The following is a 71942-nucleotide window of genomic DNA, read 5'->3' as shown; positions in this document are numbered from 1 at the left end:
GTTTAAATGTTGCTCCTTTAGTTAAACTGGTGCAATTCTGTATATGGATGAACCCTGGCTCCCTGCTAGTCATGAGAATGCAGGTGAAACACAGGAGGTTTGTGAAGGTCCTGTTCAGAGGACCATGAGTGTTGTATCAACCAGGTAAGGAACTAACAAACTTCAACAGGACTTTATTTTTAAAGCAGAAACTTCTTTACCAAGCTGCTGCTGTACCTCTGTAACTCTCACTCTGCCTCCTCAACTCCTCCCCACTCCTTCCTGTTTCCTATCCTTTCAGACTCCCAACAGCCAGTGCTCCCAGCTCTAATCATACAAACAACATCTAAATACCACACATGCGTATGCTGGAGCAGTCATGCCAACCAGCCATGATAACTGCAAGCCCAAAGACTTGCTCCTGCTCTCCACGGGAAAGGGCCAGCCCAGAACCAGGGACGGTAGGACATCCTGTCACAGAGAAACTGACAAGTTGAATCTGACTCTGGTGTGAATCCTGGAGAAACTGGCCAATTTCACAATAACAGTTAAGTTCTCCACAACTCCACCCCTTCCAAGGAGCCCTGACAGCCCTCCCCAGCCCATTACAGCCAGACCCATTGCCAATCACCACGAAGACCAACATTTTCAAAAGTGGCCTTTTGTTGTCTGTGAGATCATTTTTGGGTGATCAGCCTGAAACACTTGAAGCCTGATTGTCAGAGGTGCTGAGCTCCTGCGACTCCGATTGACTTCAGCTGCCATTGTGGTGCTCAGCACTTATGAAAGAAAGGCCTTTGACATCTCAGGGTGTGCACCCAAAGGCAGTAGCTACTTTGTAAAACTGTGGCCTAAATGTCTTCTGATGAGCTGCTCTGTGGCCTGGAAGGCCCCTCCCCTCCCTAACCCATTTTGATGGAGTCTGGGGGTAGCTCCTCCCTCTTGCAAGGCCTGCTCCCCACCCCAACCCCCTCACCTAAGCTAGAAAAGTCATTATTATGGTGCCACACAACAGGTCTGCCCTCTCGTTCTGCATTGGTGGGCCAAGAAGTAGTCTGTGCCCCATGGCTGCTTCTGCTGCAGAGCCAAGAACAGGCCATAGGGCCTAAGACATTGCAGATCTCCTTGCAGCAAAGGGCAGAGACTGACCTGTTACTGTGAAAACCAGGAAGCTTGGAGCTGATGTGTAACTCTTCATGTCATCAGATGGTGCTGCAAAGTAGTTTTCCTTCAGGATAAAGTTACCCTTTTCACACATGGTACCTACAGTTAAGCACCTAAAGCCAATGGTTTCTCAGAGATGCTGAGCACTCACAAAACCCACTGAAGTCCAGGGATCTGTGGGTGCTCAGCACTAGTACAAATCAGGCCTTTTTAGAGTACATTCCTAAATATAGATTTAGGTGCCTTACCTTAGGACTCTGCTTTTGTAAATGGTGGTGGTGACCCATAATCGCCTCAGTATCCCTGTCTGTGAAATAGGAATAACTCTACTTACCTCCTTCCCGGTGATGTGATGACACTTGTAACACACTTTGAGATACTTGAGCAGAAGGTGTATTCCCAAAGAAAGATTTTATGTGCTCATTGTTCAGGTTCCTAAGTGCAGTTCAAGACAAGACAAACCACTATAAGAATCACTAAACAAAAACAGAGAGCCATTAACATCCATAGAAATCACAAGCTGTAGCTGCATAAACAATTCTGATACCACCTGTTCACACACAGAACAACTCTCACCGAGGAGGCCCAAACACCGATACCAGGTCCCTTCGACTGCAGCATCTGAACACCTCCCCGACGAACTACTATCACAATTTTACAGATGGGGAAACAGGGCAGTAAGAGACTAAGTGACTTGCTGAAGGTCAGACAGGAAGCCCATGGCAGAACAGGGAACTGAATCCAGATCTTCAACATCCCAGCCTAGCACCTAACTACTGGACCACCCTACCCTTCACAAGGGTTCACAAAACCAAGTCTGATTAAATCTCTCTTCCCCTCCCAACTGCTCAACCTTCAGTCTCAGATGATATCACAATCCCTCTAATTCTTCAGCCAACTGTATAATACTCCAGCAGAAGCAGGACCTGATACTTCTAATACAAAACACAAGCCAAAAAAGATATTTTAAAAATAGTGAGCCAGGACTTCCTTGTACATCATAAAAAGCAGGGAAGGGGGCATTGGAATCTAGACCTAGACAAACTGGAGGATAGGGCCAAAAGAAATCTGATGAGGTTCAACAAGGACAAGTGCAGAGTCCTGCACTTAGGAAGGAAGAATCCCATGCACTGCTACAGACTGGGGACTAACTAGCTAAGCAGCAGTTCTGCAGAAAAGGACCTGGGGTTACAATGGATGAGCTGGATATGAGTCAGCAGTGTGCCCTTGTTGCCAAGAAGGCCAGCAGCATATTGGGCTGTATTAGTAGGAACATTGCCAGCTTTTACCTTAAGAATCAATTTGCTTGCTTAGACAGAGCTGGGTGGTACCCTGGAGAGTGAAATACAGGTGCAGTTACCCCGAAACTATGACAGGAACTAAACTCTGCTAGATCCATCCTCAAAAATCTTGTTCAAGAGCAGGAGGTTTCTTCTCTTGGTTTAGATGGGATCTAAGAGGAAAGACGTGCTGTTAGGGGCTACGTTTGCTTGGTCCTTGGGGAGGGGAGGCAGATGTACAGCAGACGGGTGAATTTGTCATTGTGTTTCCTTATTTTCCTCTTAAATGGTACCCTACTTGTATCTCAATACAGCAGACTCCTTTTACATCTCCCCTTGGCAAAACACCTCCTCATGTTGCAGCGTCTGAGTCCCTGAGATGGAGGTGCCAGACACTTCCTCCCATTAGCTTCACCTTCACACCAAACAGTCATTTGTTATTTACGGAACTGTCATTTCCTTCAAGTGACAGCCGTTCCCCGGGACTAGTGCTGACACAAGTGTACAGAGGTCCGTCTCAGAGAGAAGATTAACAGGCAGGTGGTGATATTCCTGGTTAGCAAGCCCAACTCTAGGACTTTTGAGTCCCCAACAGAGTTGTTCTTGGAAGGTGGCATTCTCTCAATACCTGTCCTTCACTCACAGCAAATCCCCCTAGTCTCTTCTCCCTTGTTTCCTTCCACCTTGCATTGGTAATGGTTAAGAGAAAGCTTGCAGAACACTGGGTGATGAACACACACAGCTGCAGAAAGGAGCAAAAAGGGTTGCAGGACTGCAGTGGGGGGAGCCAAATGAGGGAGGACCCTGGGTGGAACAGGGGCAACACCCCTGAGGAAAGAGCAGAAAGGGGTCGGGCTGTGCGCAGGGCCACAGGCAGAAGGGGTGGAACTGGGGGCAGGGCCACAGGTGGAACACGTGGGGAGGGGACCCCCACTTGCTCTGGCCCAGGGCCCCACGAAACCTTAATCTGTCTCTGGCCCTGAGAGCATGTGGCCAGAGCAAAGGGTGTGTGGCCAGGATGCCTCTACACTTTGCGGATCCCCGGTTGCCATATGATCTCCTTGGAGACACTGGCAACTGGCACAAACCAAAGTAACCTTCAGACAGCTCTAACTTACATCAAGGAACCACCCTAGCTCACAACCACCTTTGAATCCCCTGCTTCAGAGTTGCATTGCTTGCTCCTCAGCTGCAGCTGAGTATCTGGTCCATTACCTTTATGCACCATATTGGTGCTAATCATGTCATGTACAGAGCTGGACAGAGTGCATTACTTATTGGTTTTGCCAAGAGCAGAGTAGTGTCCATCTTGACAGAAAAACATTCATTCAAGGAGCCACCTCCGCTTCCTCTCTCTGTGAAGCAGCAATGGCTGCTCTCCTTCCTGGCACTCCTGTGAGACTGCTCCTCTGACCACATCTGAGGAGATCTCTACAGGAAGGAGAAGGGATTCCTGCAGGAGGTTAACTCACTGGAACAGAGAGAGCCTTGCTGAGGTGTAAGAGGGAGGCAAAAGCCATACGTCTGCTTCCCTCAGCACCACTCCTCCTTGATCAGATGGTGACATGCTGAGTGGCACCATTGGTGGGCTGTGTTCTGTGCTATCTGCCAGTTCCCAAATACTGAAGCTTGTATTCCAATGCTCTCTGCCTAGGCCCCCTATCTTATCAATTACTGAAGGCAAAGAGTCATCAGGAAAATATTATTCTGGAAAAAGGCAGCGTGTGTTCTCTGGAAAGAAGACAATCCCTGGAGTACATCTGTATTGTTAATGCTGAGTCCCTCCTATTATCTTTCTCCTCCATGTCCTGGTCTTCCCTCCCATGACCTTCATGCCCATCTTTCTGCACAGGAGTGACTGCATTATGTTAGCATCATCTCTTCCAGAAAGAACTCTCTGCCATGAGTCATCCTCAGTCAACTCTTCCTCTACAGATACCCCAACCTCTTCTGCACCATCCTGTGACTGTACCATACCCTCTACTCACATAAGGGGCCACCAATCCACGACTGCTTAGTTTTCCCAGTCAAGGCATGGACAATAGACTGGTACTGCCTGCCACAGAGTTCACTCACTGCTAGGGCACCGCCTGGCTCCTCTGGGGATTAGCTCCTACCAGATCCAATGCCCCCTTCTGTCACTCATTCATGTGCCCTGCCACCTCTCTCTCTCTCTCTCTGTGACTCAGGGTGCTCTCTCTTCGTGGCTTGGCTCTCTGGCCAGGACACAGTGTGCTTTCCCCTTTTGGGGGTTATCAAAGTCTCTTCATCCAAAATGGCAGTCTTCTTCCTCACTGCCCAGATTGTGTCACTTCCTCAGTGGCTGGTATGGAAATCTGGGCCTGTCTCTTCTCCAGGTTGCAGCTCAGGGACCTTCTAATTAACAGTCAAGGTCTGCAGTGTCCTACTTTGATGCCATTTCACTGAGTCTTTTCCCACTCTGTCTCTCTCAGGCTTTTGCTCTGCCACACTTCTGGATCAACCCTTCCCTAGGGCCCGGATTCCCTGGAGGTTTCCACACTCTTCCCCCCTGGGTTTCCTTCCTTCCCTCTTTAACATCTTAAGAGTGGATGCAGGCTCCCTCACTGCAGCCTTTTCTGCTGCCAACTTCCTGGCTTTATACCAGCCATGCCTGTTCCTTCTCAGATGGGGTTACTTAGGCCACCTAATTCCCTTCAGGTGTGGCCTATCCATTTAATTGGCCCCTTCTCAGCCACATTAACTTTTCCTAGGCTATTGTGGGGTGAACACCCCGTCACACTACCATGCTGTATACTGCAGTATGCTGTCACTGGCACAAGTGTCAAGGGAATAGGGGCTAGCAGAGTGGAAAATGTGAGGGGTAGGAAACTGTAGAAGATAAGAGAAAACATGTTTTGGAACCAAAATTGCTTCAGTCTCACTGACGCTATCAAAATGAGTCCTGTCTGATTTTGCAGAGCTCTCTGGGAAGCAATGGGATCAGTGGATAGATGTACAGTAGACCCCCTGTCTACAAGATTAGGAAGGCATCAGACATGGCACCTGGGCTCACACACCCCTGGAACAGAAGACCTTGTTGTTTTGTGTTGCAAACAGGTCCACTCAAGAATAACCTCAGTCCAAAAAGATGTTCTGGAGGATGGAGTCTTTAATTTCCCACTTGTGGTTTGAAGAGAAGTGTCTACTCAAATGGTCTGCTATGTTGTTTTGCAGACCAGGTAAGAGTACCACAGAGTGAGAGATCTGGTGCTTGATGTCCCAGATCCACAGCCTGACTGCTTCTTGACAGAAAGGGGAGGATTTTGCCTGTCCACTTGTTGATATAAAATATGGTCGTTGTATTGTCTTCATTATATAGACAGTCTGATCCATAGGTTTTGTGGACTGCTCGGAAGTCTAAGAGGCTGAAATGCATTTGTGCTTCTCAAGGCACCCACGGGCCCTGTCCCTGCAGACCATCTATGTGTGTTCTCCATCCCAAAAGCGAGGCATCTTTCATCTTAATTCTGAATGGGAGGGGAGGAGGTGTAAAGGGAACTCCTCTGCAGTCTTTGTAGGGTCCTTCCACCATTTCAGGTTGACAAAACTATTAGAGGCATACAGATTGCCATATCCAGATGATATTTGATGGGTGTACATCAATCTCAGCCAGACTTGCATGCATTAGAGTAATAGTCTGCCATGAGACATCTTGAAGGTACATGAAGCCATGTGTCTGAAAAGAGTGAAGCAAGTTCTTACTGTGGTGTCTGGATACTTGAATAATAAGAATACAGCAGTAGGAATATACTGCTAACCACCTGACCAGAATGATGACCAGCAATTGTGAAATGTTCAGGGAGATTAAAGAGGTTACAAAAACAGAAAACCAAATAATAATGGGATTTCAGCTACCCCCATGTTGACCTGGTACATGTCATCTCAGGATGGGATGCAAAGATTAAATTTCTAGACACAATTAATGGCTGTTTCTTGGAGCAGTTAGTCCTGGAACTAGGAATTCTTGATTTAGTCCTAAGTGGCACACAGGATCTGGTCCAAGAAGTGAATACAGCTGAACCACTTAGCAATAGCAACTAGAATGTAATTAAATTTAACATCCCCGTAGAGGGCAAAATACCAAAGAAACCCACCACAGTGGCATTTAACTTAAAAAAGGGGAGCTACACAAAAATGAGGAAGTCAAACCATTGACTTATTTGGATCTAAAATTGCTCCGATGAATTTGATTCTCTGGATCGGAGCCAGATGGGCTTTTGAACATTGACTTTCAGATGCAGGTTCTAGAACAAATTGAGTATGTAACTAATGGCTTCTGAGATGTGTCGAGGAGATTGTCCCTGTACCAGCCAACCATCCAGGTAAGGATACACCAATATTCCTCCTTCTTAAATGTGCTGCCATGACTGCTAGCACCGTGGTAAATACTCTTGGTGTGTTCAATAGACCAAAGGGTAACACTTGATATTGGTAGTCTGTGTGTCCTATCATAATCTCATGTACTTCCTGTGTGATGGTATTGTTGCTATGTGGAAGTACACCTCCTGAATATCAAGAGATGTGAACCAATCCCCTGGATGCAGAGTAGGAATTATGGAGGTGAGTGTGATGAGTTCCGCCCAGGGTGCCACTTGGAACTGGGGTACAACTGCGCTCTCTGACACACTAATCTGGGTTCCCTCTCACACTGCGCTGCTGTGACAAACTGCAGACTCGCTCTCAGTCCTACACTTCCTCCAGCATTCACACGTGTAGGGACACACCCAGCTGCAGTTTCATACAGCTCTCTGACCAACCACTGCATGAACCAACAATAGAGAAGCTACAGTCAAAATAACCACCAGCTTCCCAGACAAGGACCCCAGAGCCCTGGTACCTTCCTGCCCTGGTCCAAACCCCAACCAGTATGAATTTATTAATCTAGTTTGCCTCCCAGCTCAATGTGGAGTGGAAATGCAACAAGTCTGTGTTAAACCAAACTGAGATTTTTCCCCAGACACTTCACTTAAAGGCACACTGGGTTTAAATTAAACCATAAAACAACTTTATTAACTACAAAAGATAGATTTTAGGTGATTATAAGGAATAGCAAACAGACCAGAGAAGATTACCCAGCAACTAAACAAAAATGCAAACTAAGCTTAATATACTAGATAGATTAGATATGAATTAGCAGTTTCTTACCCTGAGAGATGGTACAAGCAGGCTTGCAGATTCTTAAGAGACATTTGCTTTGCAGCTTGAGATCCCCAGGTTTTCATACACAGACTAGAAATCCCTTTAACCTGGGTCCGGCACTTCCCCCAGTTTGATCTTTGTTCCTCAGGTGTTTCCAGGAGTTTTCTTGTGTACAGAATGAAGAACAACAGATGATGTCACTCCCTGCCTTATATAGCTTTAGCATATGGCAGGAACCCTTTGTTCCAAAACCAGTTCCCAAACCAGTGTGTGGAAAAATACAGATATCCCAAAGTAGAGTTCAGAGTCATGTGGCCTTTGCATACCTTGCTGAGTCATAGCAGGCATTACTTGCAGGCTGTCTGGAACGTTTACAGGAAGGTTAAGTTCTTCCAGGACCCATTGTCTTTGCTGATGGTCCAACAGCACTGTTTGGCCTCTTCATTGTTGTACCTGGAAGGCTAGTTGTAGGTGTCACCCAGAGTAAGCACATTTTAAATTCAGATACATAGTTAATATTCATAACTTTAGATACAAAAATTATACATGCATACAAATAGGATAATCTTTTTCAGCAAATCATAACTTTTTGGATGACATCTTACATTCCCTAATCTTGTACAAAATGTATCATAATTATGCCATAATTGTATCATAATAATATCACTATGAAGAATATGGGGTGCAGTGTCACAATGAGGGTAACCATTCTGAACTTCAACTTGTATATGAATGAATTCAGCTTTCTTAAGTCCAAGATGGGTTACCATCCTCCTTTCTTATTTGGGATTTGCTGTAGAAACTTTACCCCCAGTATTGAGGTGGGACCTTTTCTATCGTTCCAAAAGAGAGGAGTGAGAGGACCTCCTGTTATAAAAGATCCTTGTGAGAAGAGTCCCTGGAAAAGGAAGGGTAAGGGGCTTTGGAGGTAAGTGTTATGTTATACAAAGCACACAGGATTTTTTATAGAGGAGAAGGCAAAAACGCCGCATTTATTGAGAATACAGCAGTTAGCATATGCTTTTTAGTCATACACATGCACACACACATACATACACACACAGAGTCCTGCCAGTTGATGTTTATAGTTATCAGTCCAGAGTTTGGATTAATCTAGTGGCCAGCCAGACTGGTCGCAGAGGGGAGCTGGGCTCTGTCGGTTGTGATCCGATGCTCCTGGAGTGTAGCAAGACGAACCCGAACGCCATGGCAAAGTACCCTGTTCCTACAGGTTTTTTTCTCTGTTGAAGTTCATGGATTTTGCTGTGTCAATTTCTGACTGGTTACTTTTTAATTAGTGTAAACATTTCAACACACCTCCAAGAGGGTCATCCTGTCCTGGTTTAGATTTAATCAATTGTCCTTAGGGGTGCCAGCCTTCACCTCAGGATCGTTAATCTGCCCTTTCTTTATTATAGATGCATATTGATGGTGTCGTTAAGTCTCTTCACTCCTTTTTCCTTAACCATTTGGCTATAAAAATGGCCTTCACATCTTATCTCTTCCTGATGCATACATTCCTCATTCCTCTTTTACAGTTAAAGGTATACAGCAGTTTTTATGTTGAGCAAGAAAAGGCATTGTAAATTAAGACTTCCTAAATCTTATAATTAAAACAATTTACATTGGGGCCCAGACCTTTAATGTTCCTCTAATCTCCTTAACATAGACACAATACAAGATCTTGTCTCTTACTTTCTAAACCTTAAAACAAAGAAATGTATATTTAACTAGAGTGCCTAATTTGTAATACATATAGGAAACCATAGTAGATATTATAACTTATCCTAAAACAAAAGGGAGACCATAATCAGTCATAAGGATTGTTCTGGTCTGTCATTCCTTTCTGCTATTCAAAAAGGGTGACTGACAGGATAAAATCAAATTATACATTAATTCTCATAGTACAATTATAAAATCCTGCTCCTACATAGGCACAGTGAGAAATCAGGTGGTGTAGCCTGATATCATGTCCATAAACCCCTGGTCTGTGGTGACAGAGGACCACAAGTCCCTGAAGAGGGTTAGGTGATTCCCAAAAGACAGGATTGGTTCTAGATCTGAAGAGGTGGCTTATATCTCTCAACAGTCCCACCAAAATTAATGCTTCTGTTCTGTGATGCTGGTAGTGACGGGTGGGTTGCTGAGTGTGGCTGCTTGGGTCAATGAATATGTCCTTTTTAGAAGCTCTGTGGACCTCTAATGGAAGAAGGGTGGCAGAGAATGAGATTGCTGTCTAAAATGCTCCATTTTAGGGGCCAGAGTGTAGACAGAGATCACAGAGTTGCTCTTCTTCAAGGTGTGAAAAGTCTTATCTTTTCTTGCACTAAAGAACACTGAACCTTTGAATGGTATGTCCTCAGTGGTGGACTGTATTTCCCAAGGGAAGTCAGAGCCTTTCAACCATGAGGTGTCCTCATGACCATCATTATGACCACTGGTCAGGAGACCGTGTCTGCAGCATCCAGCAAAGTCTGGAGACTGGACTTTGCCATGAATTGGCCCTTGTTGATTAAAGAGAAGAGCTCTTCTCTGGTCTCTGGGTGACTGTCTGTAAAGGCTGACAACTTTTTGAAGGCTTGGAAGTCATATCTGGCCATTAGAGCATGATAGTTTGCACCCAAAATTATAGTCTTGCTGAGGAATACAACTTATGGTCAAATAAATCAATTCATATTGGTACTCAGTCTTTTGGTGTGGCTTTGTTTTGCTGTGACTTCTTGTGTGCAGAAGTCACAACCAGTAAAGATGGCACAAGGTGCGTATAGAAGAATTCAGCTCCATTAGGGAGGTCCTGGTACTTTTTGTCCACCGTGCAGGAAGTTAGTGCTGCTGTGGGTGGTGTTTGCTGAGTCCATGTAGAATGTCCATTAATTTGTGGATTGACCTCCTGGATCTCTTCTATGGGAATCTGTAATGCTGTTGTGATTCTCCTAAGTAGATCCCTTGAACCCCTTGAAGTCATCCCCTTGAAGTTGGGAAGGACAATGGCCTTGTCAGGGGAGAATGAGAATGAGGATAATGTCAGCAGCAGTGGGTGCAACGTCTTCTGGTACCTCCTCAGGAACAAGTGAAGGCTGATCTGGTGAAGGTTCCAGAGCAGCCAGGGTGGCCAAGACTTTGGATGGAAGTGTCCTAGTACACAAGGTCTGAGGTTAATTATTCCTCTTTTTTGCTGACCGAGGTCCCCAGTACAGTCACACTGGCATTGAGAGTTATGAACCAGTGGCCATGGTATTGGGATCCACATTCCATGACCTGATTGATGGGTGTCCCAGTGCCTGTCTGCAGAAAAGTCTCTAGACCATCTGTAAGAGACTGAAGCTCTAGGGAAGTACATGTGCTGCAACCTCTCCAAGTTGTGACTGTCATCTCAGGCCATTAAGGAAGAGTATGTCAGCTCCGTAAGTGGTGTTGTCAATCTTGGTGGGGTAAGTAGAGTCACTGAGGTAGTTAGTGCCACGGTTGCTGAATGTTTTGGCACCAGCAGGGAAACTGATATAGACAATAGAGGTGATTCAGGCTCCTATCTGCAAGTCCTGTAAATCTCTCTGACGCCATCTGGTGCTGTAGAGTAGACAGTCTACATGGTGCTGTGGTCTCTTCAAGTAGCAATGTCATCCCAAACTGCTGGGGTTGCTGTGTCTGATGTAGCAATACCATAGAAACTTTTGGTGGTGCCAAATGTGACATCAAGAAGGAAGAGCCCCTGCCTGGAGGCAGCTTCATCAGTGACAATTGTGATGATTCCTCAGTCTTCCACTTTGGTGCCAAGGGAGCTTTGGTGGGAACCACACTAGGCCACAAAATCTCAGTGGAAGAATGGTTTGGGGGAGGAGATCTCCTTTTGGATTAGCTCTTTGTAGGGGATCTGCCCCTGGAACTCCCTGAGCCATAAGGGAACTCTGAAGTTCTTTTATTGGGCTTAGTCACTGACACTGAAAAGGGAGCCCTATTGTTGCCGGCACAGAGTGCCCGAGGGAGGCAATGGTTGGGTTCGTTGCCCGGTGTGCGCCATGCCAAAAGGACACACCAGGGTGGAGACGCAAACAAACTTTATTTGAGATCTCAAATAGGCGTCAGGAGCCACACAGGACACAGATCAGAAGCGCGCCAAACAAACAGCTTACCTAACTATTTATACTAGAACCCAAAACTGTTACATGCTACAACATTATCTGTCACTCACCCTGTCCCCACCCAAGGCTAAGTCTGTCTAGTAACCATGCAGTTTTCCCGCCCAGGGCCAAGTCTGCCTAGTAACTGTAGGAGTAGGAATAGCCCCTCCCAACAAGGGCAACCTGGGGTTAAACATGGAGTCTGGAGGAGAGCTGGTACACTATGGCTCAGAGCAAGAGGACTTCATTGGCTCTCATGGCCTTCCATCCTCTCGAGTTATCTGGTTTATGCCAAGTGCGTCCCCAACAATCCCTCCTTTGAGAATACTCAAAAAGCTCCTGCTTGAGTCTTCTCATAATATGATGACAGCACTTGGTTTAAATCTGGGTTTGGGGGATGCTGAAATGGACCAGCCATCAGCATTAGTGTGGAAGAAGTGGAAGAGCAAATTTTACTAATTACAACTTTACAACAGGTAAGTAACAAGAGAACAAATAAACACAACACTACCCCTATTATTAGGAAACGAATCAGTTCTGTACCCACCGTACCAAAGTCAGGCAACCAACTAAAGAGAGAATCAAAAAGGGAAGAAACCTGTTCCTGAGCCTTCCACTGATTAAAGGCTTGTTCGGCAGATAGAATGTGTCTATTAATGTTCGCTGAGTTATCTGGGACATATGTACAGCATTCATCCCCAATAAGGGCACAGACTCCACCTTGAGAGGCCAGGACATAGTCCAAGGCCTGTCGATTCTGCAAAGCCAAGAGTCGAAGTTGGTAAAGTTCAGAGCTGAGGCTCCTTTCTATGGCCAGGGTCTCATTGGCAAACCGGGTTAAGAATACTGAAAGTCTGCGGTAGAGCTGGGCCATCTGTCCTATCCCATAGGATGAGAAGAGGATCATACCCAGCCTATCTTCTTCTTTAATGGGCTCTGCGGTAGCTTGCAGAGACCTGCGCTGTCTGGGGCGACCAGGTGGAAGTTGGGCTAAAACACGAAGGGGAGGAGCAAGGAATCCTTCATAGCAACATCCATGTCAATGATGGGGTAACCACTTATAGGCAAATTTACCACAGATATAAAAGGATTGCCCATTTGCCACCATACCATTAAATCCCTGCTGAATTATGAGGGAACTACTAGCAGAGAAATATAGGAACCCTTCTCCAGTGTCCTGACCTGAGGCATTGAAAAGAGGAATAGAAACATTGGCCACAGAGGACACATAATACTGACAAGTACTATTACCAGCAAACCAGGTGTGATTTGCTGTTGCAGATTGCTGATAGCAGAGGAGTCCTGATGGAACCAAATGCAACCTGATAGGCTGTGGGAAATGTGAGGCATTGCCAAAAGGATGCCAAGAATCATTACTTAAGGCATACTGTTGTTCATGGGAGCCATTTTTAAACAAATTGGGCAAACCGGGTTTTAATCCAGGAACACTATTTGTGAAACAAGACTCGTTTTTCCCAGAAGCAAACCACCACTGGCAATGATCAGACCAATTCTTAGGAATTGCTCTCCAGGGCAACCCTGCTGCATGGGAGCATATCCAGCAGTTGGAGAGATTAAAGTCGCTGGCAAAAGCAACTTTCAAAGCCTCATACGTGTTAATTGTTAAATCGGGAGTGTTAGGACCCCAACCAGCATGCATTTGGGCTTCAATTAGGGACACCAAAACCAGGAGCACAAAAAGTGCTCTACTAAGGAAAAACAATAACAATAACAATAACAAAACATACTGAGGGCTTGAACTCATGACGTTTCCCTGGGTTCAGGGGTAGGGAACAAAACAGTGTTAACTTGGGGTCCAAAGTCACAACCGACAAAGATCTGCACAATTCACCACACTTTAGGTGGGTGAAGTGTCCTCTTTTGGACCTTTGTGTCGTTTAAACAGCAATCGAAGTCCAAGGTCGGTGTTGTCTGAGTTACCAGCAGGCTGGACAGTCCACTGATCCGATGACAGGGAATCCTTCACTGCCTTGAGCCGGGAATGGTGTATCCAGTTCTTATGTCCCTCAACCTTGGCTGCCGTGTGGGATACCAGCAGGACTGTATGTGGTCCCTTCCACCCTTCCTGCAGGAGTTCGTCCTTCCAGGTGCGGACGAGGACAGAGTCTCCAGGCTGCAGGGAGTGGACAGGCGCGTCTAGCAGAAGGGGTTGCGAATCCTTGGTGAACCTGTGAAGAGAAAGAAGGACAGCAGACAATGAGCACATATACTGAGATAACATTTTATCCCCTATCACTCACTCTCCTGCCAGTACCGGTATTCCATTCATAGGCCATGGTTGCCCAAACAAAATTTCAAAGGGACTTAACCCTCGTCTACCCTGGGGGAGAGCACGAAGACGGAGCAGGGAGAGGGGCAACGCCCCAGGCCACTTTAAGCTGGATTCTTGGCAGATTTTTGAAAGATGTCTTTTGAGAGTTTGGTTGGTGTGTTCCACAACTCCACTAGCTTGGGGTCACCATGTGGTGTGGAGCTTCCAGGGGATGCAGAGGGCAGTAGCCACATGCTGGACAACTTGTGAAACAAAATGGGGCCCATTGTCTGATTCCATCCACTGGGGTAATCCTAAGCGGGGAATAACTTCCTTAACAAACTTGAGGGGCTACCGTCTTGGCAGTGCAGTTGCGACATGGAAATGCCTCTGGCCATCCCGAAAAACAGTCCACTAAGAGAAGTAGGTACTGAAATCCCTGGGCGCGAGGCAATTCGGTAAAGTCTATTAGCCACACCAAGCCTGGACCTGGTGTGGGCAGCAAGGTGGCTGGTGGTTCCGGACGTCCCGACCTAGGGTTGTTCTTCTGGGACACCAGACAGTCTGCTTGTACTTGGGATGCCAAAGGTCGAAGTCCACTGGCCAGGAAATACTTTTCTGCTAACTGGACTAAGGCCTCTCTTCCCACATGAGTGGATTGGTGCAGGGTCTGTAACACCTGCCGAGTGAGGGCCTTTGGAAGGAGCACCTTGTTGTCAATGGTGTAAAACCATCCATCCTTTTGCTTCAAGTCCAGATTAGTAGCTAACCTGTGTTCCTCCTGTGCGTACTGAAGGGTTGGGAGGTCTTCTATTGTTGGAATGAGGGCTTGCATGGAGGCTTCCATAGTTTGCAGTGGCTCTAAGGTGGCAGCTCGTTTGGCTTCTCTGTCTGCCCGAGCATTCCCTTTTGCCGCGTCTTGGTCTTCCTTTTGATGAGCCTTGCAGTGTATTACTGCCATGTCCGAGGGAAGTTGTACTGCAGTCAAAAGTCGGAGAATTTGAGGGCCGTACTTAACCTGGGAGCCCTGAGCTGTTAACATCCCCCTTTGTTTCCATAAACCTGCATGAGCATGCAACACCCCAAGAGCATACTTAGAGTTGGTGAAAATGTTGATTCGTTTTCCTTGTGACAGCTCAAGCGCACGAGTTAGGACTGCCAGTTCTGCAAGTTGGGCTGATGTTCCAGAGGGCAATGAGTCTGCCTCCACAGTATCATGAAGAGTTACAACAGCATATCCTGCCCTCCTTAGTCCATTAATAACTGTGCTTCTCCCATCTGTATACCATTCACAGTCCGCATTCAGGAGGGGCTGATCTTTGAGATCAGGGCGGCTGGGATACTGGGCGTCTATGGTTTTGAGGCAATCATGCTCCTGTTCTTCAGTTTCAGATAGGAGGGTAGCTGGGTTAAGGGAAGGGCAGGTCTGTAGGGTAACTTCAGGGTTTTCCAGAAGCTTGGCTTGATACCGAGCTACCCTAGCTTGAGTAAGCCAGAGGCCTCCTTTGGTGTCTAAGAGGGCCTGCACCATGTGAGGAGTATATACCTGCACAATTCCCCTTAAAGTTAACTTTTCAGCTTCTTCGAGCACTATGGCTGTTGCTGCTACTGCTCATAGACATGCTGGCCACCCTTTTGCTACCTGATCAAGTTGCTTAGAGAAATAAGCCACAGGACACTTCCAGGTGCCAAATAATTGGGTCAGTACTCCCAAAGCCACTCCCTTTTTTTCACGTACATAAAGCTGAAAAGGTTTAAAGAGATCCGGCAGACCTAGGGCCGGAGCCTCTATTAGCCTCCTTTTTAAAGTTTTGAATGTTTTATCCTTTTCTGCAGACCATTGGAAGGGATCTTGCTCTGTACCCTCGAGGCCTTCATACAGTGGCTTAGTCCACAGTCCAAATTCTGGGATCCTTATTCTACAAAAATCCGCCATACCAAGAAATGCTCTAAGCTGCTTGCAGTTGGTCGGTGGGGGAATCTGAGGCTTCTTTCCTCTCATTTGAGAGTTGCCGCTCCCCTTGCCTTATATGGAGCCCTAGCTATCGAACTTCTGGGAGTGCTATTTGAGCTTTACTTTGAGCTACCCGATAGCCTCGGAGTCCAATAAAATTTAGAAGGCTCACGGTGGCTTTAAGGCACTGAGTTACTCCTATGGCAGCAATTAACAGGTCATCTACATATTGTAGAAGAAGAACCTTTTCCTTATTACTCCACTTCTCTAGGTCATTGGCCAGGGCTTGGCCGAAAAGGGTGGGCGAATTTTTAAACCCTTGTGGCAAGACTGTCCAACAAAGCTGTTTCTTTACTCTGTTACTACCCTCCCGCTCAAACGAAAAAATTTCTTGGGAGGAGGTGTCAACCGGAATTGTGAAGAAGGCATCCTTTAAATCAAGGACTGAGAAATGGGTATACTGCATTCCTATAGAGGCCAACAGGGTATAGGGGTTCGGAACAAGGGGGTGTAAAGTCTTGACACACTCGTTGACCGCTCTCAAGTCTTGTACTAACCGGTATGTACCATTGGGCTTCTTTACTGGCAGAATGGGGGTGTTCCAGGCCGACTGGCATTCTCTAAGTACCCTGTACTTTAAAAACTTGTCTATAATGTCTTGCAGTACTTCTTTTGCTTCCCTGTTGATCGGGTACCGTCGAACTCGCACCAGGCTTTTTCCAGGTAGGAGTTGGACAGTAACAGGAGTCACATGGGTAGCCTTCCTGGGGATTCCCAATGCCCATACTAGTGGGTATACTTGATCTATCCATTGTCTCCACTCGGGGGCTTGCATAGCTGGAGGTTCAAGTTCATCCAGGCGTTCTCAGGAGGCAATGTGAGGGTTATTTCATCTGGGGTGAAGTGCATGGTGGCTCCCAACCGACAAAGCAGATCTTGTCCCAGTAAGGGGGTTGGACAATCAGGGAGGTAGACCAATCGGTGAGAGATATTTCTATCTCCCAAGGCGCATTCAACAGGGGCATACACTGAACACTTGGTTCCCTTTCCCGTGGCGCCTATTACGGTTAAGGAATTTTCAACGGGCAGCTTGAGGGGTTGGTTAACAGCTGTCCGTGCTGCCCCGGAGTCTACCAAGAAATCCATTTCCAGCTTTCCCACACGCATTTTTACTCGGGGTTCCAGGGGTGGGATAGTCCATCTCCCCTGACGCCCCTAATCCTTATCTTCCATTCCCATCAAGGGGGTGGGTCCCCTGGTAGGGCACTCGTTCTTCCAGTGTCCCTCCTTGCGACATAAGGCGCACTGGTTTCGGCCTAGGCGCCTCTCCTGTGGGCCTGGACACCCTTGCCCACGGCCTCTCATGCCTCAACCCCTTCCCCTTCCTTGTGGCCTTTCCTCGGTGCCAGCCCACACTGCTGCAACCATCAATTTGACCTGCCTTTTTCCCTTTTCCCCATCCCTTAGGGCATATGCTTTATCTGCAGTCTCTAAGATTTGGGCCATGGACATGCCCATTAGGTCCTCCTTTTTCTGCAGCTTTCTTTTAATGTCAGGGGCTGCACGGCTGGTGAAAATGCCCTTTATAATTGCCTCGGTGGCCTGATCATCGGGATTCGCATTAGTATTTTGCCTGATGGTATCCCGAATACGCTGTAAAAAGGCAACTGGGCTTTCCTTTGGCTCCTGCGTTACCTCATAAGGCTTGGCTCAATTGTTATGCCTAACTGCAGAATGTTGGAGACCATATAGGAGTAATTCTTTATAGACAGTTAAACAGGTATAATCCAAGGGGTTGTTAGGGACCACATCCTCAGGATTGAGGACATTACTGGGATCCTTTTCATGCCTACACTGTGCCTCCTCCCTAGCCTTTGACACAACCTGATTGCATTCAACCTCCGATAACAAAGTTTTCAGAAGGATATTACAGTCATCCCAATCCCGTTTATGGCTAGCTAAACACCCTTCAAAAATGAGATGAAACGACTAGGGTTCGTGGAAAACTCCCCAGCTTGAGCATTAAATGCAGCCAAGTCCACAGGGTTAAAGGGTACACGGGTATAGACTTGCATGGTGGTAGCTGGCCGCTCTTGCGATCCCTGTCAGGCAATTGCAGTTTCAGTAATAAGAGGGTACAGGCCCGTAGCCGCAGTGACTGACATATTCCTATTACGTATCAACTCATAAGATGGCGGGGATGCAGTAGCCGAAGGGGACACCGGTTCTGGCATTACAGTTTTGAGGGGGTTATCAGTAACCGCGGAAACCCTGGCCGGTGATCCAGCCGGATCCAAATCACAAACATGCAACAAATTACAAACACGCAATATGTCCGACCTGCTCCTCAATAACATAAATAACCGTGCATACATATGTTCCATCCATTTGCCAGTTCTTTGACAAAATAAAAGCAACTGGAGGATCGTGTTATAATTGAGTGATCCTTCCGGTGGCCACCTCTCCTGGTCCTCTAGCTGATATTGAGGCCAGTCAACTGTACAGTATCTCTTTAATTGACTCTTTCTGAGCGAGTCTAACCCAAAAACCTTCCAAAGCCTTAGAATGCATTCTAGCGGCGTACACTGTACCTGCTGCCCCAAACTATGCCCTTGACCCATTATATGCTAATAAACCAGTAGCTAATGGGAATTACAACGACTGGGTGTCCCCAGCCTCTGACAAACACCAAGATAGACCAGGAAAACCAAAAAGTAAATAAACCAGACAGGTCTTACCTTGTTTAGAGGGAGACCGGTTCTCCACCGTCGTTCACCCCCCCCTCCCCTACTTCTCCACTGTATGATCGCATTGCACCGTTGTGTCCTCCGAGGTAGGCCTGACACGTCTCTGTCGAGGCCCCTGGTAAACTCATTGGTGCGCGCTGGGCGTCAGCTGCGACCGTCGTCCGCTGGAGGAGTCCGGACAAGGCACAATTTGGCCTTGAGCCCCATGTTGGGTGCCCAAAACTGTTGCCGGCACAGAGTGCCCGAGAGAGGCAACGATTGGGTTCGTTGCCCAGTGTGCGCTGTGCCAAAAGGACAAACCCCAGGGTGGAGAAGCGAACAAACTTTATTTGAGATCTCAAATAGGCGTCAGGAGCCACACAGGACACAGATCAGAAGCGCGCCAAACAAACAGCTTACCTAACTATTTACACTAAAACCCAAAACTGTTACATGTTACAACATTATCTGTCACTCACCCTGTCCCCACCCAAGGCTAAGTCTGTCTAGTAACCATGCAGTTTTCCCGCCCAGGGCCAAGTCGGCCTAGTAACTGTAGGAGTAGGAATAGCCCCTCCCAACAAGGGCAACCTGGGGTTAAACATGGAGTCTGGAAGAGGGGTGGTACACTATGGCTCAGAGCAAGAGGACTTCATTGACTCTCATGGCCTTCCATCCTCTCGAGTTACCTGGTTTATGCCAAGTGCGTCCCCAACACCATGAGTCAGTGAACCCATGCTTATGCCAGAGGCACCCTCTTTCTAAGTTGCCGGGAGGTGCTTGACCCCCACTCCGCCCCAAACCCCACCCCCACTGCCCCCAAGCTCCCCCCAGCTCTTCCCGCTGCCTCCACTAAGCATGCCCTGCCCTTGCTCCGTGCCTCCTCCCCAGCACCTCCTGCACGCTGCTGAACAGGAGTGTGTGGGAGGCACTGGGGGGGGGAGAGCTGATCAGGGGCTGCTGGTGGGTGCTGAGCATGCGCTATTTTTCCCCTGTGGGTGCTCTGTCCCTGGAATTGGGAGCCAAGCAGGGCCTGGCCCCGCTGGGGGTGGGGCAGAATTGATACCAGCCGGGTGCCCTGGGGGCCTGGCCAGGATGGAGGCGGGGGCCGCGTATCCCCTCAGGACTGGCCAGGGTAGGGACCAGGCAGCCCTGACACCAGCCGGCTGCCGGCTGCCGGGGTCAGCACGTGACGTAATTCAATCACAACTTCATCGGTCAGTGCCGGGGCGGGCCCCAGGGACAGTGGCCATGGGCCGTGTCAGGGGGCGCGACGGGGCGGCCTGCTGCGGGTGGGGGGGCTGCAGCAGGCCCCCCTCACCTCGGTCGGCTAGGCCCCGCCCCGCCCCCACCGTCCTGAACCGATTGGTTCGGCCGCCTGTCAGCCATCTTGACGCAGTCTCCTATTGGGTGGTGTCTGCGGAGTCGCGATGTGGCCGCCCTCCGGCGTCCACTGATAGGCGGCAGCGGGAGCGGTTTTCCCCACCCCCGCCGCACCGCGTCGGTGCCTGGCAGCCAGAGGATCGGCCCCACCGCCATCGCCATGGGCACCCGGGACGACGAGTACGACTATCTCTTCAAAGGTACCGCGCGCCCCCGCCGCGCCTTCGGCCGCCCCTCCGCGGGGCCCGGGCCGGGGCGGCCCGTCTCGCCGCCGCGGCCCCGGCGCTCCTTGCCCGTCGGCCGCCATGGCTGCCAGGCAGCGGTCGGGGCGGCTGGGCCCGGGGGAGGCGCAGGCCGCTGGGCATGTTCGGCGGGCGGCGGGGCTCCAGGGGCTGCGTATCCCGGGCCGAGGGACGGCGCCCACCAGGCTTGGCAGCCGCGAGGGGTGCGGGGCGGTGTGTGGGATGATCTGCCGCTGGGAACCGAGCAGCGCCCCGCGTCTGTCGCCGTACATCCCGCCTGCCCTCCGGCCGGTCTCTGCCTCCCTCTGCGGGGAGGGGGGGGCGCATGTTCTCTTTGTTCCGCAGAAGTCGGGGGGGGGCTGGTGGCGGCTATGGCTTGACGCACGGAGCACCCATGTCACTCCTGAATGTTTTTTCAAGCACCTTCGAAAATCCAGTGTTTTTAATCTAGGGGCGAACATGCTCCTGAGTAAGCGCTTGGAAGTAGAGAAAAAGGTGTGAACACAATTTTTTCTGTTCTTGGACTCTGGCTGCGCCTCTCTCTGTTTTTAAGCACTTAAAAATGTGTGTTTAATGCTTGGCTACCTAAGGCTGTCTACACTACACAGCTTTCAGCGACACGGCTGTGCCGCTACATCTGTGCCACTAAAAATCGGGCAGTGTAGGTGCTGTTTTGCTGGCCCTCCTGAAGGCCAAAAACTTCCATCCCCAAGGAATGCACCTGCCAACAACACGCTCTTCACATTGGTGCTTGTCCTGGCAAAACTTTTTTGTCTTTCTGGGGATGGGAGGTGTTAACGCCTCTGAAAGACAAACTTTTTGTCGTTCAATTGTCAGTGTAGACATAGGCTTAGAAACAACAGGTTAGTATTCATTTAAATTTTCCAAAAAACTAGCTTTGGGTTGAGACAAAGGGCAAGAAACTTCAGCTCAAATGGTGCTCAAAAATTGCTAAATGAAAATGGGGATTAGAGTAGAAAACTCTTATCCACCTTAACTCTAGGACTCTGTCACTTAACTCTAGGGTGTTGTAATAAGCAGAAATTACTTTATTGCTATCCCAGTATTGCTGCAACTTTCTAACTATTGGGCAGCTTTAAACTGAGATTGCTCAGTATATATTTAATGCCCACGTGAAATTAACTTCATAAAATTCTCTGAAGCTGGTTGCTGAACCTCTGCAGATGTTTTTAGTGTTGGCAGTTTCTCTTTAGAGACCGAAATGACTTTGTGCTCTCATCCAAAACAATATTGGTGGTGGATGATCTGGAGTTTTAAGGGTGTGTGTCTGTGAACACAAATCTCATTGTCACAACTTCACTGGCAGTAGCAATGATGGTTGCACTAGTGCAGACTGACTGCTGGCCCCAGCTCTGAGCAGGTCTGTGACACTGGCAATAACAGCACTCTCACTGTTGCTACCACCAGTTGAGTTGCAATAGTGTGATATTCTAGGACAGGGGTTGGCAATCTTTCAGAAGCGGTGTGCCAAGTCTTCATTTATTCACTCTAATTTAAGGTTTCATGTGCGAGTAATACATTTTAACTTTTTTAGAAGGTCTTTTTCTATAAGTCTCTGATATATAACTAAACTACTGTTGTATGTAAAGTAAATAAGGTTCATTTAAAAGTAATTAAAATGCATAGCTCCCTGGACTGGTGGCCAGGACCCGGGCAGTGTGTGTGCCACTGAAAATCAGCTCGTGTGCCGCCTTCAGCATGCCATAGGTTGCCTACCCCTGTTCTAGGAGAACAAGCTGTGGATCGATGACATCTAGATGTGTAGTTGATTTTGGAACTGGAGTAGGATGTGTGTGTGTTTTCTCTGATGAACACCTTCAAATCCTCGGGAAGGTTATGTATATTGTAGGACAGTTGCAAATAGCAATACTTCAAGTGGTACTCCAGGGCACACTCTAAACTGTAACAGTAGTCCCCAACCTTTTTCGTCTGGCGGGTGCCAGATGAAGGACTATAGTGGCGGTCAAGCATCTGCCAAAATGCCGCCGAAGTTCGGCTGCATTGCGGCGGATGCTCGACCGCCAGCCAGGACGAGGGCGCTGCGTTGGGGACCCCTACTGTAACAGTGTCCTCACAGTGAGTTAGTATGCTGTACATTAACGCATTGCCTTGCCATGCTGGAGCTTGCTATATAGACAAGCACTTGTTCTTTTCATTGGTGTCCATGCATAAATATTTTGCTTGCCAGGGGAAAAATGAGGGTTTTTTTTGTTTTTTCCATTAGAAGCAGTTTACTGTGTCTCATTTTCATGTAAAGTTAATGTGTATTGCACTATATGACCCACTCATTTTAAGAGCTGCCAAATAGTAGGAAAACTTTTTTCTTTTTCCCCTCCTCCCTTTAAAGCACAATTGATTAACTTCCAAAGTATGCTAAGTTGCCAGGCCTGGTACTAAATCCCAACAGCTTTCCAAATGGCTCAATATCCGAAGACTTTAAAGTAGATGAAAGTATGCAACATTACATGGATCTTGTTTAGAAAAAGTTACACTGTTGAGAAATAGTTGAACTTAAATTAGACTTTATATTTTCAGGGAAGGACTTGCTTTTGTATTTGTATTGTAAAGTACTCTCTAACATTGTTTCGTGAAGGGGAACCCTGTTCTTTGTGGCTAGAGCCTAAATTCCTTAGGGTGGGGACCATGTCTTCTATGTGCCAAACAGTGCTGGAAATGCACTGATGTTGCTTAGAAGACATTTTTTATTATTAATTTATCTCTTGGCCCAGCCGTAAAAAATCTGTTGAGCTGTTCCCCTTCTAGCTATGGGATCATTGATACCAGAGAAGGAATAATATAGTGGCTCATGAGTCTGACCTGGAAAGAGATGGGGCTGCTGCCCAGGCTGTGCCTCTAAAAGTAATAAAAAAACAGTGGGTAAGACTAACTTGAATCCCCACTGCCTTGTGAAACTATATATCATGTGTTGTGCAGGCAGTGAAGAAATTACTGGTGTCTGAGTGAAATTTTTGCTGGTATTCTGACTTGCCCTTATTTTTATCTGTGCACTGGCTTTTTGAGGTGTTTCTACCTCTGTTCCAGCGGCAATATATATGGTGGTCTGAGCAGGAAGGAGACGATTGTATTTCAGGAAGGATTTTTGAATTTTACTTTCTGTGTTAAGGGGACAGAGTACGCTAATCACTTTTTCTGAAAGGGACCTGGTATTTATCTCCTGGTGCATCTTTAGGGCACAGTTTAACTCTAATTTTAGTTTTACAGACACATTTTGCTAGCGAAAGATATGCACTAATCATCCTCCCAATTTACCTATTGGAGTGGCTCTTAGTAGACCTAATGAGGCTTAAAAATGTCAGGTTTCAGAGGGGTAGCCATGTTAGTCTGTATCAGCAAAAATGTGGAGTCCTTGTGGCACCTTAGAGTCTAACACATTTATTTGGGCATAAGCTTTCATGGGCTAGAACCCACTTCATTGGATGCATGGAGTGAAAAATACAATAAGCAGGTGTAACTATAGCACTAAAAAAATGGGAGTTGTCTTACCAAGTGGGGGTGTGTCAGTGCTAATGAGGCCAATTCAGTTAGGGTGAGTGTGGCCCATTCCCAACAGTTGACAAGAAGGGATGAGTATCAACAGAGGGAAAACTATTTTTCGTAGTGACCCCGTCACTCCCAGTCTTTTTTCAGGCCTAATTTGATGGTGTTAAGTTTGCAAATTAATTCCAAGTCTGCAGTTTCTTGTTGAAGTCTGTTTTTTTTTAAACTTTTTTGTTGAAGAATGGCCACTTTTAAGTTTGTTGAGTGTCCAGGGAGATTCAAGTGCTCTCCTACTGGTTTTTGAATGTTACAGTTCTTAATGTCTGATTTGTGTCCATTTATTCTTTTGCATAGACACTGTTCAGTTTGGCCAAAGTACATGGCAGAAGGACATTGCTGACACATGATGGCATATATCACATTGGTAGATGTGCAGGTGAAAGAGCCCCTCATGGTGTGGCTGGGTCACTACAGAAAATAACTTTCCCTCTGATACTCAGGGTACGTCTACACTGCACGATTATTTCGAATTAGCTTAAACCGATATTACAAAACAGATCTAATAAAATCGGTTTAGCACGTCCACAGTGGGATCACGAAATCGATTGTTTGCGTCCATGGTCCAAAGCTACCATCGATTTCAGGAGCGGTGCAGTGTGGGTAGCTGTTCCTCAGCTATCCCATAGTTCCCACTTCCGGGTTGAGAGCACAGTGCCTGATGGGGCAGAAAACATTGCCCCGGGTGGTGCTGGGTACAGCCTCACCCCTCCCTTTGTGAAGGCAGCAGACAACCCTTTGGCGCCTTTTTCGCGGAGTGCATTGAGCAAACGCCATAGCACAGCAATCTTTCCCTTTTTTTTTTCACGTGGTGGTGGGGGGAAATAAACTGAGGAGCTGTTCCCTGAACCACCCCAGACACTGTGTTTGAACCTACAGACATTGGGAGCTCAGCCAAGAATGCAAATAATTTTCAGAGACTGCTGTGGACTGTGGGATAGCTGGAGTCCTCAGTACCCCCTCCCTCCCTTCATGAGCGTCCATTTGAGTCTCTGGCTTCCCGTTACGCTTGTCACACAGCGCTGTGTATCCTGGAGTTTTTTATTCAAACGCTTTGGCATTTCGTGTTCTGTAACGGAGCTGGATACAACAGATTTGTCTCCCCATACAGCGATCAGACCTAGTATCTCCCGTACGGTCTATGCTGGAGCTCTTTTTCGATTTCAAACTGCATCGCCAGCCGTGCTGATCAGAGCTCCACGCTGGGCAAGCAGGAAATGTCATTCAAAAGTTCGCGGGGCTTTTCCTGTTTACCTGCCCGCTGCATCCGAGTTCAGATTGCTGTCCAGAGCGGTCAGTGCTGCACTCTGGGATGCCGCCCGGAGGCCAATAACGTCGATTTCCGTCCACATGAACCCTAATCCGAGTTATCACTATCGAATTTAGCGCTACTCCTCTCGTTTGGGAGGAGTTCCGAAATCGATTTAAGGAGCCGTTTAACTCGATATTAATGACGACGTCGTGTGAACGGGTACAGCATTAAATCGGTATATCGGCCATTAAACCGATTTAAAGTCGCAGTGTAGACCTGGCCTCACACTCTTGTCAACTGTTGGGAATGGCCACGTTCACTATGATTGAATTGTCCTCATTAGCACTGACCCCCTACTTGGTAAGACAACTCTCCTCTTTTTCATGTGCTGTGTATTTATACCTGCTTGTTGTATTTTTCACTCCATGCATCAAATGAAGTGGGTTATAGCCCACAGAAGCTTATAACTAAGATTTATTTAGTTCTTTTCTTTTTAAAAAAAAAAAAGCTTCAGAATCGCGCTTCAACTGTTAAAATATTTACTGCTCTAGAACTTCCTTTGTGGAATCTTGACTTCAGTAACTTTTTTTGTTTGCAAAAATGGTATTCAGCAAAGTTTTATGTGAAATTATTGTGTAAACTGACTGTTTAGAATTTGAAAATGGCTGAGAAACTTGAGCATGAACTGTTACAGCCAGCTCACTGTTTTGCTGTTCCCTCACACAAAAATTGGCCGTCTTCTGTATGTCGGAGTGGCTGTTCTTTAATATGACTGTAGTAGGTATGGAAAGATGGCTGAAGTCTGGCCTCAGGTAATCTGTTTTTGTACTTGGAGGGTGAAAGTGTGGTTATGGTCAGAGAGCTGCTTTGGAGGACTAGCCATTCTTAGAGTATATCTGTACAATAAACTTTAGTGTCACGTTGTGCATCTTCACTAAAATCTGTTTTTTGTTGTATTTTTTATTGATCAAAATTAAACTTTGCTCATTGTCCACACTGCTCTGGCTTTGTCTATTATGCTCTAGCTGGGGAAGAACAAGCTGATGTCTGCATGTGGCAGAACAGAACTAAAATTGCCAGTGAAGGACTTTGAAGTAAGTCTCTTGTTGGTGAATAGTTTCAGCTTTGTGTATTATTTGGATTTTTCTATTAGCAAACTAACTTGCAGTGTGAACATTTTAAAAAGCAGAAACCTTTTGCTTCAAGTTATAAATGGAACATATAACAGATGGGTTCACTGGTCTGTTTAGAGCAGGAGTGGGCAAACTTTTTTTGGCTTGAGGGCCACATTTGGGGTGCAAAACTGTGTATGGAGGGCCGGATAGGGAAGGCTGTGCCTCCCCTAAACAGCCTGGCCCCCACACCCATCCACCCCTATCTAACCCCCCTGCTCCCTGTCCCCCCAACCTCTGCCCCATATCCAACGCCCTGGCCCCCTTACCAAGCTGCTCAGAGCAGCATGTCTGGAGCCTGCGCCTCTCTGCTGGAGCCAGACACACTGCTGTGCTGCCCTGCATGAGTGCGCAGCCCTGCCACCCAGAGCACTGCCCACGCGGTGCCATGGCTGCAGGGGAGGCGGAACAGCAGGGGAGGGGCCAGGGATAGCCTCCCTGGCCAGGAGCTCAGGGGCCGGGCAGAACGGTCCCACGGGTTGGATGTGGCCTGCGGGCTGTAATTTGCGCATGTTTGGTTTACAGTCAAATACATTAATAACTGTCCTTCAGTGTATTTTATAATAACCCCCAAATGGTCTTTGAAGTGATTCACTGTACCTGTAAAACTGCAAACTGTCTGTTATATTCTAACAAGAAAATCAGTTCTTATAGAAAAGTTCACTCTTAAATAAAAATGTCAAAGGCTGCGGGAAGGAAAAATTGCTGAGCTTTGTAAAGAAATTGCATCTAGAGGTAGAGAAATATTTGCCTCCAGCTCCTTTGGAAGTGCGGCTTGTAGAACTGAAGTTTTAGTAGTAGGAGCAGTAGTAGTAAAGGTAGGTTTATTCATAATAAACCACTTTAAAAAATGCACCGAGGTTTGGCATCCTTATGTTAAAGTATTTGTAACATGTCTTATTTCTGCCAGCCCTGATGGGAAGTGTGCTGTGGTATTGTTTAGAGCAGGGGTAGGCAACCGATGGCACGCGTGCTGAAGATGGCACACGAGCTGATTTTTCAGGGGGACTCTCACTGCCTGGGTCCTGGCCACAGGTCCAGGGGGCTCTGCATTTTAATTCAAGAAGTATCATTTAAAATTTTAAATGTATTTGCTTTACATACAACAATAGTTTAGTTATATATTATAGACTTGGGGAGAGAGACCTTCTGAAAAACATTAACATGTGAAACCTTAAGTTAGAGTGAATAAATGAAGACTTGGCACGTCACTTCTGAAAGGGTGCCAGCCCCTGGTTTAGAGTGTTCAAAATACCACAGGCAAAAAATTAAAAGATGCTAACAAAATTTATTGATGGTTTCCAAAGCCAGAAGGGATCACTGTGATCGTCTAGTCTGAATGTCTGTATTACTAGGGCCCTATCATCTTCACGGCCATGAAAAACATGTTATGGACCTTGGAATCTGGTCTCTTGTGTGCTTTTACCCTGTACTACACAGTTTTCACCGGGAAGATCAATGTTTCTCAAATTGGGGGTCCTGACCCAAAGGGGAGTTGCAGGGGGTCACAAGGTTATTTTAGGGGGGTTGTGGTATTGCCCCCTTACTGCTGTTCTGCCGTCAGAGCTGGGCAGCTGGAGACAGCTCTGAAGGCAGTGCCCCACCAGCAGCAGCACGGAACTAAGGTTGGCAATACCATACCGTGCCATCCTTATTTCTGGGCTGCTGCTGGACCAGAGTGCTGCCCAGCCAGCAGCTGCTGCTCTCCAGCTGCCCAGCTCTGAAGGCAGCACCACCACCAGCAGCAGCGCAGAAGTAAGGGTAGTAGTACAGCAGCCGGCCCCCCCCAGCCCGCCCACATCTCTATTTTGGGTCAGACCCCTACAGTTACACATGAAATTTCAGATTTAAATAGCTGAAATCATGAAATTTACTATTTTTTAAAAGTGGCAAAGAATTCTGTGGTACATTATAGGGAGCATATTGGAGCATGAGCTTTCGTGAGTGAATACTCACTTCGTTGGATGCAGTCACCCACGAAAGCTCCTGCTCCAATACGTTTGTTAGTCTGTAAGGTGCCACAGAACTCTGTTTGCTGGTTTTACAAATCCAGACTAACACGGCTATCCCTCTGACACTCTTTTTAAAAATCCTGTGACTGAAATGGACCGAAATGGACCTTCTCATGGCCAATGATTGGTTAGCCTCAAAAAGCTCAATATATTTAGCTTATCACCGTGAGGCATGTTTTCAAATCCTTTACTCATTCTTGTGGCTCTTCTCTGAGCCTGCTGCAGTTTATCAATATCCTCCTTGAATTGTGTGTACCAGAACTGAACACAGTATTCCAGTAGCGGTCACACCAGTGCCAGCTACAGAGGTAAAATAACATCTCTCCTCCTACTCTGGATTCTTCTTTTATAAATCCCAGGATTGCATTAGCTGTTTTGGTCACAGCATCACACTGGAAGCCTACCTCCAAATCTTTCTCAGATTCAGTGCTTCCCAGATAGTCCTCCATCCTGTAAGTATGGTCTACATTCTTTGTTCCTGAATAGATAACTGATACTTAACCATGTTAAAACTACGGCTGTCAAGCAACTAAAAAAATTAATAGCAAGTAATTGTGCTGTTAAATAATAAGAGAATACCATTTATTAAGTATTTTTGGATGTTCTCCACATTTTCAAATATATTGATTTCAGTTACAAAACAGAATATGAAGTGTACAGTGCTCACTTTATATTTTATTACAAATATTTGCATTATAAAAAAGAAACAAAAAATAGTATGTCAGTTCACCTAATACAAATACTATGCTGCAGTCTTTTTATCATTAAAGTTGAACTTACAAATGTAGAGTTATGTACCAAAAAAATGCACTCAAAAATAAAACAATATAAAACTTCAGAGATTAAAGGTCCACTCACTCCTACTTCTTGTACAGCCAAATGCTCAGACCAGGGTTCGGCAACCTTTGGCTCCAGAGCCACATGTGGCTCTTTGGCTGCCCCCTTGTGAGCAGCTGTTTTTTGAGGGGGTACAAGGTGGAGGCTCTGTCTGGGAGGGTGCTTACCACAGGCGGCTCCCAGCTGGCAGTGCAGCAGGGCTTAGCAGGCTGACTGTCTGGCTGCCATGGCCCCATGCCACTCCACTCCAGGAAGCAGGTGGCTGCTGGCATGTCTTTGCACGCCCCTTGGTGGGACGGGGGACAGCGGGTCTTCATGCGCTGCCTGTGCCCACAGGCACTGCCCCTTCAGCTCCCATTGGCTGGTTCCCTCCCCCCCACACCCCAATCCCCTGCTTTGTAATCAAGGAAGACTGGCACTCAGCAGAAGAGGTGGGAGGTTTGCATGCAGGGGATTTGGAGTCTGATACAAAGCCTGAGTAAGGTTCACATAAGCACTGCAGCATGGGTGTCGTCTGAGGTACGCAATGCTTCTGGCACCCCATGATTCAGAAGGTCAGAGACCACTCGGCCTCCAGGGAGTGCACTACTGTGACACCTCCCCTTCCCCCCCCCACCCCCCCCCCCCCCCCCTTATTCAGAACCTCACTTGAAGAACTGTCAGGTCACTTGCAGGCCCTGTAGCAAATGCGTTTTAACAAACCCAAATGTGAATGCAAGTATTTGCAGGAGAGATTGATCCAAACTTGTTTGTATATCAGTAACATCAGTAGGCCCCAAGTTAGATCAGGTCTCCATTGTGCTAGGTGCTGTACAAATGCAGGGGGTGTGCCGACATTGCAATCACGCTTCTGATTGCAGCTCTGCTAGCTTTAATTTAGCTACTCTGGCTAAAGATATCCATGAAGATGCAATGGCCTAGACCTAGCATGATTTAACACTGCGGCCACATGCCCAGGCAGTGGGCAGTCTGGTGCAGTCCTTGCTGAAGCACCTAGATTCTAGCTGCATTAAAAAGTATTGATGAGTAATAATAACTTGAATATGTTCAATTATTATTAGTTGATAAATTCTAACTCTAGTAGCTTTGCATGTGATGCAGCTCTCGAAATATTTTGGTCAAAGACAAAAATGAAAATAACTTCTTTGAAAGGTTGTTTACATTTGCAGGGGGTAATGCTGCCTGCTTCTTGTTTATAATCTCACCTGGAAGTGATAATAGGCATTCGCATGTCACTGTCACAAGATATTTACATGCCAGATGCACTAAAGATTCATATGTCCCTTCATGCTTTGACCCCCATACTAAAGAACATGCATCCATGCTGATGACAGTTCTGCTCAATAATGATACAAAGCAGTGTGGACTGACATATGCTCATTTTCATTATCTCAGTCAGATGCTACCAGGAGAAGGTTGGTGTTTTTTGTGGTTCGGGTTTTGTTTCTGCATCAGAGTGTTGCTCTTAAGACTTTTGAAAGCATGCTCCACACCTCGTTCCTCTCAGATTTTGGAATGCACTTCAGATTCTTAAACCTTGAGTGCTGTAGCTCTCTTTAGAAATCTCACATTGGTACTTCCTTTGCATTTTGTGAAATTTGCAGCGTAAGTAGTGTTAAAGCAAATATGTGCTGGTTCATCATCCGAGTCTGCTATAACACGAAATACCCGCATTCTGCCACATAAAACAGATCAGGAGACATACAGTTCTCCTCCAAGGAGTTCAGTCACAAATTTAATTAACACATTTTTTTAAGGAGTGTCGTCAGCATGGAAACATGTCCTCTGGAATGGTAGTCAAAGGATGAGGGAGCATATAAATGTCTGGCATGTAAATACCTTGCAGTGACAGCTACAAAAGTGCCATGTGAACACCTGTTCTCACTTTCAGGTGATCTTGTAAATAAGAAGCAGGCAGTATTATGTCCCATAAATGTAAACAAACTTGTTTGTCTTAGTGACTCGCTGAACAAGATGTAGGATTAAGTGGACTTGAAGGCTCTGAAGTTTTTGAGTGCAGTTATGTAACAAAAAAAATCTACACTTGTAAGTTGTGCTTTCATGACAAAGAGATTGCACTATGGTACGTATGAGGTGAATTGAAAAATACTATTTCTTTTGTTTATCATTTTTACTGTTCAAATATTTGTAATAAAAATATACACTTTGATTTCAACTACAACACAGAATACTATATATGGCAATGTAGGAAAAACATCCAAAATATTTAATAAATTTCAATTAGCATTCTATTTAACAGTGTGATTAAAACTGAGATTAATCGCAATTAATTTTTGAGTTCATCACTAGTTAATGGTGATTAATTGACAGTCCTAGTTAAAATGCATTTTGTTTTCTTGGGCCTATCTTACCAAGCAACCTAGTTCACGCTGAATCAGTGACCAATCCTCTTTATGTACTACTCCCTCAATTTTGTCATCCTCAGATTTGAGTGGTGGTTTTGTTTTCTTCCAGGTCATTACTACAATTGTTAAATAGTGTAGGGCCAAGAACCAATCACTGTGGGTCCCCACTGGACACACACCCGCTTGATGATAAGTCTCCCCTCTCAAGTACACTCTGAGATCTATCAGTTAGCCAGTTTTTAATCCATTTAATGTGTGCCATATTTATTTTCAATCATTCTAGTTCTTCAATCAAAATGTCTTGTGGTACCAAGTCAAGTGCCTTACAGAAATAAAAGGAATTGTGTTCCCATAATGTACTTAAATCAGCCAAATCTGTAATCTCATTTAATGTAGCAAGTTAATCTGACAGGATTATTTTCCATAAATCCCTGTTGATTTGCATTAATTATTTCCTTTAATACTTATTAATCAATTCCCATGTCAGCTGCTCCATTATATTGCCTGGGATTGGTCAGCTGACCAGCCTATAATTACCCTGGCATCCTGTTTACCTGTTTTTTTAAAAACTGATACAACGTTAATTTTCTTCCATCTTCTGGAACTTCCCCAGTGTTCCAAGACTTATTAAATATCAGTATTAATGGTCTAGCAAGCTCCTCAACTTGCATCCAAGAGTTTTGACCTGCTGATAAGTTTACCTTTAGTGGCTGCTGTTTTCCACTCTACAGTGGAATAAAAATTGCTAATCACCATGTGATGAGTTTGTATAATCTGTATTTTCACCAAATACAGAAATGAAATAATTGAAAATTTTCTGGTTTTTTTTCTGCATTATTTCTGATGCTTCTACAAATGGTAATGGACCAGATCCTCACATTAGTATCTTTTTGTTCCTAGTATATTTTAAAAAAATTCTCCCTTATTGTCCTTAACTCTGCTGGCCAGAGATTTCCCCTTGTGTTCCTTTGCATCCCTTGGGAATTGTAGAAAATTAATAACTACTGATTTATTACTATCAACCTCCCCTTTTTTTTTTTTTTTTTAAATCTGCCTTCACTTTCCCTCTAACCAGCAAAGCCTTCTTCCTCAATTGTGGCTTTTTGGGCATCTAGTAAGGTGCTCTTAAATAATTCCCAATTATCATTCACATTCTTCTGATTGGTTGCAACACTTCTTGAGTTAGGAGACTGTCCTCTATAAATTTTAAAAATTCCAGGGATGATGTAATGCTGGCAGCATGAGACCTCCAACATATATCACTGCAATTGAGGTCATGTCTCCCTGCTCCCCCCACCCCACCCCCATGATCACCCAAACTTTTTCCTGCACGTTCTAGATAGGTACATAAGGAGGTGGTAGTCATGTTCCCTAGTGTGATGTGATTGTCTCTAGCAGGGGTCAGCAACTTCCTAACTTAAGGTTTCATGTGCCAGTAATGCATTTTAATGTTTTAGAAGGTCTCCTTTCTAAGTCTAGAATATACAACTGAACTATTGTTGTATGTAAAGTAAATAAGGCTTTTTAAATGTTTAAGAAGCTTCATTTAAAATACACAGCTCCCCAGACCCGGGCAGCGTGAGTGCCCTTGAAAATCAGCTCACATGCTGCCTTCAGCACATATGCCATAGGTTGCCTACCCCTAGTCTATAGAAGACACCAACTAATACCCCATCTTGTGCTTTATCAGTTAAGACATTGATCTGTAAGTATTAAGGATCATTTTCTTCTGCGTTATCAGTGACTCTGAAACCGGTAATGCCATTTTTGACAGTGCCACTCCCTCTCCCCTTTTGCCCACTTGATCCTTCGTAACTAGGTTATAACCATTGATGTTAACGTTACAGTTGTGCAGATCATTCCAGTGGGCTTCAGTAATACCAGCTAGATTGAATTTGTGCATAAATGAGCAATTCCAGTTCTTGTTTATTACCCAGACACCTAGCATTGGTGCATAGGCAATTCAAGACTAGTGAATGTCTTCATGTCCTTTGGTTCCTTGGTTAATTATTTTCTCCATATCTCAGTTTTTGTGCTGAGCAGTCATATCTTCCCTTTTATTAGCTTAACCCCCTCCTGACTACTCGAGCCAGCCTGTCCAAGGAGATTGGTTCCCCTTCTACTGAGGCAGAGGTCAACCAAACTATATATTCTTCTTCGAGTGATTACTCATATCCATTCAGTTAGGTGTGCGCTCGCCGCATGCATGTTCGTCAGAAGATTTTTACCCTAGCAACACTTGGTGGGTTGGCTGGGCGCCCCCTGGAGTGGCGCTGCCATGGCGCCGGATATATACCCCTGCCGACCCAACCGCCCCTCAGTTCCTTCTTACTGCCCGTGTCGGTCGTTGGAACAGTGGAACATGGCTTAGCTGATCTCCACCTCCCTAGCTACTCATAGTTTTCTTGTTGTGTATATAGTTCAAATTTTAATAGTTGCAGTTAATTATTTTCTTTAACGTAGTTAGTGTAATAGTTAAGAGGTGTTCAGGGATTAGCCCCTTCCCCTCACCCGGTGCCGGGGCCCATGCCCGGTTCACCGGGTTTCAAACCATGCTCGGCCTGTCACAAGCCGATGCCTACAGGAGATCCTCACAACTCCTGCCTTAAGTGCCTCAGGGAATCCCACCGCACAGATAAGTACTGCATTTGCAAGGCCTTCAAGCTGCAGACCAAAAAGAAGTGGGACTTTCGTCTTAGACAGCTCCTGATGGAGGCAGCTCTTACTCCTCCACCATCGGCACCGAGCACCGGACAGTCCGCACTGGGGAGGAGTGCATCTTCGGCACCGGAGCGCATCAGTACCGCTAAGGCCCCTCAGCATCAACCGTCGCCGGCCCAGATGTCTGCTTGGCACCACTCCCTCTCCCCACAAGTGAAAAAACATAAGACTCCTGCGGCTTCCGTGTCCACGCCGCAGTCGGAGCACCCGCCTAAGTTGGACCGCCCGGCACTGGCAACTGCCGTGGCAGTGTCAATTCCGGTCCCGCAAGAGCCGTCGAATCCAGTGCCTGACAGCTCCCTGGCACGCACCGTGGTTGAACTTACTATTCCCTTCACACTGGAGACTTTCTCTACGGCAAGGGAACTGATTGCACTGACGAGTCTGCACTGACAGAGTCTGTGCTGCCTCAACCCCCGGCACCGCCAGTGCGGGTTATACAGTCCATAGGCAAGCCTGCCCTACTGAGACCATCCTCCATCGGCACTGCTGAGAGGCACCGATCACGATCGCAGTCCCGCCAGCTTTCTCGGTCCTATCGCCGATCCCAGTCCTGATGCCACTTGCAGTCCCGGTACCGTTCTCCATCTCGGGGCCGGTGAACTGAGTCTTGAATGGTGCCGTGAGTGTGACCGGTACGATACTCTTGGTACCAGTCAAGCTCACGGCACCGGTCGTGGCACTGCACCTCTTGCAGCCACTTCCAGCATTGAGCTTCAAGGTCCCAGTCGACCTCCCGGCACCATTCCGGTCACAGGTCTCGATCTCATTCCTGGTACCGGTATAGCGCCCAGTACCGCTCTCCGATGCAGCATACAGACAGACTATCCAGGGATGGAGACCACTCTCAGGGGTTTTCAGCTTCTCCTTGGCCGTCTCACCATACATCTATGTCATCCCATGCGGACAGTGCCTTCTATGCACAGGACTGTGACTTAGATGTTCCCAGCCGTGTCTTTCAAGAGACCCAGGCTCAAGACCTAGGACCTCATGAGTGGTCCTTCTGGACACCTTGGGCATATCACCAAGCCCAAGGTGGACCTCCAGTGCCATCACGCTCCGTACCATTGGAGCCGGAGGCTACTGTTAGCCGCTCTCCCTCTTGTGGCTATGGAGTACGCTCTCATTTGGACACCAGACCCTCAGGTCCCACCGGAGCCGGATGTCCCCCAAGTCCACGAGACAATGGAGGACCCGATTGTCCCTGGCCTTTCCTCTTCCTCTTCTCCAGATGAAGCAGTGGCGGGAACATCCTCCTCGGGCCCTCCTCCAATTGACCTAAAGTCACATCAAAACCTCCTGAGATGGGTGGCTCTGACTATGAACCTCCAGGTGGAGGAGGTTCCCGGGATAGAGGACTCGGTGATAGATATTTTGTCGGCTGACACTCCCACAAGGGTGGCCTTACCATTTATTCGGACGATCCAAGCAAAGGCTGATACCATCTGGCAGTCTTCAGCATCTATTCCACCCACGGCTCAGGGAGTTGAGAGGAAGTACATGGTGCCCTCTAAGGGGTACGAGTACCTGTACGTACACCCTGCTCCCTCTTCATCCAATCGGTCAACGAAAGGGAGCGCCATGGCCAGCAAGCCCCTGCCCCAAAAGCAAAGGAGGCTAGGCAAATGGATTTATTGGGGCGTAAAACCTACTCTGCCGGGGCCTCCAACTCAGGGTGGCGAACCAACAAGCCCTGTTTAGCTGCTATAACTATAACACCTGGGCAGCAGTTGAGAAATTCACAGAGCTAGTACCCCAAGACTCACACCAAGAGTCTGCGGCCTTTTGGAGGAAGGAAAGAAGGTGGCGAGAACTTCTCTCTAGGGCTCCTTAGATGCAGCCAACTCCATGGCCAGAACTCTGGCTTCAGAAATTACCATGAGGCGAATATCATGGCTTCAGGTGTCAGGCCTTCCACTTGAATTGCAGCATACTCTACAGGATTTGCCCTTCGAAAGTCAGGGCCTATTTTCGGAACAGACTGATCCTAGGCTGCAGAGTCTGAAGGACAGTAAGGTGATCATACGCTCACTCGGGATGCACACACCACAGACTCAGCGCCCTTACCCCCCACCTAGACAGCGACAGGACTTCAGCAGGAGCTGTGGCCGAGGCAATCGTAGACAGCAGTCCGGACCCCAAGGGGGTCAGAATCACGGCCCCGCCAAACCACCCGCGGGACCTAAACCAAACTTTTGAAGGTGCACCCGAGGGTGACGTACGAGTTGTTCAAGAGGATCCTTTCCCTCCGTTTTGCAACCACCTTTCCTCTTTCCTCCCTGCGTGGTCCCAACTAACTTCAGACCGTTGGGTCTTACACATGGTAGAATTTGGATATCGCCTTCAGTTTATTCCCCCCCCCTGGCCCCGATCCTCGTCCCTCTTCAGGGACCCCTCTCACGAGCAAATCCTCTTGCAGGAGGTACGGTCCCTCCTTGCCATGGGAGCTATAGAGGAGGTACCAGAGGACTTGAGGGGCAAGGGGTTCTATTCCCACTATTTCCTAATCCCCAAGTCGAAGGGAGGTCTCAGACCAATTCTAGACCTGCAGGGACTCAACAAGTTCTTGATAAAATTGAAGCTCCGCATGGTATCCCTGGGGATCATCATCCCATCCTTGGATCCTGGAGACTGGTATGCTGCCCTCGATATGAAGGACGCGTATTTTCACATTGCCATTTATCCTCCGCACAGACGGTACCTCAGGTTTGTGGTCAACCGTCAACATTTCCAATTTACAGTCCTTCCGTTTGCCTCTCCACAGCCCCAAGAGTGTTCACAAAGTGTATGGCCATAGTTGCCACCTCCCTCTGTCATCGACGCATACACGTCTTCCCGTCTTGACGATTGGCTCATTCACGGGGCCTCCGAGACCCAAGTAAAACAGCACGTGGGCATCGTCAAGGACCTATTTATCCAACTAGGCCTGATGATCAACCTAGAGAAATCTACTCTGGTTCCCACACGAAGAATAGAGTTCATTGGGGCCATTCTGGACTCCAATCTCGCCAGGACCTGCTTACCACAGCCGCGGTTTCACGCAAAGATATCGATTTTATACAAGGCCTACAAAAATTCCCAACCACTTCGGCTCGAACTTGCCTCCTGGGTCACATGGCTGCCTGCATGTTCATGACCAAGCACGCCAGGCTACGCCTATGTCCCCTTCAAACTTGACTCTCCTCAGTATACCACCCGGGGAGACACAATATAGACAGGATCCTTATGGTTCCGCCGAGACTCCTAGGCTCCCTCGACTGGTGGTTGACGCCCTCCCTGGTGTGTGCAGGAATGCCGTTCCGTCCGCCCCAGCCGTCTATGGCCCTGACGACGGATGCGTCATCTGTTGGCTGGGGTGCTCACCTCGGACATCTTCCCATTCAAGGCCTTTGGTCATCTCAGGAGCTGGCCTTGCACATCAACGTCAGAGTTGAGAGCAGTCCGCCTTGCGTGCCAGGCGTTTCAACAGCATCTGCAAGGCGGTTGTGTCTGAGTATTCACGGACAACGCAACAGCCATGTATTACATAAACAAACGGGGGGACATGGTCCTCCCCTCTTTGTCAGGAAGCTATTCAACTCTGGGACTTTTGTATAGCCCATTCAATAGACCTAGTAGCATCCTTTCTCCCAGGGGTTTGGAACACTCTGGCAGATCAACTCAGCAGATCCTTCCACTCTCACAAGTGGTCAATCTATCTGGACATTATTCATTCTGTTTTCCAGAAGTGGGGATTTCCCCGCATAGACCTCTTCGCTTCCCGTGAGAACAGGAAATGCCAGATGTTCTGCCCCTTCCAAAGTCTCTTCCCGGGCTCTATCTCGGATGCTTTCCTGATACCGTGGACGAGCCAACTGCTTTATGCCTTTCCACTGTTCCCGCTGGTTGACAGGGTCCTGCTAAAGCTCCACAGGGACAGAGCTCGCTTGATCATGATTGCCCCAGCGTGGCTCAGCCAGCACTGGTACACTATGTTGCTCAACCTGTCGATAACCAGCCCAATTACCCTGCCTCTTCTCCCAGACCTCATAACTCAGGACCATGGCAGACTTCACCACGCAGACCTGCAGTCCCTTCACCTCACTGTATAGCTCCTGCATAGTTGAGCCAGTCAGTTACGCTGCTCTGCCTCACTACAACACATACTCCTGGATAGCAGGAAACCTTCCACTCCGTCTACGTATCTGGCCAAGTGGAAGCATTTCTCCTGCTGGTGCGAAATGCAAAATGTTACTCCCACCGAGGTCTCGATCCCCACCATCCTGGACTACCTCTGGTCTCTCAAACAGCAGGGCCTAGCAGTATCATCATTGAGGGTGCACTTGGCGGCCATTTCTACCTTCCACCCACAGGGGAGAGTGGCCGCTCCATGTTTTTACACCCTATGGTTTCCAGGTTCCTCAAGGGCTTGGAGCGCCTATACCCCCAAGTACGCCGCCCTGCCCCTACCTGAGACCTCACCCTGGTCTTAACCAGACTTATGTCTCCACCATTCGAGCTGTTAGCAACTTGCTTGCTGCTATACCTGTCCTGGAAGACGGTTTTCCTCATAGCCATTACATCGGCCAAACGAGTCTCCGAGCTTCGGGCGCTCATGGTGGACCCACCGTAGACTATCTTTCACAAGGACAAGGTGCTGTTGCGACCATACCCAGCGTTCCTCCCTAAAGTGATATCGGCCTTCCATATCAATCAGGACATCTTCCTTCCGGTCTTCTTCCCGAAGCCACACTCATCACGATGGGAGCAACAGTTTCACTCCCTAGATGTCCGTAGGGCTTTCACATCTTATATCGAACAGACAAAGCCCTTTCGTAAATCGCCCCAACTCTTCGTTGCTGTGGCAGACCGAATGAAGAGCCTACCTGTCTCCTCCCAAAGGATCTCCTCTTGGGTGACGGCGTGCATCTGCACTCGTTACGGCTTGGCTCATGTTCCCTCGAGCCATCTCGTCGCACATTCTACCAAGGCTCAGGCTTCATCTGCTGCCTTCCTGGCTCATGTACCAATCCAGGAAATATGTTGCGCAGCTACCTGGTCCTCGGTCCACACCTTTGCTTTGCATTATGCTCTGATTCAACAGTCTAGAGATGATACAGCCTTTGGCTCAGCAATTTTGCATTCTGCCACATCTCACTCCAACCCCACTGCCTAGGTAAGGCTTGGGAATCACCTAACTGTCTTTTCTTCGAGGGATTGCTCATATCTATTCTAGTTACCTTTGTAACTGTTCGAGATGTGTTGCTCATATCCATTCCAAACCCGCCCTCCTTCCCCACTGCCGGAGTAGCCGGCAAGAAGGAACTGAAGGGCGGTTGAGTTGGCAGGGGTATATATCCGGCGCCATGGCAGCGCCACTGCAGGAGGCACCCAGCCGACCCACCGCGTGTTGCTAGGGTAAAAATCTTCCGATGAACATGCACACCGCACGCACACACCTAACTGAATGGATATGAGCAACACATCTCGAAGAACAACAGTTACAAATGTGAGTAACCATTTTGTCCCTTCTCCCCATAGGTGGACCAATGTTCCACAACACCAAAACCCTCCATCATGCAACACTTACCTATCCAGCGATTCACTTCCTCAATCTTCTGTCTTCCTTTGCTTGTGGGACAGGAAGGATCTCAGAGAAGATTGCTTGGGTATTTATCTTCAACATGCTTCTGAGTTTCCTGAAGTCATCTACTATCTGTGAGAGATTCCATGACAGTGTCATTAGCGTCAATTTTAAGCTGCACGACTGTAAGAAAATCAACTTTGTCTTTGTGCTCAATTTTTTTAATCCGCTCTTCCATCTTTACTGCTCTAGCTCTGCTATGAGATGTGTATTTTTAAAGTCAGGATGTCTATTTTTGGTTCTTACTGGCTGAACTTCTCCATTGGTACTTCAGTTATCTGGAATTCAGTATGACACTTGAATCTTCTTTTTGTGAACTAGGTAGTGTTAGTAATGTTTCTTGCACCTCCAGATAGGCAGAAGGCTTCAACCACTTCTCTGGGATGAGGAGCTAGCAACAATAATGCATTAATCCATTACTTCTAGACTAAAGCACAACAGTTCCCTCTACACAATGCACTTAAAGACCAGTCTGCAGTTCCAACTTGTCCAGCACACAGCAGCTTGCCTTCTGGGTGGGACAAGCTGGTGTATGTGTAATATAAAAATACATCTCTTCTACACCTTCAACTGTGTCCAATTCAGAGTCCTTATCCTAGATTTTTAAATGCCTTTAATGACCTGGGAACACACTATGTTAGCAACCAGTTTACCATTTGTGCCCCGTTCTTTCTTTTGCCCACATAGTACAGCATGTGTGTTTATAAAGCACCCATTACTACAAGTACCAAACAAAGTAAACTGATGGCAGCGTGTAGCTGGGAGAGAGAAGGAAGTATAGGAAAGAGGTAAGCATCCCTGTAGTTGAGGATGCAAGCTTGAGTTAAACTGATTTTTACATGTACTTAAAACCAGTGCAAATCCCTAATGTAACTAAATTTAAAAATCTATCTGGTTAGATCAGTGCAACTTTTTTAGTACCTTTTAGAGCCCATTCATGCTATTGTGGTTTGGTATGCTCCAGTGTAGGAGCATTTGAAAGTGATGTATAATTTTGCAATAAAAAACAACACCTAGAACTCAGTCATAGACCAGGTTCCCATTGTGCTAGGCCCTGTAGAAACACAGGCCAGACTGTCCCTACTCAAGGGTTTTTACAATTTGAATTTTGCCCTACCTATTTCATGTTCATTTATTAGTTTTTTTTTGTTTTTTTTTAAAAAAAAGCTTCACACCACATCCAAAACAAATTCTATCATTTTACTCCACCAGAAAGCTCTGCTGATAGATGTAGAGCAAACATTGTCTACTGAACTGTTCCTGAATTCTAAACTCATGTCTGACTTGGACATGTTGTGTGACCTTTGAGCAAGTCACTTCAATCTTTGTCTTCTGCTTCCCCTTGCTTAACTCACAAGATTATTATGTGGATTGATGTTTGTAATGACACTCATCAGTCCACTTAACTGCATTCGGCTGGGTCTTTTTGGTCAGGTCTGTTAGTGGGGCAGCGATTTAGCTGTAGTGTGGTACAAATCGCCTGTAATATCCGGCAAGCCTAAGAAGGATTGGACCTGTTTCTTTGACCTTGGGACAGGCCACTCTTGGATAGCATCCACCTTGGCCTGTAGGGAGTTTATGGTTCCTTGACCCACCTGGTGTCCAGGTAAGTCACTTTCTGTTTGGCCTATTTGACACACTTTTAGCCTTAACAGTTAGTCCTGCCTGCCTGATGCGCTCAAAGACTTTTTCAGGTGTTCTGTCCATGAATCAGAAAAAAAATGGCCACATCATCGAGGTAGGCAACTGCATATTCTCCCAATCCTGCTAGGAGACCATCTACAAGTCTTTGGAAGGTGGCGGGTGCATTTTGCAGCCCGAAAGGAAGCACATTAAATTCATACACCCTGCATGGGTGATGAAGGCTGACCTTTCTTTGGCGGGTTCATCTAGCGGTACTTGCCAGTACCCTTGGTTAAGTCTATTGTAGAGATGAACTGGGCACGTCCCATTTCTCCAATAGCTCATCGGTGCGTGGCATTGGATAGTTGTCGGGACGAGTTACAGCATTTAGCTTACGGTAGTCCACGCAAAAGCGTATTTCCCCATCTGGTTTGGGAACTAGAACCACTGGAGATGCCCATGCACTGTTAGAGGGGGATTATATACCATCTGTAGCATGTTTTGGATCTCCCCGTTCTATAGCAGCTTGGGCATGAGGAGACACCCGGTAGGGTGGGGTTCTAATTGGGTGAGCATTACCTGTGTCAATGGAGTGGTATGCCCATTCAGTCCGTCCTGGGGTGGCTGAGAACATGGGCGAAGCTAGTGCACAGCTCCTTGATCTGTTGCCAACTGCAGACGTTCCAAGGTTGTGGAGAGGTTCACCTCTTCCACGCCACCAATCACTTTTTTTCCTTCGTAGTAGACACCTTCAGGCCACTCAGCGTCATCTCCTCCCTGGGCTGTAAACTGACAAACCTTTAAGTCTCTGGAATAAAAGGGCTTTAGAGAGAGAATTAACATGGTACACTTTAGGCTTTAGGTTGAGGTGGGGAAATGCTATGAGATAGTTAACAGCTCCCAGGCGCTCTCTGGACCCGTGAATGGCCCTTCCCATGACGCTTCCATCTTATGGGCCTGTTGCGCCTTCAGACCATAACCTGGTCCCCTACTTTGAAGGAACGCTCTCTGGTATGTTTATCATACCAGGCCTTTTGCTCTTCCTGAGCATCCTTTAGGTTTTCTTTAGCAAGGGCTAAAGAGTGTCAGAGGGTGCTTTTGTAGGTTGCTTACAAAGTCTAGAATGTTAGTTCCTGGAGAAGGCGTAAACCCCTCCCATTGCTGCTTCACCAACTGTAATGGCCCCTTAACCTCGTGGCCATACACAAATTCAAATGGTGAAAACCCTAAACTGGGATGTAGGACAGCCCTATAGGCAAAAAGCAACTGCTGCAACACTAGGTCCCAATCATTGGAGTGTTCATTGATGAATTTATGTATCATGGCCCCCAAAGTTCCATTAAACCTCTCCACCAGGCCACTGGCTTGATGGTGGTAAGGGATGGCAACCAAGTGATTCACCCCATGAGCTTCCCACAGATTTTTCATGGTCCCTGCCAGGAAATAGTTCCTGAATCTGTAAGAATGTCAGAGGGCCAACCTACCCTTGCAAAAATGTCTTAAGGCCTGGCACACAGTTTTAGCCCTGGTGTTGCTTAGAGCTACTGCTTCCGGCTATCGGGTAGCAAAGTCCACAAAAGTCAGTATGTACTGCCTTTCTCTGGGGGTCTTTTTTGGGAAAGGACCCAGAATATCTACAGCTACTTGCTGAAATGGGACCTCAATTATGGGGAGTGGCTGGAGAGGGTCCTTGACCTGGTTTGGGGCTTTCCCGCTCTTTGGCACACCTCACAAGACCGGACATAATTGGCAACGTCCTTGCCCATCCCCTCCCAGTGGAAGGACTTCTCCAACTTGTCTTTGGTTCTGTTAACCCCAGCATGGCCACTGGGATGATCATGGGCTAAGTTTAAGAGCTTTCCCCGGTACTTGTTTGGAACCACCAGCTGTTTTTGTTAATGCCAGTCTTCCTAGTGTCCACCAGAAAGAGTCTCCTTGTATAAAAGTCCTTGTTCTACAACAAACCAGGATCGGTTAGAAGAGCTGAGAGGTGGTGGGGGGCGGCGGCACAGAGCACAAGCTTTCTCAAGGCTGTCATCTGCTTCCTGCTCAGTCTGGAACTGTTCCCTTGAGGCTGGAGACACCAGTTCCTCAGACTGTGGAACTGGGCTTGGTCCCTCTGGAAGCGATGTAGGTGATGGGGTTGTTTTTCGTTGCTGGTGAACCGCTCTCCACTGGTGCACCAGGTGGTATTTCAGGCTCTGGCTGAGCCTCTTGGGTATGATTGTCTGTTGCTTCTGCCAGTTCAGACCTGCTGACGCCCTCGGGCATTGGGGTTGGAGACGGGTTTGCAAGCGCTGGCGTCAGTGCTGGCAACGGTTCTGGTGCTGGTTGCTTTTCCAGTTCTGGGTCTGGGACTGGAGGCACTGTGGCGGTTGCAGTTGTTGGAAGGGGATCCGGGTCCACCACCTCTGGCTGGGTCTCTGGTAACACAGACGGGGCCCTTGTGGACGGCTCAGGAACAGAGATGGGTCTGGAAGCTTGCCTGGCTTGGCTGCACGTAACCATTCCCACCCTCTTGGCCAGCTTCACCTGGTTGGCCAAGTCTTCCCCAGTAGCATGGGGATGGGATAATTTGTTATAGACTGCAAAAGTCCACATTCCTGACCAGCCTTTGTACTGGACAGACAGTTCAGCTGTAGGCAAGTTTACAGATTTTGACATGAAGGGGTAAATTGTCACTTGGGCCTCTGGGTTGATGAATTTGGGGTCCACTAAGGATTGATGGATAGCTGACACTTGTGCCCCCGTGTCTCTCCACGCCGATAACCTTCTTTCCGCCACACTCTCAAAGGTTTCCCTTCGCTCGAGGGTATTTGAGAGGCATCTGGGCCTGGGGATCTTTGGTGTGATGGTGGTGTAATGAACTGCACTCGTTGGGGTTCTTGGGCAGTTGGCTTTATATATGTCCCAGTTCATTACATTTAAAACATCGCCAGCTGACTGGTCACTGGGTCGAGGTGGGTTGCTGGAGACTGGTGAGGTGGGACAATAGGGTGTCTGGGCTTTCCTTGGGTTGTAGGTGGGGTCTTGGGTTGCCCCGGTGATAGGGTTTATTTTCTGTTTGCCCCCTGTGATATTCGCTCCCTTGCTAGTAGCTTTTTTCTTTTCTGCCACTTCCACCCATCTGGCTCCAATCTCCCCTGCCTCGGTTACAGTTTTGGGCTTCCCATCTAGGATGTACCTTTCTATTTCCTCAGGAACACCCTCTAAGAACTGCTCCATTTGCATTAGGAGGGACAGCTCTTCCAGAGAGTTAACATTTGCTCCTGATATCCAGGCATTCCAATTCTTTCCAATGTGGTAGGCGTGTCGGGTAAATGACACATCTGGTTTCCACCTTAGGGCTCTGAACCGCCGACGGGCATGCTCAGGTGTTAGCCCCATTCTGATTCTGGCCTTGGTTTGAAAAAGTTCATAATCGTTCATGTGTTTCTTAGGCATTTCAGCCGCCACCTCTGCTAAGGGTCCACTGAGCTGTGGCCTCATCCATGGCCCGCTGGTGGGCCTCCCTTTGGATCTCTATCTCTCTTCTGTGGGCCGCCTCTTTGGCTTCTTGTTCTCTTTTGTGGGCCGCCTCCTGGGCTTGTTCTTCTTTCTCTTATCGCCATCTCCTTTTCTCTTACTTGTATCTCTTTTCGTTTCCTCTCCATGTCTTTCTTGTGGGCAGTTTCTTTGGCTTGTTCTTCTGCATCCAGTCTTGCCCGTTCCTTGGAACTCATTGTTCCTGCTTTCTTGTGCTGGCTGTGCCCTCTGCAGCTTATTGCCTGGAATGTTGCAGCTCAGGCTGCCTCCTCAGGGCTGCTTGGTTACAGAGACTTCTAACTATTACTTTGCCCAAAGAGTTAGAAAAGAAAAAAAACAATTCATTTGCAAATGCCCTTTGCTGGTGTCTGCTGGCTCATAGCTTGCCGCCTTTTTAACAAAGAGCCTTGTTAAAGAACTTAACACCTATGCCTTCAGGCTGCCTTCCTCAGCCAGAAAGGAGAGAAGGAAAAAAAAAATTCACTGGTTGTGGTTTTAAAATCTACTCCTTTCAGCCTGCTTTCAAGGAGCTAGCTGGGAGAGGAAAAAAAGTCCTACTGGCTTTTGCTTTTAAACCCAGCCCCCTCTCAGACTGTTTTCCAAGCAGTTAAAAAGGAGAGGGAAAAAAAACTCACTGGTTTCTGGGTCCTAGACTTCCCACCGCTGTGCCACCATGTCAAGGTATTTTTCCCACTTTGAACTTCAGCGTCCAGAAAGTGGGGACCTGCATGTACCCCTCTAAACTTAATTCCTAGCTTAGATCTGATAGCACTGCCACCAACCAGAAATTCCAGTGTCTGGTACACTCCCTGTCTCCCCAAAATCTTCCCTGGGGGACCCAAGACCCAAACCCCTTGGGTCTTAAAACAAAGGGAAATAAACCATTCCACCTCCTTCCCCCTCCCAGACTTTCCCTGAGAGATACACTGATCCAAACTCCTTGGATCCTAAAACAGAGGAATTAACCTTTCCCCTTTCTTCTCTCCCCCCACCACTCCCTGGTGAGTCCAGACCCAATCCCCTTGAGTTTTACACAAGAAAAAAATCAATCAGGTTCTAAAACAAAGAGCTTTTAATTAAAGAAAGAAAAAATTAAAAATTATCTCTGTAAAATCAAGATGGAAAATGTTAACAGGGTCTAAGCTTATACATAGACTAGAGGGACTCCATCCCCCCTAGCCTAAGTCCAAGTTACAGCAAACAGAGGTAAAATATCCTTCCAGCAAAATACACATTTGCAAATAAAGAAAACAAACGTAAAACTAATTCGCCTTTTCTAGCCAATACTTACTATTCTGTCTCCATTCTTTCTAACAGTCTTTCATGTTCAGATCTGGTTGCACGTCTGGTCCCTCTTAACTGCAAGAGAACAAAGAACAAAAAAAAACAGCACAAAACAGACTTCTCTCTACCAAGATTTGAAGGTATCTTGTCCCCCGATTGGTCCTTTGGTCAGGTGTCAGCCAGGTTCACTGAGCTTGTTAACCCTATACAGGTAAAAGAGACATTAACCCTTAACTATCTGTTTATGACAAAAGTACTTGGAGACCTTTGGATGAAAAGTGGTATAAATACTAACTAGTACTTACCCAAATTATTAATGTAATTGGATGTAATGACTGGCAAAACAAACTTGATATTTGCAAATCGACCCTTTCTAACCAAAATGTCATTCAAAACACAGAATATCCTTTGTGACGGGTTGGATCACAGAAACCCCCTTGGGGCTGCTAACTGATGTGCCCAGACTACTGCCCCTGCTTTTCCTGCCTTGTTGAGCCAGACACGCCAGTCTGCTCCAACACCGACCCAGGGTCTGAACCACATGCCCCAAAGCTGCAGACTTAACTGAAAGCAACTTAAGGAGTGTTCCTGTTTTAACACTCAGATGCTCAACTCCCAATGGGATCCAAACCCCAAATAAATCCATTTTAACCCTGCATAAAACTTATACAGGGTAAACTCATAAACAGTGATAAAGATGCACAGCTGTTTTTTCCCCCTCCTCCACCCAGGTATTAATATATACTCTGGGTTAGTTATTTAATAAAATCTCATTTTACTTATTACAGACAGTAGGATTTAAGTGGTTCCAAATAGTGACAGACAGAACAAAGTGAATTACCAAGGAAAATAAAATGAAACATGCAAGTCTAAGCCGAGTACAGTAATAAAACTGAATACAGCTAAAATTTCACCCTCAGATGTTTCAATAAGTTTATTTCACAGACTGGATGCCTTCCTAGTCTGGGCACAATCCTTTCCCCTGGTACAGCCCTTGTTCCAGTTCAGGTGGTAGCTAGGGGATTTGTTATGATGGCCACCCCTTTTGTTCAGTTCCACCCACTTGTATATCTTTGCATAAGGCAGGAATCCTTTGTCCCTCTAGGTTCCCACCCCTCCTTCTCAATGGAAAAGCACCAGGTTAAAGATGGATTCCAGTTCAGGTGACATGGTCACATGTCACGGTAACACCCTAAGCCTTCAGTCCTCCGAGCCTGACTCACAGGAAGGCCTGTCTGCAAACAGAGCGATCCACAGTCAGTTGTCCTGGTTGATGGGAGCCATCAAGATGCCAAACCACCATTAATGGCCCACACTTTGCATAATTACAATAGGCCTTCAGAGTTATATTTCATATTTCTAGTTTCAGATACAAGAGTAATACATTTATACAAATAGGATGACCACACTCAGATTATAAGCTTTGTAATGATACCTCACAAGAGACCTTTTGCATGAAGCATATTTTAGTTACATTGTATTCACTCATCAGCATACTTTCATAAATTCATAGAGTGCAATGACAGTCTTGATACAGGTGAAATCCCACTCCCTCTTAGCAGGATTATGGCAAGACTAGGGAACTAAGTTCTAGGAGGTCCCTGAATTTGCTTGTCACGAGATGGATGCAATGACCCCTTCCTCCCCCCTTCTCCATTTGTCTGTGAATCTGATAACCAAAAATACTGAACATATGTCTAGATCAGGGTGTTAATCTCACTCTAGGCATGCGGCAAACTCCATCTATAGTCTGTGGAAATTTAGGAGTGCTTACCCCCAAAATCCAGAGTGTAACTACTCTTGGAATCAGTGGGAGGTTGGCCATTGTGTAGTAACTAGCCTTCAATGGCTGCATGAACCTGACTCAGGGCATGGCTACACTTGCAGATGTAGAGCGCTGAGTTAAACCCGCCTTCGGAGAGTGTAGTAGGGAAAGTGTTGCAGTGTGTCCACACTGACAGCTGCTTGTGCACTGGCATGGCCACATTTGCGGTACTTGCAGCGGCATTGGGAGCAGTGCATTGTGGGCAGCTATCCCACAGAGCATCTCTTTCTATTCTGACGCTGTGGCTTGTGGGAAGGGGGTGGAGGGTGCAGGGCATTCTAGGTCCTGTCCCAACACCCCGTGATCCATCAGTTTGCATCCTAGCATTCCCTGTACTTCTGTCCACATTTGGTGCCATTTTTCAATGTTTTTTTTTTTTTGTACTGTACGCTCTGTCTTCTCTCTTGGTCTATGGGAATGGAGCCCAAACTGCTGAGGAGTATGTGACGAGTCTCGCCAGGATTTGGCAGTCGAGTTATTCCTAAGGATCCAAAGTGATAGTGAGGGTTCTGACGATGATATCGACTCGAGTAATGGATACAATACTAGTTTGCTTGTGGCATTCATGGACATGCTCACCAGTGTAGAACGCCGCTTTTGGGCTCAGGAAACAAGCACTGAGTGGTGGGATCATATCGTCATGCAAGTCTGGAATCATGAGCAATGGCTGCAGAACTTTTGGGTGAGAAAAGCCACTTTCATGGGACTGTGTGTGAGGAGCTTGCCTCTACCCTGCAGCGCAAGGACACGAGATTGAGATCTACCTTGATGGTGGAGAAGCTGGTGGCTATTGCATTCTGGAAGCTGCCAACTCCAAACAGCTACCGATCAGTCGCTGACCAGTTTGGAGAGAGAGTTGACCGTTGGAATTGTGTTGATGCAAGTTTGCAGGGCCATTAATTGCATCCTGCTCAGAAGAACGGTGACTCTGGGTAACTTGCAGGACGTTGTGGACAGCTTTGCACAAATGGGTTTCCATAACTGCGGAGGGGCTATAGATGGCACACACATTTCAATTCTGGCACCAGCCCACTTAGCCCTGAGTATGTCAATCAGAAGGGGTATTTCTCTATGGTTCTCCAAGTGCTTGTGGATCACTGTGGACATTTCATTGACATTAATACAGGCTGGCCCAGAACGGTGCATGACACACACATCTTTTGGAATACTGGCCTGTTCAAGAAACTGCAGGCTGGGACTTCTTTCCCAAACCAGAAAATCACCAGAGGGGAATTCGAAATGCACACTGTGCTCCTTGAAGACCCCGGTTACTCTTTAATGCTGTGGCTCATGAAACACGACACAGGGGGCCTAGACAACAGCAAGGAGCGGCTCGACAATAGGCTGAGCTGATGCAGAATGACTGTGGAGTGTGCTTTTGGCTGTGTAAAGGGCTGCTGGCACTCTCTGTATGGGAAGCTGGACCTGGCCAATGACCACATCCCTGCGGTTATATCTGCATGCTGTACCCTCCATAACATTTGTGAAGGGGAGGGTGAAAGATTCACTCAGGCATGGAACTCTGAGGTTCAACACCTGGAGGCTGAATTTGAACAGCCAGAGAACAGGGCTATTTGAGGGGCCCAGCGCGGGGCTGCAAGGATTAGGAATGCCTTGAGGGAGCAATTTGAGGCCGAAAGCCACCAGTAATGTCTGGTGTATAGTATATTTGTTAAATAAAAAATAATTCAAGCAGTACATGCTTACTGTTGAAGTTTTAAAGAAAGTCAAATCACCAAACTGGTGGAAGTCACAATTAAGTACCTGGAACATGCAGAAGAATATTTTTCTTTTATTTCAGTTCATTCAAAGCTGTAAAAGTAGGAAAGCTTATTTTCCACTTCCAATCTCTGAATTAAAGAGGTCTGTGACAATGAAATTAAATTTTTAGTTCTAAAATCTTCAAGGGTATGGAGACCAGAAACGGTCAGTTCAATTCACTGGCTACAGATAATGTCCTTTAATAAATTAAATTATAAAATATGTTCTCAAACTTCTTATGTATCCAGAAATATTTACGTAACTAATGAAACATTTTTTAAATGTCTTGTGTATTTTTAATTAAACTGCATTTGGATGATGATTTAAATTCAACATAGATCATGAGTAGAGAAATTAATAAACTAATAAATAAAAAATCCTATTTTCTAACCATACAAAAATTTAAAAATTAAGACTCTTCAATTATATTGCTTAACACACACCATATCCATACACATTTAAGAAATGTATGCTCCTGGCTAGCAGGAGGAAGTACCTCATTTAATGAAGGGAAGTCTGTGAGGCGACCTACGAACCACACATTATAATTCACCCTTGCTATTGCAATAACGGGATGTCCTACCTGCAGTCGGTCTGTGCCTCTTTGACCCACAGTCAACTTCAGTAACCTCTTTTGGAAAGGGGCGAATGATGATCATATTCTTTGCTGTGATTGGTGAGGGTGGCTTTTGTTGATTTGACCATGAGTTTCCATTGATTTATTGCTTGCTAACTTGTGCACTCCCTAATGTAGGAATTTAAAAAAGAGTAGTTCTTGTACCTATAATTTCCCCTCATGGTCCCACAAGAGCATCAACTCTAGGCTCCTCAGCCATCGCCTCTCTTGGATGGAGACCTTTTGTCTTTGTCCCTCCTAACCAGGGTTTTTCCGGTCTTCATAGTTCCTTGCCTGCACTGAGAGTTGCTCCAGGAAGGCAGACTGACGAACAGGCCTATTTCTGCACTTTGCTACCTCCGCAGGCTCTAAACAGTGTAATTGCCACAGTTAAGTTACCACAGCTCTTTCTAAGCAAGTACATTTATTCTTAAGGTAAAAGCATTAGAACATTAAAAAAAATAAACAAGCTTGCATGGATACCAATAAGCTTAATAGAGATCATCTCCCCAAGAGCTCCAGTTGGTGTGAGTCCTTTCAACCATTCCCTAAGGATTGGGGCCCTCCCCTTTGACAAATCTGATCCTGTCCATTTTGCTAAATCAGAACAAAGACTGAGTAAGTTTAAACTTACTCTCTCTAGTCCTTCCTTTTGTCCATTGGCCTCTGGAGAATCCATTCTGAACTAATAAAAGGGAGCCTCCCCAGGGGGTGGTACCTCACTCTGGAGGTGTTACAATGTGAGGGAATTTGCCTAATTACCCACTGCTGTTCGGAGTTCCTAAAAGGATGTGTTTACTCTTCCCCCATGGAATTATATGTAATCCCTGTCACATAATGATGCACAAACTTAATATGGTAGGATCTCACAGAGATTGTAGGCAATTGCCTAAAATGTCTGTCAAAGTCCCTGTAATGTTCTGTTAAAGAAACTTTTGTGTGACAAATCTGGCTGAGAAAATAAGTTGTTGATTTTGGGGGAGAGGGGATTGTATCCGGAGGGCATCAAAAAGGAGCAACCTGTTTATCTCCTTAGAGTGTGAGCACAGGTGCAAGCCAGGACTGGGTTTACTCTGAATACATGTAATGTTAAGTGTGGCTGGTCCCAGATTTAGGAAATGACATTGGGATCGGGCATTAATTTAATTTTAATCTAATTGCAAGTATTTTTGTAAAACTGATCTGTTTGTAGTAAAGATCTCTTCAGTGCTGTTTATACCAGTGGTTTGCAACCTATTTTACCACTGTGAGAAGTGTTTTATATGGGTCATAGCCAATACAACCTGTATGGCCCTGAGGATGTCACATGGACTGCAGCTGTGTGCTGATTAGCCCGCAGGTTAAGAACTACTGGTTTATACCATTTCTCTACAATGTTTAGTTGGAACCTTGCCATGTTCAGGTGGAGACTTTTTGAATGGTCATTTACCAACAATGATGTAACCTACCAGAAACTGGCTGCTGGATGAATTACAGTTTTACACTATGAAACATGAGTTTCTTTCAGATCTTGCTCATAGTGGTAAGTGTCTGACTATCTTTCTTTCTGCCTAACTTTATGTGAAGCTCTCCTTATGCCTAAGGATCAGAAACTTCTTAGAATGAAACCTGTACTGAAGGGATTGCAAATAATTGTTTTAGGGGTTTTGTACTCTGCATCTGGGCAAGCAGTGAGTGGCCTGATAAAACTGTGATTGGGGACTCTGGAGTAGGGAAGAGTAAACTTGGGTCACATTTCACATGGATTGAGTTGACGTTTCCCAAGTCATAAATTATCATTAATTCCTCCCACAAATATCAAGATAAACAATTAATTTTGATTTCTTCCAGTTGTGTTGATTGGGGACTCTGGAGTAGGGAAGAGTAATCTTCTGTCACGCTTCACTCGCAATGAGTTCAACCTTGAGAGTAAGAGCACCATCGGGGTGGAATTTGCAACCAGAAGCATCCAAGTGGATGGGAAGACGATAAAAGCCCAGATCTGGGACACTGCAGGGCAGGAACGATATCGTGCCATAACCTCAGCGTGAGTATTACCCAGCAGCAGCTCTCTTCTGCTTCACTTCTGCTGTTGGTGGAAACACATGAGAAGGAAAGAAACCAGTTTTACTTTCTACTCCCAGGGTTAATCTGCACACTAAATCTGCAATCAGTGAGGCTCAACAGAGCAGTGGTTCTCAACCTTTCCAGACTACTATACCCCTTTCAGGAGTCCGATTCATCTTGCATACCCCAAGTTTCACCTCATTTAAAAACTGCTTGCTTACAAAATCAGACCTAAAAATACAAAAGTTGCAGCATACCTATTGAAAAATTGCTTATTTTCTCATTTTGCGTATGACATTTTAGTTTGTACTGACTTCGCTAGTCTTCTTATGTAGCCTATTGTAAAACCATGTAAATATCTAGATGAATTGACGTACCCCCTGGAAGACCTCAGCGTACCCCCGGGGTATGCATATCCCAGGCTGAGAACACTGCAGTAGAGAACCACCACAATGCTACTTGTGTTTTGTACTCTGAAAGATGATTGTACACTATAAAAAGAATGACTAAGGGGTGGGATGGGGAGGAGTCTAGATGAATATGGTGGAAAGTATTGCTCAGTTGGAATGACACTGTGTTTAAAATAGACGAGACTATGCTGTTTAGGAATGTAAGAGTTTAACCAGTTAACCGATAGGGTTGATGGTTATCAGTTTCTGTTAATAATTAAACTCCGTCCAGGGTCCCTCTCGGCCGCTGGCCACGCGTGCCTGGGGCACCCTGGACGTGAGGGTGGCAGCAGGGAGCCCCATCTAAAATGTGGGGGTGCTGCAGCACCCTGTCGCCCCTAGATCCCCAAGTGAGCGTTTAACTGTGTAACTGAATTTTAATCGGTTACACGGTTACTGTTTTTACATATTGTTTACATCCCTAATGCCATTAGGTAACCCCAAAAGTTCTGTTTGATTCTCTTGCTGCCTAAAACATACTACCTTCATTAGGTGTTTCAGTCACATTTAATAGTAGTCTCTATTAATAAATAGGCATTATTTGATCCTTTAGTCCAGGCATGCAGGCCCCAAAAAATTCAAAAGTGCCCACTGACTTGGTTTCCAATCTGAGACACCTGGGACTTGGTTTTCAGGGGTACCAACCATCACAGATTCATTTGAAGTCAGTAGGAGCTGTGGGCGTCCTATACCTCTGGAGTCACTGAGTTAAGCACCCAAAAACTGGAAGCTAGTTTTGATGATGTTGGCTGCTAAGCATTGGGCATGTCGTCTCTCTAGACACCTAGTTCTGAAATCCTTTCAAATAAGAGGCCTTCTCAAAAGTGAAGGATGTCTTGATGATATCTTCTGGCTTTGCTGCAGGTTGCACACTGAGATAAGTGCATGGTTTGTCCATTCATATTAATTTACATATTTGTATTGCAATAGCTCCTAGAGACCCAAAATCTGTAGGCCTTGCTATAGAAACTAGATCCTGACTACTGCAGAGAATGCTGCACCTTGGTGGAGTGTAGGCGTATATTACTGTTTTGAAATGGAGCGTGAGAGAAACAAGTAAACTCAACCTAAAGACTTAAACTTGAGTCTAATTTGAGGGGGAGGAAATGTTCTGTTTAAAAAGTAGAGTATTCAGATCTCAATTTGCCTGTTACACACAGGCAGAATGCTGGCATCCCAAAACACAGGACTTTTCTCTTCTAGAGGAAGACAGCTAGTGTGGTTGGGAGCTGGGTTAGCCAAAGCCACATTCTGATGAGCTGATTGGACCTTTCTGATGTCATCAGTGGGCTTTGTTACTGAATTGTGGACAAAAGGCATCCATGTCCATTGTGTTAAATTGGATGGGGGTGGGGCTCAAATGTTGACTTTTGGGCTTTTGGCATTCTTTGGGGACAGGTGTGAAGAGAGGAAGTTGCTGAGCAAAGAGCCCCTGACTAAAGGAGGGAGTGATTATTTTAAACTACCCCATCTCCCACCCCAACTGCTGTGTTTGTGTGTGTGGTTTTTTCCAGCCCTGTTGTCACTTTTAGCCACTCAAGTCACTTGCCCTGTAGAAGTTAAATGTTAAAGAAATTGAGTTGAAATTGGCTGCTGTGAAAAACTTGTTGAAAGGGCAGCTCAGGTTCTGGGATAATGGGCCAAGGGGGAAAGGGTCCAAATACCCCAGAGAATATCTTAAATTTAAAAAAAAAAAAAATGGGGAGGGGTTAGTCAAATGTCCATATGGTCTTTTTTTCCTAGTAATTTATTTTCCTAGTTATATTTCATAAACTCAGCAAAACTTTTTTTGAACAGAAGTCTCCTGTCTATCTTATTCTTGGAAATGATAGTGAGTTTCCCATTATGCTGCTAATATGTTCTGCTTAAAATAACCTCCAGATTCTTCAATGCTTTGTTAAATACATTTTAGTTTTCTGAAAATCCCATTTTAAAAGTTGAAACTTACTTTTATCTTTTTAAAGAGAAACAAACCCTTAGTGCCCTCTTTTTATTTTTAAATAAACATTTGAAATAGGAAAACTAACTGTAAAATGAACAGGAGTACTTGTGGCACCTTAGAGACTAACCAATTTATTTGAGCATAAGCTTTCATGGGCTAAAACCCACTTCATCGGTTGCATTCAGTGGAGAACACACACACATGCTGTTTCAGAGTGTGTGTGTGTGTGTGTGTTATCATACACACTATAACAAGAGTGATCTGTTAAGGTGAACTGTAAAATCTCTGTGTAGATCCCTGAGCTGAATTCCTTCTAACGCAGTGTATTCTTCATGGTTTCAGCTATTACCGTGGTGCGGTTGGGGCCCTCCTTGTCTATGACATTGCCAAACATCTCACCTATGAGAATGTCGAGCGTTGGTTAAAGGAGCTACGGGATCATGCAGACAACAATATTGTCATCATGCTGGTGGGAAACAAGAGTGACCTGCGCCATCTGAGAGCTGTGCCCACTGACGAGGCCCGGGCTTTTGCAGGTTTGTGGACTGCGTGTTAAGCTGGTGTTTTAACTTCAGCATATGGTGTGTGGCAGACTCAAGTACTCCGTCTCGGACAAGGGGCAGCCTTCCATTTCGAAGCTCTGACTTGAGAGATGATGTATTTTAAAAAAACAGCCTGGCAATGGAAAAAGTGCACTTAGGGCAAACAGTGTTTGACCGTCTTCTCTTTTGAGACCCAGAGCTGGGAAGATGTCTGGCAAACCAGTGATGATCCTGTTCCTGGGCTGCCTGATATTTGAAGCACAGACTCTTCCTATTTCCTTCTCAGGCTGAAGAGAGTAACAAAGATCTGGATGAAAAATGGTGCTGATGGTTAAAAAGCAAACTTAAAGGATCTTGAGGGATGAATAAAGAAGAACATAAAACACCAACAAACTAAACTTTCTCTGAGTATTACATTCACTAAAGAGCGAAATATTTGTGGTGAACAGAGGTTTACCTTTGGCTGTGGAAAGGGTTTAAAACTCTCCCTGCCTTGGTGTTGGCTAACACAATGTAACAGAGCAAGTCACAAATCTCAAGAGACCAAATGAGTCTCTCCCCTGCGTGTGCTACTGAAACCCAGTGCAATATGGAATGAGAGGCTGCAGCTCCTACCTTGGCTATTCAGTCATAGTTAATGATGGGGGCGGGGAGTGCAATGCAGACTTCCAATTTAAGGTCTCATATTTTGGCAGGCAGTACTGTAACATCATATGTGCAGCATTTAAACGTTGATGGTGGCAGTGGTACATGATCTCTGTGGAGGGAAGGCACTCCCAAGGGTGACGAGTTGTATGGGCCCGTGGTCTGCAGGCTCCAGCAAATTCAGGGCCGGGAGGGGCCCAGCTCCATCAGTGTAAGGGGCTGGGTCTCTCTCTCCCCCAGCCCCACCTGCCGCCCCTGCACGCTTTCCCCAAGTGTCCCTGCCTGCCCTGGGCAGCTGCCATGCCACTCCCCGCTGTGCTCCCTCGCCTGCCGTTGCCAGCTACAAGGGAGCGGTGCTGGAGGCAGGCTGAGGCGGCGGCTGCACCTGTGGAGGGAGGAGGTGCATGGCACATGCCTCTTGCAGGCAACTCTTGGGCTGTAGGGGATTGAGCGTATCCTGGCTGGATTTCCTGAACAGCAGCCTGGGTGGGGCTTGGGTGAGTGTCATGCCAGGGAGGGCCCCCCCCCCCCCCGTTCCCTAGAGCTTGCTGCTGCCAGTGGGGAGAGGGCTGGGGATGTCTTCTCTGGCCCCCCTAGCCCAGGACAGCCTGCCTGCTGCACCCCAAACTCCTTATCCCCAGCCCCGCACCCCCTCCTGCACCCAACCCGTCTCAGACTAGAGCCAGCACCCCTCCAGCAACCAACCTTCCCCCCCCCACAGCCAGTTCTCCAAACCCCCTCCTGCACCCTAATCCCCTATCCTAGCCCAGACCCCTCCTGCACCCAAACTCCCTCCCAGAGCCTTAGGGGAGTGTGGGGTGGTGGCACTAGGACCCATTCTGGGTACCACCAAAAATTATACAAACCTGCTGTCCCGGGCACTCCTGTTTCATTGTTTCCTGTCCCTGCTGGTGTGGTGTCTCCAGGGAATTATTGGATGTGGGGTCACAGAAGTCCTGCTTTTTCCAAGTCAGTCTCTTGGAGTGGAGTGAGGATGAATCTTGTCGTTACCCATCTACATGACTGTGCTTGTGCTATTGTTCAGAGGTACTTCTGTGGTGCTGGGAGCTGCAGCACACTGGTACACCTCTACCTTGATACAGTGCTTTGGGGAGGGGGGGGGGCCTGCACACTCCAGTGGATCAAAGCAAGTTGAATATAACGCGGTTTCACCTATAACACGGTAAGATCTTATGGCTCCTGAGGACAGCGTTGTATCGGGGGAGAGGGGTAGTTCCAAACTGCTTTTGGCAACTGTAGAGCAATAATGTGCAGGGCAGGGACCCTGTTGCTTGGCAGAAGAGGGACTGAAAAGAGGGAGATGTGCTCAGACTCTTGGCATTGGGGTGCCAGATCCATTTGAGCAAGTAGTGGAGCTTCTCCTGTCACCCAGAAAACAAGATGGGGGTCCAGGCCGGCTGTACCCAGAAATCTAAACTAAGGTCTGTAATTCAAAAGTGCTGCTAAAGTCTTTAACTGAATGATCCATTTCTTTTTACAGAAAAAAATAACTTATCTTTTATTGAAACTTCGGCCCTGGATTCCACAAATGTAGAAGAAGCCTTCAAGAACATCCTCACAGGTATGACTTTGCTTTTTGGCGTGCGTGTCTACAGTATGTGGGGAAAAGCTCATGAGAACCTCTCTAAGAGAGGCTGGGTACAAGGCTGGAGTCTTACATGATGATGGGTACAGTGGAGACAGACGGTTAGGGACAGCAGTTCAACTTCTGAAGCCCTTTTGCTGGTTTATAATGCCAAGATGACCTGGCACGCATTTGTGTTCTTGCAGTTGCTGCCAATGGATACTAGTGAACAGAGAGGTTCTTGTTTTGTTTTGTTTTTTTATTTTATTTTTTTTAAATCAGGGCACTAAGGGCTGGATTTGGTTTTGCTTGAACTCGGGTATGCGATGTTCTCTTGGCACTGATCACCAAACTCTCTTAAAGGGACCCGCCAACTGCATTTTCTCCTCTGGGAGCCCACCTTTTTATAGATATACTGAGTGTGCCGGTGCATACACATGCCACTGTCTTTAAATTTAATCTGAATTTAATTGAATCTTTTTTAATGTTGTTTTTTAATTCAAACAAGAAAGGAAACGAAAATTATGTGCTATCCACACTAGCACTGTACATGCTGTCATACAGGGCTGCAGAGCTCCATTTAAAAGGGGAAGTGGGGCGGCCTCTAACTTAGACTTGTCCCCACTCAGCTCCTCCCAGCCCCCTTGCTCTTGCTCTCTCAGCCACACCCTCTCTTAGAGGACTCTATTAGGGTTTGTGCTCCCTGTAGTTTAAGGTCCCCGCTGCTTTCTTTACGGGGGAGTGGAGGGCAGGCTACGTACAACAAAACAAAGGAACACACAACATCCTGCAGGCTGTCCTTTTCCTCGGAGAGAACTAGCCTCTCAAGCTCCTTTTATGCCTGGGGGACCCAACTGAAACAGACACCAAACACTGATCCCCTCCCAGCAAGGAGGGGGGCACACAGTGCCAGTCTGCTTGGGCATCAAGGTGAGAACACTCCTGCTTGGCTCCCCCCAACCTTTTGCTCTTGTTCTCCCAGCTCTGTCCCTTTCTGCAGCTCCAGTCAGCACCTGTGTCTCTGCGGCTAGGCCATGATCACTGCTGACTGTCCACTTGCTGGCTCTGGCTGTGTGCTCCAAACTGCTGCTGCTGCCTGAATCCCGGTTCTCAGGTGGAGTGAGTGGGCTCCAGATGATGATCACACCAGCCAGCACAGAGGAAGCAGCCAGAGCCATCTGCCAGACAGTCAGTAGTCTGTGCATGCCCTGGAGGCACTTCCTCTGTTCTATGCCTGCTGCCATCCAGATCCCACTCCTCACGCTGCTGCCCGCTGCCCAGGGGAAGCGAGAGTGCAGTGGGGGAGTGCCTCTGGGGCACAAACAACCCACCTGGAGCCTTCCTGCAACCTACTGGTGGGTTGGGAAACACTGCAGTAGTGAAACAGTGGAATTGTTGAATGTTAGACCGTCTACACTAGAAAAGATTTTCTAAATATAGCTATACCAGCAAACCCTCTCAGTGGAGATGCAGCAAAGGGTGCTCTTGCTGGTGTAGTTCACCACATGAAATCAGCTATACTGGCAGAAGCACTTCTCTGCAGTATACATGACTCTACACTAGGGCTTTTGCTGGTATAAAAAGCCAGTAAAATATCACAACCTAACCACTGTTACACAGGCAAAAGTTTCTAATATTTAGAGCCAGGTCTACAGGAGGTGACTAACACTGTTTTAAGATGAGATTTTTAACAAAAGCACCTTCCCAATCACTTTTCACTCCCATTTTAGGATAATTCTGCTGGTTCTGTAATTCAGTGTAATTGACAAGACTTGAATTTCTAACAACATTCTTTCATTAAAAGCATATTGGAAAAGTGGGACAAGCCCAATTCTGTTTTCCTTAGCTGTGCTGGTGACTTTTAGGACCCCCTGCATTCTATAAAATGTCAACATTCCTGTACATTCATAAAATATTTCATGCTCTCAGGTGCTCTAGTTCCACACCAAACTGGGATTCAGGTTTGCTGTTGTAATTGGGAAGCTGGTGAAGATCATGTCTGGGATATGAGACATATGAAAGGGAAGCTAGAAGCAGGAATGCTAGTAAAGACAGCTTCACATTGTTTTTACATATAAAAAGCTGTCCCTCCTTTTAATTAAAAAAACAAATATATCTGGTAGGACTCTACCTATACCATTTATTTACCTTGCTGCAACTGCAAAGCACAAGTTACTCCTGGGGGAATTCTGCACCACTGCACAATGCAGAATATATGCAAAATCAATGTTCTGTACAGAATTTCACTTTCTTCCCCTCAGAATTTGTGCTGCAGAGCTGCTGGATGCCACCAGGGGCTGCTGGACTCTGCAGAGCCTGGCTCCCCAGCTTGCAAATAGAGGCCATTGGGGGATGGGGACTGGAGGGTTCCCAGCAGCTGCAGTTCCCAGCATGCCCTGAAAGAAGGAGGTGGTGTGTGGGCCACAGCCCTGGAATGAGTGGAGCACCCAGCCTGGCGAGGGTGGAGGCCCTGTGGAGTGTCAGCGCTGCACAGCCCAACACTGAAATCGCCACAGGGTATTCCATACAAGTCCTGTCTGAGCAGCATCAGGCTGTTTCTCCCTCTGGATCTCTGGGGGTGGAAGGGGTACAGGGTGGGGGGCACTCTGCAGCTAGATCTCTGCAGGGAGAAGGGTATGGGCTGGGGGGTGTCCCATGCAGCTCCCTCTAGTACCCCCCAAATACCCTCTCCCAATACTCAAGCCCTTTAGTTCCCCCCCCCCCCGCCCTCCTCCCGCAGTGTCCTCTGTTTGGGAACCTTTATATGGCAACACTACGCATGCAGGGTGAAAAAATGAGACTAAACTAAGACTTGAGGGGCAGAGTTTTTTCCCCAAGATGTGCCCAGCTGGCGCATGTGATAGACTCAGACTGAGGCACCTGACAAAACCATAACTGAGAAACAGGAACTGGGTTGTCATAGGGGTTTCTTTAACTCACTACTCCGGGGGAATCTCTTTTGTTGTCTGTGTTGTTACAGACATACTTGCTGGCTGGTATTTTGAAATAAATAACCAAAATAAGTGAAACGGGGATGATCACGGTGTTTTTCACAAATAAAACATGCTGAATTTTAAAACGATGTGTACAGAAATTTAAAGTGGCTTTGGTACAGAATTCACCCAGGAGTAAGGCCCCAAGGGACTGTGTGTGTGTGTAGCAGAAAGTAAGGAGACAAAGGGAGTCTTGTGCTGGAAGCTGCTTACCAGTGACCAGGCATTCCTGGTTCCTATCTCTGGCTCAAAGGGGGAAACCTGAGAGAGGGAAATACAAACTTAAAAAAAGAATGCAACCAGTCTGCACAAACTTGCCTATATTCTGGCAGTACCATCTCTATGCAAGGGCCAGATTAGTGGGTGACCAGAGCTGGCTGAAGGCAGTGAGAACAACCTGGACAAGCCTCCACCACTGTGCCACAAAGAGTAGTGTCGGGATCTGGCTTCGTGGAACAGATATGTGGATCCTCAGCCAGGACAGTCAATAGGGAACAAACTTTGTAGTAAAGCCTTTGGGCTACAAGCCAAACTGTAGGAAATCTCACACCAATGAAAGATCATACACCAGGAGATGAAGGGCGTCTGCCATATGTTAGAATATAGTCCCCTGTCCTTAAAGGAAGAACTCTAATAACCGCCTAAGTCCTCTTCAATAGTGATTCCCAAACTCTCTTTCACCATAGCATCACACTGGGCTAATGTGATACTTGTGTGTATAAAGAAGGAAATATCAAGTGGGTGTAGAGTTGCTCCCTATAGTCTCTCAACAATCTCTCTACCGCAAGATCTGAATCCAGTTCTAACAAAGCTCATGGGGAACCTCCATTCAGACTGTATCTACCATATCTTCTTCCCATTGTAACATCACCCTGGAGAGCAAGTGAGGTCCAAAACCTTACGGATTCTCTCTTCCCCCACACTTCCAACATTAACCTTCTGGAATGCAAAGTGTTTTTGTGTCCTGCCCCAGACTCTTGTCTAAAGTAGCCTCTCACTTCTGTCAGTCGAGTCTGCCTCTGTCTTCCAGGCTCATTCATATCCACAGATTGTCAGGGTCCGTACATTGGTTAACAAGGTCCTTAGCTGTTATCCAAATAGGACCAAACAGTGCACAAATCTGTCTTTGTTCTGCAAGGCATCTTGTTTTGTGAGCCTATCTTCCAGAAGGGGGAAGACCTGCACACCCAGGCTGTGCAGAAGCAGGCAGTGGTGACATCTCCTGCTGTGTTTCATGAAAACATGCTGAGCCAACATCAGCCCCAACAACAAGATGAAATGAGATGATGCTTGAATGTGAGATACTTTTACTGTGAGTGCCAGAGCATCAGCAAGGCCTAAAAGTCTCCCTCTAGAAAAGCAAGATTGATCCCCAGGCTGGCTGTCTTAAGCTTTTCTTTGACCAGCTCTACTGATGCAGATCACTAAGACGGGCCTGAGCTCTAGGACCTTGTGCTATTTGATGCTAATGCTTTCCTTCCCTGGTGTCAGATGCCTAGAGGAACTGGATTTGTGGCATCTTTCCCTAATATATAGGTGCTTCAAGGTATTGCAAGGGAATGGGCCTGAGATGTAATCTGGTGGGTTTTTAAAACCTGAATTTCTGTAGCCTTATTGAATTACACTCAGGAGCTGTGTGTAGAAGCTGATGAGCCATTTGGACGGGTTCAAGGTCCCAGTATATCCAGCATAGAGACCTTGGTGGGCTGCACGTTCTAGAGCCTTTCAAAAACCCAGCAGGTTTTGATGGTTTGCGGACCACAGCTTGAGAACCTCTGACACAGAGAGCACACTTAAAAAGTTTGTGAACGATACCAAGCTGGGAGGGGTTGCAAATGCCTTGGAGGGTAGGATTATAATTCAAAATGACCTGTACAAACTGGAGAAATGGTCTGAAGTAAATAAGATGAAATTCAATAAGGACAAATACAAAGTCCTCCACTTAGGAAGGAACAATCAGTTGCACACACACAGAATAGGAAAAGACTGTCTAGGAAGGAGTACTGCAGAAAGGGATCTAGGGGTCAGAGTGGACCACAAGCTAAATACGAGAACAGTGTAACACTGTTGCTTTTTGTTCTTTGGGTTTTTTGTTTTTGCAAACATCATTCTGGGATGTATTAGCAGGAGTGTTGTAAGAAAGACACGAAGTAATTCTTCCGCTCTACTCTGCTGATTAGGCCTCAGCTGGAATAGTGTGTCCAGTTCTGGGTGCTACGTTTCAGGAAAGATATGGACAAATTGGAGAAAGTCTGGAGAAGAGCAACAAAAATGATTAATTGTCTAGAAAACCTGACCTATGAAGGAAGATTGAAAAAACTGGGTTTGTTTAGTTCGGAGAAGACTGAGGAGACACAATACGTTTTCAAGTACATAAGAGGTTGTTACAATGAGGAGAGAGAAAAATTGTTCTCTTTAACCTCTGAGGATAGGACAAGAAGCAGTGGGCTTAAATTGCAGCAAGGATGATTTAGGTTGGACATTAAGAAAAACTTCTTAACTGTCAGGGTGGTTAAGCACTGGAATAAACTACCTAGAGAGGTGGAATCTCCATCATTGGAGATTTTTAAGAGCACCTTAGAGACCATCCCTGACAGGTGTTTGTCTAACAGGGGTCTCAAACACATGGCCTACAGAGTTATTTCCTGTGGCCTGCCACAGCTCCCCTCATCTCTCTGCTCCCCAGAGCATGCTCCATCCCCACTCCTCTGCCTACCTCACAGCGCTTCCCACCTCCAAACAGCTGTTTGGCGGCACTTAGGACTTTCCATGAGGGAGGGGAAAGGAGTGGGAACATGGCGCACTCAGGGGAGGAGGCGGCGAAGAGGCGGGGCTGAGGCGGGGACTTTGGGTAAGGGGTTGGAATGGGGTGGGAAGAGGCGGGGCAGAGGGTGGGGCCCCATGGAAGAAGTGGAGTGGGTGTGGGGCCAGGGGCAGTGTGTGTGTGTGTGAGGGGGGGCTTTTGTATCTTTGTCCTCATGTGGCCCTCGTGGTCATTTGAGTTTGTGACCCCAGTCTAGAAGATGACACCGTGAGTGCAGGGGACTGGACTAGATGATCTGTGTCCCTTCCAGTCCTACAATTCTATGAATCTATAATAACACAAACAAACAAACTTATTTCTGAAAAAGCTTTTAACCTGACCATGTTCCTTCTGAAGTGTTACAAGGCCATTAATTCTCCTGCTTCAGGGCAGAATTGATTAATTTTGAATCGGAAAGAAATTACTTTACTTTATGATCTAGTACTGCATTATAGGACTCATTGGCTTCCACTGACCTGTGTGTTGTAGATCACCATGTGAGAGACAATGGCTGTTTACGGTACAGCAGTAACAGCGTTCTGATGTTCTTGTACCAGTTGACCAAAGTAGAAGTGTGCAGTGACCACTGGAAAGAGTTGCTGATGCATGTCGAAGTTTAACACACATCCTGTTTAACAATAATGCTTCTAGATGGTGTGACTTTTCCTTTTAAATAGGACATGCCCTTGAAAATAGGATCTCTGTTTAGGGAGTTGGTCTCCTCTTTCCGCTTATACCCCACTAAAGGTCCATCAGCCATATCCTCTGCAAATTGCTGTCAAGCAGCACTCTGGAGGAGGAGTTGGCAGCAAGAGCAGATCACTTTGCTAAACACAGATCTAGTTTTCATGATGTCCTTATTAACAGGCATGGGCAGAAGAATACAGCTATCCAACTGATGAGGAAGCTGTTAAAAAATAATGGCTTTCCAAGGTGTCAGTGGGCAGGAACATTCTGCCCTGCATTGCACTAAGCAAAACCAGAATTTATGACTAAACTAGAAGAGATTTGAGATCAGCTAGATAATCCTGTATAAACCTGGTTTTGGCAAGGTAAACAGCCTCCTTTTTGGGCCAAAAGGGTCTTCTGTGAGTAAGCAGCAGGGCTGGGCAGACTAGATTACCCTTGAAACTCTTCAGTACCACATTCTACAATGTTCTGTCTGTGGAATGTGCAAATACCTTGTTGAAGCAAATGTTTGTCTAGGCTCTCACTAATGAGTCTGTTCTCATTTACAGAAATCTACCGCATCGTCTCGCAGAAGCAGATTGCAGATCGATCTGCACACGATGAGTCTCCCGGCAACAATGTAGTTGATATCAGTGTCCCACCAACCACCGATGGACAGAAATCCAACAAACTCCAGTGCTGTCAGAACCTGTGACCTGTAGATGCTCTGTGCCCCTCACATCGTCTGTGCTTCAGTTAGAAACTTGTGTGGGCTTCTTTCAAATATTTCCTGTGATTCAGTGACTTCCTGTGTTCCTCTTCTCCACACCCCTCCCCAACCCCCTTCTTTCATCTTAGAGCTTTAATTGTAGGGCTAACATTCACTTGCCTCTGAAATTCCCTTTTGAATGTGATGACTTTTGGGCTTGAAATGTAGGCACTGATCTGGTAGACATACTTGTTGTGGAACATCTGCTGCTGGATGTTATCCCATGAAGCACTCTCCTCAAATTGATATTTTTATTTTTGTGTGGGAGAGGAGGCATGGGGATGTGGTTAGAGTGGCTGAAGAAATAACTACATTTAGGTTTTCATTTGTCTTGTAGTCGGACTTTTTCACAGCCCCTTATGTTTCTGTAAACATGAGGGAGAAATTAAAAGAAGATACCTAGCTACCAAATGTTCTGTTTTCTGTCCAGCTGAAGTATCACAGTGAGGTTTTTAGTGGCTGCACACATGAGTGGTGTTGAAAATAACCTACTTATTATAATTCCCCTGAATGCAGAGTTAGTCTGGCTGTGCAGTTTACTGTTTCCTGCCTGGGAAATCTGCTCTACTCTTAATTTGTTTTATTTGGGATCAATGAAGTATGTCTGCATTGCATTATTTGCCACGATGGATGCCTGTTCAGCTCTGAGCAGGCAGTATGAAGTGGCTTAATATTTATTCTTGGCTTTGTTAATTAACATTAATGTACAGTAAGTGCCAGCATATTAATTTTAAGGTCCTTTTGCAAGCTGTAGAACTAGGTTCCTTTTATACTGTAGATCAGTGTCTGGAGGAGAAATCCTCTCTAGTCCCAGAATTTTTTTGCATGCTGCTTTCTCACTAGGTCTATCCCTAAATCCGTTTGAGTGAGAGTAAAGCAATATTTTCATGTCATGTACATACCTGCACTTGTAAGGTTTTTTGGTTGTTGTAGAGAAACCCAATACTTCATACATTTTGTAAAGCTTATGCAGAACCCTAGCATCTTGGATTATCTTTCCATTATCATTCACTATTGACCTGGTGCTTAACTTTTTTTTCTTGACCTCTACTAAACTGTATAAAATTCTGTGTAATACACACTGTCCTGCTACTTCACTCTTAGCCTGTTTTCTGAATTGCAGCTTGTAACTTCCAAATGACTAAGTCACATGATATGACTGATTATCTGTTATCAGTAGGGCTAACAACTATTAAACTTGTTAAATAGGAATAATTTTATCACAAACTTGTCAGTCGCTTGCTAGCTTGTGAAAATCCTCTGTGGGGAAGGGTTCATCGGTCACCAGCTCTGGTACTGTTGCATCTTTGCAGTAAGCAGTGTTGTTGTGTTGAAAGAGTACCAGGTGAAATGATCAAAACAAGGCATTGGGAGCACCCGCTGTTCTTGGGAGGCTTGCTAAAGCAACTTGCTTCCAAATTCTGAGTCCAGGCCTCACTTGACACATCCTTCCTTGCATGTCAGTGAGTCGTTGATTTTTATGTTACAACGTGAATCTGAAACTGTACATTGTGTGCTGGGGGTGGGGGTGGGGGGAGTTGACATTCCAGTCTCAACTGTTTTGTATCTGGTTATGTAATAAAATTAAGGGCAGTGAACTCTGATGGCTTTTCTTTATAAGATGTCCAGCCAAATGCATTGAATTTTACAAATAGAAGGCCAGAGTTTTAAGCTAAGCAGTCACATGGTCTCAGTACTTCATACTTTAACATAAATTATTTAAACTTAACTGGTTTTCTAGTACGTTCACCACATCGTTGGCCAGGGTTCATTTCAGGCTGTGGGACTATGCTCTAGGACAGTGACTGATCCCCATCTCCTGGGGAAGGTATTTATCCCTCCTGGGAAGTGGTGGGGTGCTGACCCTGCAAACTCCCAGTGCTGGAAGCACTCTCAGCACATGACACTAGCACTAATAACATCCTGAGAACAGGACTCCTAGCAAGCCTGAACTGGAACCTTCTCCTTCTGGTGCATCTGAGACATTGTGTGACTTGCAGTTGGTATTTGGAGGTTGGCAGGGGAAGCACATCATGCATAATATATTGAAAACAGTCTCTCAAAGATTTGAAAATATTCCTTTCAAGAGCAGGCAGCCATTCTTGGAGCCGGAGTCTTTTTTTGTTTTGTTTTGTTCTTTTTAAAAGCTCTTTCAACAGAACACTTGATGTAAAGGAGTGAGGAGCATCCCTGAGTACTTTGATGGCATGAGGAAGAATTGTGCTCTTAAGAGGCCTTAGTCCGGGGTAATTTACTAATACAGTGATTACCCTGCAGAGCCTTTGTTTCTAACAGTGAACTTCACCTGCCTCTTCTCTCATTAGCGGGTGAGGGGTTTTCTGGCTAGTTTGAGAAGAGTTGAGAGAAGCAGGAGGGGTCAGAATTGGTTAAATTCCTAGGCTCTGGCCTGGAAACATTTTTACTCTTGGGATTTGTGCAGAGCTCTGGGATTTGGCTCAAAGCCCTAATAAAAAATCCTTGTCCAGGGCTCAAGAACAACCGAGCATCCTGCTTACTGAAGAGGATCCTGTGCTAATTCCACCTATCCTGAGGTCCTAGCATAACGAGCTGCTCAGTTGTGCTCTCCCCCAGTGATGAAGTGTGACTGCACTGCCCTTGTCACCGTGCTGTAACATGGGCAATGTAGACATACCCTTAGTTTTCTGGCTGCACTCCAGCCCATACTTGACATGAAGTTGTTGTTTTTGTCTGAATTGGTCGGTTGCTTCATTAGCCTAGTTCTGGACTGTTTCCCATAGGCTGTTCTGCAATTGTTTGCAAAGTCAGCAGAGCACAAAACTCTTTCCTCCTGTGAGGATGAGATGATTTTTGCCTAAGGTATGCCAGAGGCCCTTAGCACTAGAGAACGGGCACTTACTGTAGTCTTAAATCGTATTAGCTCTTAGATGTCTTCCCATGCACAGATAGTAACCCCATTAAGGTTTCCTATGTAATCTAAAGTACCTTGATTCTCCCCCATGCCAATCCCTTACACTTCTGAAATTTAGTGTGATTAGAAAGCACTCCAGGTGCCTGCTCTTGGAGTGCTAGACAAAGGAATTCAAAGGCAGCTTTCTGATACTCAGACCTGGAGCAGCTAGAACAAACCTTCAAATAAGCTGTACAGTAGTGCAGGCTATTACTATACTTTCTTGACATGAAAAAATTGAGCCCAGCTTAGCTACAGCGTAACTCCATAGGAGTCCCTGGCATAACCTCATTAGCTCTATATCCCAAAATTGTAGTGCAAGGAAAAACAAGGGGAACACTTCTGTCCTTAGTCACTTGTCTGCAGTGGGGGCATTTGCATGTCAGTGAGAGCAAAATTTGTCTCATAAACTAAAACTCCTTTTTACAGAAAATTGCCTGTTCAAGGTAGCAAACAGGTTCTGTGGGAGTTAAAGTTAAATCTTCACAAAGCATTTTCCCCAAGTCCCTGCTTCACCCAGACACTGCAAACAGTGTTAGTTTTCAAAACTTAGTTTTAACTAACTTCAAAAACATCTTCCATCAAGGGTGGATGGTCTGGTTGTTGTGTCCATTTTGAAGGTCCCTGCTGACTTTAAATTTTATTTCTGTCTTGGATGGTGCCATGATAGCAGCATCTTTTACTAATTAACTAGCTAATCACTGTCTATTGAAGCTGTTTTGGGGAGGAGGCAGAAGACCAAAATTAACCAACACCCAATGTTTATCATTGAACACATGCACAGTGGAACCTCATTACATCGGCTCATCCTATTCTGATCAGGGTTTTCTCATTAAATCTCACATTTGTTTGTCACATGGGGAAGTCTCAGTAACTGCCTACATGTCTGAGTTCAGTGACAGATAGGAGCTCTCAGCCGGTCTTTATGGAGTTCACCTCTGATGTGCAAAGTAAGCAACTGTGGTCCAGGGGAAAGTGTAAATCACTAAAATTGTTATTACAAAACTCCACAATGACTCTGCTCTAATTGTTGAATCCCTTTATTAAAAGGACTGTGGGTGTGTCTGCTGTAGAAGTGTTTGCAGAGGGGAAAGGAATATGATTTCCTCTCTTTCCACCCCCTACAGCTCATCAGAGCTGTATCAGAGGGAGCTGACTACACGTGGTGCCTCTACAGAACCCCGAGCCTGTGGGGAAAAGACCTAGTATCTTTGTGCATTTTTAAAAAAAGATCAAAGTGGGAAATGCATATGAATCAAGAGCTATCTTCACACTGCAAGACAACTGGAATTATTAGGCTGCCTTCTTGATTTTGAGGACAGGTCTGTGCCTTTGTTCTTTGAATAGGTCGCTCATTGAAAGAAGCCAGCTTGCTTTGAAAAATCTGCTTCTCTGTTTGGCCAGTAATATTTTCACTTCTGTGTGCTAGCCCTGTGGGCACAGAGTGCGGTCATGGCCTTGATCTATCAGTGGTGTGAAACAGAGTCCATCTGTGATAGGAGAGTCTCCATTCTGAGCGTAAGGGAAGAATACCTTCCTTAAACACTTTCATCTCAGTAGAAAAACAAACCTAATAAGGTATTTCATAGGCACCTACTGAGGCTTCCCTCCCCAACAGTAAAGAAATTTACACTAATTAAGGACCCTGCTCTTTTTAAAGAGGCAAAAGTCAGGCAATTTGGAGTGAAGGCTGAAATTGTCCTTCACTGGTCTACAGCCTGTTAGGGCTGAGCCAGGATTCTCATGGTTGCTAGAGCAGACCTTTAACAGGACTGTAATGTAGCATTTTGTAGTTCAGAATGATGAGCAGTGGGGTATTTCCAGAAAAATGTGTGATTCCAAGGCTGCTTCATTACAGTGATTTACCCTATCATCAGTTTTTGGTAGAGTAGTCTGTCAGGCTTTGTGGGCTACCACACTGGACCTTTATGCAATTGGGAAGAGGTTCCTGTCACTTACTTTTATTCGTGGCTAATGTGTTCAGTTAAGTGCAATTCACTTTGTAAATATATATATGCATCACTTGATTTTTGTGCATGGTTATTATGTATTGTGGCTATAAAGATTGCCAAACCAAATTGCGTGTGTCAATTATTTTGTTCTTAGAATAAGATGGGAATCTGTTGCCTTTGGAACTGGCAGGGTAACAGGACTGAACAACCAGAACTGAGGTTAACAGATATTACCTTGGAGGGGATGTTGGATTAGTAGGTGGTGCTGAGTCAAGGGGAGTTCACAGCACAGAGCTATTAAGGACATTCCTTGAGAAGCCATTGGATTGACCCTTATCCCTTGGAGCAGTGGGAGCCCACCACTCCCCTTCCAGCTGAGCCTTTGGAACCTGTTTATGATCCCTTCTCACTCAGCCTGCCCAGTGGGGCTGCTGAACAATACCAGACACTCCAGCTCAGTGAGGAACTGAGCATGTTAACATCCAGTGGGGACCTGGTGTGGGTAAGGGGGAATCCAGCTAGAAATGGGCAGAGCCATGAAGTCACTGGGAAGGTGTTCTGTCTGTCCTTTACACTTGTTCAGATCAAGTAATTCAATCTTGTGATTACTTTTTAGTTGGTTCTGCAACAGCAGATATGATTTCACACTCACTGTGTATTTTATACAGAGCTACTGTAATGTTATTGAGAATCTGCCTTGAACAGGGCCTGCCTGGGGATTTTATGCTCTTTTCTACCCCCCCCCCTTTTTTTTTTTTTAGATGGATAAAGAGGGCCTGAAAGCTTGGAGCCTTTTGGGGCTTGTTTTGAGGGAGGGTATTGTCACACACACACTGATCCTAGCACTTTGCTTCTCTAAAATCTATGTGTGTCAACATCTTGTGGCCAAAACCAGACCTTTAGCTTATACAAATTTGGGCAGGTCTTTATAAAGTGCTGCCTGATGTAGTGGAGGGCTCCCAGTTTGTCCTCAAAATGCCAGTTAATGAATTCTCTGCTCCTGCCCTTTACCCAGCCTCATTCCCCAGTAGTTATGCACCCCAAATTCCACATCAATTAGCTTTGTCCTTTCAGCCCTCTCATTTGCCCCAGACCCATGTCAACTTTGTCTGCACATATATCCCTGATATCGAACCTGTTGCCCTCAAGCACACCTGTAGGCTTCCAGCAGCTGTGAAGATCCTTCACCCCCTGGGAGAGTGGGGGCAGTCTCAGGGTTCTTTGTGCAGGTCTCCCAGATCTGAGGTGGTGGTGGTCAGCTCTAATAGGAGGCTGTGTCTTCAGCCTCCCAGGCCTGGTCCCATGCAGTGAGGGAAGAGAGCTGCCAGCTCCTAGTGGTTGCTGCTTCCCCTTTCTGAAAGTGGCTTTGGCTGGGCTTTCCCCTCCCCATACCAAATTTCTGTGGACTCCTGAGGGGGCATGCTCTATTAGGCTCAGGCAGTAGCTGCCATTGGCTGCTCTTCCTCTGGAAGTAGGAAAGCCAGCCCCTCGAGGTGGTTCCACCTGGGCAAGTCTGAAAGCTGCAGGAAGGGCTGGAGCTCTATGAGGCACAAGACAGATTGCAGTAGGGGCCAAAATCACAAGAGTTAACAATAAAGAATTCCATATCTTGCTGCATTCTAAATGCACAAAGTCCCTTTAACTGCCATTCTTCCTTCCTGGTTTTAAGACCAAAGTAATTTGAATTTCCTTGAGCATCTTTCCTTTTCCAGTTTCACTGTTATAACAAAATTGGAAAATCAGAAGTTGGATAGTCCCCGTTAATAAAAAGATTGCTTCTAATTTCTTAGCAAAACTTGTGGTCATCTTGAATATGGTTAAGTGAAATCTTGCATTAGGAATATGTAATCTAAAAATTAAAGGTCTGGGGCAGAAGAGAGATTAGCAGTAGCTATAGTCAGATCTTAGTCAGAGCAGCGGACCAGGGAACCATAGTCTCATCACGTTTAAAAGGGGAGGCTATGCCCTCACACTTTTTACCAGCCGTAAAGGCGAGCGATGGGTGAAGAGCAAGTGTGGGCAGAGCCTCAGGGGAAGGGTGATGCAGGGGGACAGGGCCATGGTGCAGGCATTGGTGACCCTCCCACTTTTAGGGAGCTTCCATTGCTCCTGATCTGAGTTGCATGGCTGGCTAATGTAGCAATAGT

At 46.3% G+C, this 71942-nt stretch overlaps 1 protein-coding gene across 1 annotated transcript; it reads left to right on the top strand.

Annotated features, from left to right (window-relative positions):
• The first annotated feature begins 20083 nt into the window (after positions 1-20083).
• Positions 20084-69921, top strand: RAB11B (RAB11B, member RAS oncogene family). The gene is made up of 5 exons (XM_032787454.2): positions 20084-20236; positions 52302-52497; positions 55251-55444; positions 57597-57677; positions 64715-69921. Exons 1-5 carry the CDS (start codon positions 20197-20199, stop codon positions 64858-64860), a joined length of 657 nt encoding a protein of 218 aa, XP_032643345.1. The 5' UTR covers positions 20084-20196; the 3' UTR covers positions 64861-69921.
• Positions 69922-71942: the final 2021 nt, after the last annotated feature.

The sequence above is a fragment of the Chelonoidis abingdonii genome, chromosome 11 (assembly GCF_003597395.2).
Source record: "Chelonoidis abingdonii isolate Lonesome George chromosome 11, CheloAbing_2.0, whole genome shotgun sequence".
NCBI lineage: Eukaryota > Metazoa > Chordata > Testudines > Testudinidae > Chelonoidis > Chelonoidis abingdonii.
The sequence above is the reverse complement of the archived record's forward strand: the minus strand, read 5'-3'. Positions and strand labels throughout refer to the sequence as shown.

Coding starts and splice junctions, on each gene's coding strand:
- RAB11B (XM_032787454.2), top strand. CDS start 20,197: ATGGGCACCCGGGACGACGAGTACGACTATCTCTTCAAAG. Junction 55,445..57,596: donor CGAGGCCCGGGCTTTTGCAG/GTTTGTGGACTG, acceptor TTCTTTTTACAG/AAAAAAATAACTTATCTTTT. Junction 57,678..64,714: donor CTTCAAGAACATCCTCACAG/GTATGACTTTGC, acceptor TCTCATTTACAG/AAATCTACCGCATCGTCTCG.